The sequence below is a fragment of the Passer montanus genome, unplaced genomic scaffold (genome assembly GCF_014805655.1).
Source record: "Passer montanus isolate IOZ18808 unplaced genomic scaffold, ASM1480565v1 scaffold12, whole genome shotgun sequence".
Lineage (NCBI taxonomy): Eukaryota > Metazoa > Chordata > Aves > Passeriformes > Passeridae > Passer > Passer montanus.
In genome coordinates, this window is record NW_024358722.1 from 6,240,977 (window position 1) to 6,301,924 (window position 60,948).

The window sequence follows — 60,948 nt, forward strand, 5'->3', positions numbered from 1 at the left end:
ATCAGTGTATTCTCACATCCAGCCTCAAGCACTGAAGGAACCAATTGTAGGAATATCTGATCTGTTCAGAAATCATCCCTGAAATTCAGGCCTTGGAAGAAATCTCTGGAGACACAGGAAGGGCAAATACAATATTTATTTAAAATAAGGGGGAAAGGAAACTTGTTGACTAGTCAGTCTCCCTAGAAAAACCCTAGCAGAGATTGCCACCTGATCAATATATAAAAACCTAAAGGAAAACCAGCTGACAAAAAAAACCCAGTTCAACATAATGAATTTATCAAGTAAAAATAATTTCAGTTGTTCATTTCAAGATGACAAGTCCGTTGTTTATTCCAGAAAAATCTCATTTCGTCTTTGACAAGGTAAGGAGAGTAAGGAGGAAGTAGTTGAGATATATGTTGTAGCAGAGCACTCAATATTGTCCCACATGGCCATAGGCAAACCAAGGAAATACAATCCAGCTTAGCAGCATTTTTAGCTGTTTGGACCCTTGAGTATAACCAGATATAAACTCCCTTGCAAACACTGTCTGGCCTTACCATCAAACTTTTAACAGGCAAACATTCATAAGGAAGAATTCTTCTTTGCAGCACCTGCAGACCACGTGCTATGGTTTTGTGCTCATCAGCATTTCACAGGTGATGGGGTGGGAGTCACTGGCCTACATGGAACTGCCTGTCAGTGCAGGCAGGGAGGAAAAACAAAAATAAACAAATGGGAAAAAAATCCAAACAAAAACCCAAACAAAAACAAACAACCCACAAAAACACACACACACAAAAACCCACAAAACAAGACAAACAAACAGACAAAAATAAAAAGAAAACAAACAAGCTAACAAAAACACAACAGCAAACAGTAAAGTGTCAGTGATTAACTGCCAGTCTGAAATCTCATCTGGATCCCTAAAGAATCTGACCCAGTCCTGGATCTGTTCCAGCTCTTCACTGGTAACTGAAACAACAGCACAGAGTGTGCATTATAAAATCTGCTGATCACTCCAGCTTAAGAGCACATTTGTACAACAGGACCTGAATTCAAAGTAGCATCAATAATTTGGAGAAATGGTCTGAAATCAACAAGCCACAATTCAATAAAGTCTTCAACCAAATATTAGCTCATAATAAACAATGCAAATGCTGAGACATCAGACACGGAATAGTTGAGAAGTCAGAGGCATGTATTCAGGACACAGGGAATGCAAACCCAAGGGGAATTTGGTCTCATTTTGGTAACTCTTGCTCTTTGTTTTCTGCTAAAATCATGAGGAAATCTCTCTGTGCTGTCCCACTTCTCTGAGGGCTGGGCTGGTGTCTGGGATCCAAGGCTGTGCACCAGATGGGGAGATTGAAGCAGGTGAAAATGTAGAAGAAAGCTACAGAAAAGACAAAAACTAAGGAAGCATGCACCAGAGGAGATGGTGAACATCACAGAATTTTCTGATCTTGCAAACTAGAAAGTTGGGGGGTTTTTTTTAGAAAAAACTATTAGAAACAGGTTTCAAACAGAAATTGACCTTTGTTTCTCTTCTGGGTGTTTTGTTTTTTTAAATATAAATTTTTAAAAACTATATATTCTTTCATCATATCTGCTTTAGATCTTAATACAGGCTTAATTCACTCCTCTGTTATATTCCCTTTGCTCCATTGAGGGAAAAAAATAGGATAATGAAAAAAGCGGCGAAAAAGGACAAAAAAAGTAAAATATGTATAATTAAAAACGTGTTATATTTTCAGTTTTCAAAGATGGCAGTTACCTAATAAAAGATAAAACAAAAATAATTAATGTTATTTTTTATTTCTGAATTAAAAAACAAATATGTAAGAAATGGGAATACTCCTATTATTTTTGATGGAAGCCTAACTAGGTATATTTCACCAATATTTCAGCTGCCTCAGGAATTGAGACTATCTCTCTGCCACTGAAGAAAAGTGCAAATACCACAGATCCCTTTTTACAACACTCTTTTCTCACCTTCTTCCCAATGAAAAGTGAGACTTTATCTGCAGTTCCACAGGGATTTTTTTTCTGTCATTCTGTATTGGTTTGGCCACCCTATTAGCAACAATATAGATCCTCGTCAGAGCTAATGCATCATCTTTGATCATCATCCTCGTTTACATTTCTCATGTCTTTTATTCACATCTCAGAACCCTCATTATTATACACATTTCCAAGCTTTCATCTCCCAAAGGGCAGAGAGGGAATAACAGGGAAGCTGGAATGTAACAAGATTTGGCACTAAGCTTTGATTTATTGAATCAAAGGCCACGGGGAAGGAGCACAGAGAAAGGAAAGGGCAGGAGAGGAGTGGTGCACAACAATAATTTGCAAAGATCTTAGGTGCCAGTGAAACCTGGATTGTTAATGAGTGGCTGCTCTCTGCAATGCTGAGGGTGAGGAGAAATCTCTGCAGCCTCCTGGCCCCACAACTTCCCTTTGCACAGGGAGTAGGGCAAGCAGCTGAGATGGAGCTCAGGAGCTGCCACCCTCCCCATGTGCAGATACAGACACACCCCCTGGGATGGTGATCCCTGGCCAGGCTGGGCAAGGCTGGGAGATTGACTTCCTCTCTCCATGGGGTGGGACCGCAGGTGCAGCTCACCTCTATCAGCTGTGTAAAGAAACTTCTGATCTCTTGGCTGTGCTGCCATGTCCCTCCTCTGCCTAACAAAGCCGCTCTTCTGGTGAGAGGGAGCAAGGTCAGCCAGAGGAGGGGGAGTCCTGATGCACCCCATCACCTGCTGCACACCTGCAGCAGAGCAGTGGGGCTGCACAGGGGCTGCCAGAGGGCAACACAGCGGGGACCTTGTGTCCATCACCCTCCCACTGCCCAGAAAGGTTGTGCTGGCCCTGAGCATGTGGAGGAAGTGTTTTTGACACAAGTGCATCCTCCAGAAGAGTGCCAGAAGAGCAGCAATGTCTAAAGCCTGATTCCAACCTCCTGCTCCTCTCCTGGTATGAATTGCTGTTTCCCACAAAAGCTTAAGTCCAGCATCTGTGACTTCAGTCATCCCTTCCACAGATTTCAGGATGAGAAAGATGAGCTGCAGTTGGAAATGCTGCCCAGCAGTTGCAGCTGTCAGGACAGAGGGGCAGCTACTGAGAGGCTGCTGTGGGGTCATGGAGGGAGACAGCTCTGTTGCTCCTTGTTGCACAACTGTCTGCCATGTAAAAATAACAAGCAAGATCCCTCTGACATCTGAAGATACAGGAAGCCCTTTGCAAAAAATAGACACATTTCCTAATTTACAAATTTGTATCCAGGATGTTGGAGGTACAGGCAACCAGACTGCACAGCCAAAGGTGGCAGAAGTCAGCACAAATTGATCAGAGGTTTTGAGATCCATTGTACAAATATGCTAACCATGTGCAGAACAGAAAGTTTAGGCTGAGCAGAGGAGAGACAGCAGTATCACTGCTTGTGCGGTGTCTCTTTACTGGATAAACAAGAATCCTGTAGATAAACAAATATTGTAAGTCTAGCATTTCCTCACTTCCAGATTTAGAGATAAACACACAGATGAAAAAGGTTTCTTAGAATAAGCTGGACTGTTTTGGCTTTTGGCACTGGAAATGATAGAGATTTGTGTCAGTGGGGCTCCAGAGTACATTAATCCTTTATAAATGTTTTTTAAATAATACATGTGCCCTGAAAGAACATGTGAGGACTGCCTTATTAAACTGAGATCTAAATTTAAAGGTGTTTTTGAAGAAAGGCATAAGTTATTAAACTGTTGGCAGCACCTTCCAGTCTCACAGAAAGCCCCCAGCACAAACATCTCTTCCTGCCCAGCTGGGTCTCTCCCCAGCCCTGGCAAAGGGCACAGTGCCCTGCAGCAGGACCAGGCAGGGAGCTCTGGGGCACTGGGATGCTCCTGCTGACCCCCCTGCCAAGGGCTTGGTGCAGAGCCCAGCAGCAAGAAACAGCAAGCAGCAACTTGTGAAATCACCTTGCCTTCTGCCACTGAAAGACCACAGATGATACAAAGTATATTAATGTATAGTAAGAAATAAATCCCTGTAACTTTTACGATGGCTTTCTAGTGCATCAGCTGTGGCTTCTGCAATTCTGGCCCAGCAAACTCTGTAGATGCTTGTTTTAGGCACCTGGCAAATTTCCATGCTTACAACACAGCCCCCAGTAAGGAGAAACATTTATGTCCAGAAGCAGAATTCTCCAGACAGACCCTTCCACCTTTCCTGGCCCCAGGCAGAAGTGTTGGGCTGGTCTCTTGTGTCTGACTACAAAGCTAGAGTTTGGCCAGCAAAGGTGGCCATGGGAGATTAACTAGATGTATATGCAGGATATATGGATCTTCTAGTCACCATGAAGCCGTACTGGTGATTCCCCTTTAGCTCTGGCACAACCAGCAGGAGTTCCAGCCTCCTTTTCCTAGAGAAGATGCCTTTGGGCACAGGGTGCACTTGGGGATCTCCAAGCACCTGGGTTTTAGCACACTGAGCTGGAGGAAGCACTGCTCCCTTTTTATCCTCCAGAGGATACCTCAGGCTCCTGCCATGAAGCCATGGCAGGATGGGGAGCAGGGGATGTGGACAGCTGACTCAAAATCCTCCCTCGTCCCCTTGGTCCTATATGTCCCCTGCCTGCCCTGGGACTTGTTTGAGGCATCTTACTTTGCCTGCTCAGCAACAACTGGGGGTTTTTTTATTATCAGATGAACAATTTAATGACAAACAAAAGCATCAAAAACCAGAGACCAAATATTTTTTTTTTATTATCAGATGAACAATTTAATGACAAAGCATCAAAAACCAGAGACCAAATAAAAGAAATCCTGACATGGCCTAATTTGAGATCTAACACCAAAGAGGTCTGCAATAAATTGGGAATTTTCTTCACATACACGGAGATCAATAAATGTAATTATTTGGACTTAAACCTCATGAATTCTGAAAAGCTGCTCGGATTTACTTGAAGAATAAGTGCTGCTTTATAGGATGTCAAAGCTGATCAGAATAACAACACCCACAGCAAAGACCCTCTCAGTGGCCATGGAGCCTCGCAGTCACTCACTACGCCGTTGCTCTTCTTAAAGGAACATTACCAGGGCACAAATCAAGTTAAAAGAATTCATGTCCCTTCTCCAGAGCTATTAACAAAGCAAGCTGGGCATGTAAACCTGTCATCATTCCAGTCTCTAGCTCCTATCCTAAACCTAACACATTCTTCAGATTTCATTTGTTTCCCTCAGTAACATTAGCTGTTCAGGGTTATGCTTTCTTTAAGATGCTGAAATTAGACTCCTGTCAGAGATGGGGCTCAAATCCAGACCCATATATTTCCACAAATCTGTATTCTGGGATTTCAGAGACAATAGCATTGGCATTCCAGACACACTTGATATCAGAAAATTAAAACATGAACAGCAAGCTAAGTCAGATGCAAAATCCACACTGGTTTGGTCTTTTTTCCAGAACCCTTATGTTCACTGGTATGAATCAGGGCTAATTCCACTAAAGTCAAGGTGCTGCTCAGCTGGAAAACTGGCATTAGAGGAGAATTTCTCAGGCCCTAGGGTTGAATCACTTTCACTTTACATTAATCCTCCCTGGTTTTCCAGCACTGCACATCATGACTGTGTTGAGCTCACAGCAGTACAGGACAAAGTCTGAAACAAATTTGTTCCCAGCAGCAGCCTAGCAGCCCAGAAGTCTATGCATTTTAACCAAGGCTATATGCTGGAGCCAAAGTGCCATCTTTAGAGATCAGATCATTTAGGCTGTACTTGCCTTGGTAGCAGTAAACAGATTTTTTAACCAGTTCAGAGAGTGCCTGAACTCATCTAAGCAGAAAATGCAGCTCAGTCCCTCCTGTGAACCCTGTGGCTGAGCTGCCCCTTCCTGGCAGCCAAATGCACTCGTCCATCTCTGTGCACCACTGCTGCCCCTGGCAGCCACACCCTGTCTGAATACAATCCAACAGTCACTGTCAGGATGCTGGTGTAGATTGATGTATATTGCAGGTCAGCATCTGAAGCACTCCAGCAGAGACAGCCCCAGATCGTGGCTTTTATTGTTCCTGCAAGAAAAGCTTCAAGCCACATCATCTGCTGAGCTGCTCTTTTCCACTTAACTAAAACACAGGGAAAAGTGCATCCCAGCCCTTCAGCTGGAGCTGTCACTCCACATACCTGAAATCTGCATGTGCAGTGAGAGGGGCTGCTCACTATATGCAGAGAGCTGTAATTATTCCAGCAAGTCTTTCTGTCAGAAACACAGCTAATCTTTGCCTCTGCCAATCTGGTTCAGAGCATTTCCCACACTGCAATAAGCATCAAAGTCCACAAAACAACTTCTTAGACTGGTAGAACACTGGCTTGATTTGCAAAGATCACCCAGGCTGTCTGCAATGACAGAACCCATAGGCAAAGAGCAAGCCACTGTGAGATGATGAAAAAGGATAAAAATACCTGGAATTGTCCACACTTCAGGAAACAAGCTGGAAAACATCTTCAAATCATCAATAAACTTCAAGGAGAAGTAAGCTAAGCAGTATCCTTTCTTTTTATTTCCAGCCACTGCAGGACAGGCCACTTTGCAAGAATGCTGCTGAAGGTGGACACATATTAGGATGTGGATGATGCTACTTGACAGTGCTGTGAGAGTTTTTATGGAGGCAGGTAGAAAAACCAAGAAGGATTAAGTCAGGCAGAAGAAAGGAAATTGATTTACTTTGTGCCAGAGCCTTTATCTCCCCCAAGACCTCCTAAAGATATCAAGATAGTTGATGGCCACTCTAGTCTCCCTTCCTTGAGGCAGGACCTATCTGTGTACATGTGGTTCACTCCTTGGAGGCAGCTGAAATATGAAAGGCTCCTCTTGCCCTTGTCCCTGAGCACACCTACAGCTCTACTGCAGACACTCATCACAGGTAGGGACAGTCCTTCCACAGCAGAATCAGGGATTTTAGGGAAAAACCCACCCAGATTCAAAAGAAATGCTAAACTCAGCAAAGCCCAGTTTCTAAGGAGATAACCATTCTCCATAACTGACTCTGGTAAAACCATGCTGTGCCTGGCATCTCTGCTGGCTGTGCTAATTGCTCTTATAAGTCATCCATTTACCACCTACAACTGCATCTGACAAGTCAATCAGCCTGTAAGGCCTGGTTACAAAATCCCCCAGGAAGCAGGAAAACAAGAAGGATAAAGGCTAAATTAGTAGAGAGGAAAGTTTGATGATTTTGTTTGTTTTTGAAGTAAAGCCAAAAAATGCCACAGGTGACAAAACAAGGAACTCCATCCTTCTGCACAGCACCAATTTCACCACACTGATCCTATTCCCTACAGACATGGGCAAATTTCCCTCTATTTAGAGAAACTGGTAAAGATGATACATAACCTGACAGCCCAAAATGAATGAAGGTCTGTCCATGGCAGGACGAGAGAAGATGCAGAATAAGGGTCTAACTTCACTGGTTATAACAGAGCTGAGACAGGAGTCAGGTTCAAGAGCTGACAAAACCAGCAAAAATTTCAATTGCTACCTGACATTAGGAATTAGATGTTGTCAGATACCCACAAGGATGTCCAGCTGATGCTTCATGTCAAAGGAATCAGCTTTCCAAAAGTCTTCGAAATGATAGGACAAAGGAACATTCCCTTCTTCAGCCACACAGTTCTTTGCTTCTGGGTTTTGGAGGTTTCCTCTTTTTTCATCTCCAAACAAGTAAATTGAGTTTTTCAGCAAATAATGACAGAGGATCAGTGGGGGATAGATGTCAGAGGCATCTCTGTATGCGTCACGCTCCCATTTCTATTATTCTCCTGCATCTTCTGTTTCAACCTGCCTGCATTACAGACAGATATTGCTTTCTGTTGCACGGAGATCATTACACTTGTAATTGGAAACCTCACAAAATTTTTCTTCCCTCATCCCCTCAGAGGAACAGTTGACAATAGAAACTTGGGTGTCAAACTGTCATTCAGATTATGGGAAAGGATGTATAGCTATGGAAACAACCTAGAATTTTTTCACTTTCTCTTTCATCCTTCAAGTACAGTTAAGAGCTGATAAAGAGGTTGCATAAAAAGCCCTGAGTAATTGGGACCAAGGTGAGCACAGAGGTGCTAGGTAGACAGATGTTCTCATCAGCTGCAGTGGGATTTTGAGTCCTGACTACTTTTATATGCAGTTGATTTTCTCTTCCAGTCCATTATGGAAAGAAAGGTTCTGTTCCAAGTTTCAGCTCATGAGGAGAAATGCTGTTCCATAGGGGAGTCTCTCCTTCCTGCTGTGCTGAAACCACAGTGACTGTATCAGCTTCAAACACCACCCCTCTCTGTGTTGTACTACCTTATTACCTTGTGTAAACTGAGATTTTTTTTTTCCATCTAGAAGCAATACTTGCCATTTTGTCCTGTGTCTGTGCAAAGATTGGCCGAAGTGACCTTGGCCAGAGACAGGTCTCCTATGTGCTCTTGCTCTATCAATAGCTATATTTCATCATCTGGAGAAATTGCAGGAAACATTCATAATAGTGATGATATTTGATATTCCTTCTATTACTGTTTTCACCATCTTGTGATAAAAGGCCCTGAGGCAGTGAGCAGAAAAACACAGCAAGAGTAGAGCCTGGAGTAGATCCTAATGGAAAGGTCATCCCAAGGAGAGAAATGGGAAAGAAATTTTCCTGGGTTAAAAGAAGGAAAAGATGAAGTGGAAAGAATGGTATAGGAAAGGTTTCCACTTCTATTAAAAAAGAAAATATTAAATTGGGGCTTTAACACCTTGTTATGTGCAAACACCACCAAAGACTGAAGCAAAAGAGCTTACTGTCTATCTGTGGTGTGAGAGCAACAGAGATACTTAAAGACCTTTTTCTCTATGTAGTTGAAAGGCTGCATAAGGACTGCATTGGAGAAAAGTACAAAGTATTCTGTAATTATGGCGTATTTTCTAAAAGGAAAAAAATTTCTTCAACAGGAAATGAGAGGAGATGTAAGGAAGTCTCCCTGTTTCACTAGTCAGGTTAGAAATCTTCTGCAGTACCTTTTGTATGGATAATTTCTTTTTTTAAAGTTCTCTCTGTTTAAAATATAAGGAACCCTGAGCGGGCCATTGTGGCCACTGTCTCTTTAAAACAGTGTGAAGCTGAAGCTGTAAACTGTCATGCTGTACTTATTTATTACATGTTTATAGTAGCCTGCCATGCATGCTGAGCAGTTTCCAAACACTGAAGAAGAATGGAGCCACATCTCAAGATCTCATATTCTGAGAGGAGATGACAGAGGTTAAGAGAACAATATGCAATTTAGGTTTAAGGCTCATTTTACACCCAGGCAAATTTCTGTCACTTTGGCAAGGTTAAGAGGATTCCACACAGTAAAAAGGGTGATTTATTGTTATTTTATGGCTCCTTTGTATTTTTAAGATAAGAAAAAGAACCCTTCTATAACTAAAAATTGATCTCCAATGTACAGGTCTGTTCAGTTCAGAGTAAACAACCCAGTAGTAATGTGTCTTTAAAAGGATTCTAAAAGTAGAAAGAGAAATGCTACCATACACCTAATGTTTCCAAACATCTTTGGCTTTTTCTGCCTTCAAGCATGCCTTGGGCAGACTTTCTAGCTGTTTAGCTGAGATTTCCCTTTGGTGGCAAAGGCGAGGCATTCCCTCTCTGCTCGGCAGCAGCAACACGCTACTCTCCCTGGGATCAGTGCTCTGAGAATTGAAGCCCCCGGCAGGGGAGTGATCTCCATCATCCACACAACATTCTCTGCACTCCCATGTGGATGATAAACTCACTGTGAGGACAAATGCACCCTGGCCTGAGCAGGCAGGATGCTCCTGCTTGTACACCCTGGGAGACAAGCACTTGACTCAGCAGCCCCCGGAGCCGGCCAGAGGACACGGACATCACCTGTGTCTGCTGGCAAGTCCACAGGGAGCTGCTTAATTGTTACACAGAAAACACTGGGGAAACGCTTCTCAATCACCTGTATGGATCTGGTGACCAGGAGTTGGTATTCTCCATGACTGACACCTTCCCACCCTGTGTGACATCGGTCTCTCCAAAATTCTTCCCACGTGCATTGCTCCATCCACCCCAGGACCAGACACACCAGTGCCATACAGCCAAGCCATTCTCTGTAAAGATGGTGCTTGCTTCACATCTCAGCAAGCTGTGCAGAGCAAGGTTTTATCACTGATTTATGAGACTGTCATGCTGCAGGCCAGATTCCAATCAGCCAGTTTGTAAATTTGAGTAACCGAGCCCTATCTCAGAGCATTTTTCCAGCATATGCTGTTGTAGCAGATATAGTTGTCAGCACAGGATCCCTGACAAGAAACAAAGATTTTTATTGTGTTCTCTAATGCAGTGATTCATCTTTTTTTTTCAGGGTTCATGTATTATTAATTGTTATTATTATTTTTTATAATTTGTTAAGCACTTACAGCATATTTCTCTACACACCTGACTAAATTATGGTCCTGATCTTTGAGAGGCTGTATTTTCAGTAGACAGATTTTTCTCAGAGACTGCTATAAGCTCATCATAATTTCTGCAATATTTACAGTGTGTCTTAAAGGTCTACCACCTAGATCTTCAGCTTTCATTTTATTTTTGTGGGCATTTCTTCTCCTTCTGTTTGCAATGAGATGAAAGAGACTAAGAAATCTAATAGATCTTTTTTAAAAATGCCTGCAGTTTGTTCTTATTAATCATTTGATTTCCCAGCCAATCCCATGAATTTTCAAGAACTACAGAAGACTCATGAAAAGATGTGTGAAAGCAAATGGTGGTAAAATTGCACTCTTCAAGCAGCACAAAAATAAATACCCCATGTTTTATACTCATGCTCAGAGATGTACGTGGTTGGTTCATGTACTGTAGTCTCTGATCGGGGGTCTGGGCTTGACATGGCTCCTGCCTGCCCTCTCCACCTCACCCCAGCTTCTCAGGTCATGTGTTTGCCCTGCATACTACAAAGCAAAAAATGATCCAAGCTTTGAGACAAGGTTTTACTTATGTCCTTCACAATCCTTGCATGAAGCACTGCAGTTTCTGATTTAGACTCTCTTTTCAGATGCAATGAAAAAAATTGTTTGGATTCAAAGGGACCTTAAAGATTGTCTAACCTAACCCTGCTGCCATAGACAGGGACACATTCCACTAGACTGATGTCCTGGTTTTCAGCCAGGACAGAATTAATTTTCTTGCATTAACTATGAGGGGGTGGAACCTGGAGATGTGAGGGCATGTCCAGGTTGTCATTCTATACCAGCTCACCTCACGGTCAGAGGGCAGAAGGGAGGGAGTCCCGCTTCCAGAAGATGGGCATGGCTTGCAGTAGGGACAAAGAATGGGCACACGAAGGGTCTGTCCAATACTGGGTTTCACTGTCCATGGCTTGGTGAATATTTCTGCATGTCAACCACCCTCTCTTTCATACACTGTGGCTGTTAGTATTGTTGCTGTTACTGTTTGTTCCCTTATTTCATTGGTGTTCCCAGTAATTTGTTCTTACCTCAACCCAGAATCCTCCCTGACTTCCTCAGGGGAAGGAGAGCGAGTGAGCTCGGGGGGGAGTGTCATGGGGTGGGGGAGAGGTCATTAAATTAGGGAGTGTCATTCCTCAACCACAACAACCAGATTGCCCAAAGCCCCAGCCATCCTGATCCTGAGCACTGCCAGGAATGGGGCACTCACAATTTCTCTGGGCAGCCCATTCCAGTGTCTCACTATCCTCACAGTAATGAATTTTTACCTTCAACCCGATGGTCATGCTAGAATAGAAGAAATAATGTCCGTAGCTAGGGACTGGGATCTGCTGTGCTAAAATGGCTGGAGCAGGAAAAGCAGCTTGCAGCAAGGAGTAAATGACAGGTGGGAAAGCTCAGGTTAGACAATGGTGGTATGCTGCTCCATGCATCACCTTTGAGAAGTGAGACCTCTTTTCAGCTCCTGGAGGCAGGGAAATAGTTCAGAGAGATCCACACTGCCTGATTCTGCTGGCCAAACAGCCACCTTTCACACTCCCAGCTGAGAGCAATACTATGTACAAGACAGGGGAGAGACTTGTGGTTATTTATTGTTTTAAAATGAACTAGGCATATTGATTATTTTCCCCTTTTCTTTCTGAAGACACGATTAAGTTGGTATAACAAACAGCTCCACTAATGGACTGTGTCAGTAACTGATGGCCATCTTTGGCTGAAGCTAAACAAATCCTTCTCTACTTGTTTCACCCCAGTGCTCCTTTCCCCAGCAGTGGTCACACTGAAATCCTTCCAGACCCACCATACACAGTTGTTCTCTCAAAGTGTCATTATCTTGTCTCTAGGGGGCCATGGTGCATGAAATGAGCAGATGTAGCTCCTTCATCTGGCCCTGACTACTTATCCCATTTAAACAACACAGGGCAGCCACCTTCAGCCAGGGGCCCAAGAGAGGACTTCATGCCCATTCAGAATCTGTCTGCTGGGGAAGCACAGAAAGGTGACAGCCCCAGACTGCTACGTCCCCCACTCCCACACAGAAAACATGACAGGAGTGGGACATGCTGCTCACAAAGGTAAATTGGAAAGAGGATAACTGAGGACATCCAGTCATGCAGAGAGTGCCTCAGCCACTGGCTCTCTGGGACCCATCCTAGAAAAAAGTCCCTGAGTTCAGAGATGGGTCTATAAAGAGTGAGAATGTCCCAGCAAGGCTCCTGCAGGCAAGGAGTGCCACTCTTTTTTGTGCTGTCAGATCATTCAAGGACCACGTCCCTAGGTTTCTGTCACCAAAGCCTCACAGTGCCATGACTTTGAGCCCACCTTGGGGCAGGAACTGTCAGGCTCGTGCCAGGCCACAGGATGCCCTCTGCACTTACAGCAGTGCTAGAACAACAACAGCATTTGTTGTTGGACTGGCTTAGCACAGGGTCTTGCACCACAGCTGCCTGCAGGTCTTCTCTTGGTCCAAAATGCAGGTTTGGTGGAATTAGCCACATCTGTGAATTGAGCCACAAACTGGTGGGGCTGCTTGCACACCCCAGATCTGGCACATGATTTGGCACCATAAAATCAAGGGTCTGTTAGACATGGGGAGGGCCCCAGCTGAAAGCACCCCACACCCTGAGGTGTTTCAGGGGAGGAAAGAACCTTGTGCAGAGGGCTGAGGGCATCAGTCATCTCTCTGAAAGGATGGCAGAGAGCGACCTAGAATATAAATAACTGAAACACACAGCCCAGGACTTTCTGTCTCTGTCAGACAACCCTTGACAGACAGTTGTGAGAAATACAGCAGCCACATGGTGATAAAAAACAGGCTTACATTTGTCACCTCATTGACTCCAGGTATAAAATATGATACATCTTTCTCCAGCAGACAATGTCTTCTGTATCATCTGCAGGCCAGGTTCAGCCCCCCTAAGGCTTCTGAAGGAAGGTACAGATTACATGCACATGTGTGCACAAGGGAACTTCCATGAGCACCTAATATGGTGAAATGACCACCACTTCTGCCTTTTTTTTTTTCTGCTGCCTCCAGTGAGAACCATGCCGGTGTGCTCAAAGGCAGAGGATGCCTTCTATGTCTTCACCTGAAGTGTCTAACAAAGCCTAATCCCTGCATTTGCAGACAAGCTGACTGTCATGCTACATTGCCTTCTCATCATAGTGACACCTCAGATACTTGCAGAGTACTGGTGTGAAAAAAACTACACTTGTACACAGTGACTGTGCATGGACAGCATACTGCCAGGGAACTTGCAACTGGTGGTAATGCTGTGCTTTTCCAGGTACTTTTCTACCAAGTTATGTGAGAAGTGGGACAGTTCCTCCAGAATTGCAGCAGGATTGCAAAGCCACAAGAGCACAACTCAATACCCCTGCACCATCCACCACTATGGCTGCACAGGAAAAACCCTACAAATGCAAATATTTTCCAAGGAAGCACAGTTTCAGTCTTAAATTTATAAATTATGCTGAAAACCTAGAAAACATAGAAATTTTCCCCAGCTCACCAGAAGAGCCTTTTGCCTGCTGTCCTAGACTCTGTCAGCACTGGGAATGGCTGCAATCATGCTTCCTGGATTAAGTTGCATGAATAGTTGAACTTCTTTACATCAGTGTGGTATGTCTCCCTCAGACCATCTCTGGATTATGCTTGAGAATCTCCTCGGTGTGTCTAAAGTTGCTGTCATAAAAGTAACGCTTCATTCTGTAACCTCAGTCTGATGATACAGTTCCTCTCAAAAAATACAGTGGAGATGCGAAAATGATGTGGGCTGTACAGCTCAACTTGCAGATGGGCAACAGGGCTGCAAAACCTTCAGCTGAACTCTGCATTTGGCCAAAACAATTGTTATAGTATGGAACTGGGAGTTTTCTCTTTTTGTGTTTCCTTGTTTCAAAGGCAAAAAAGATGGAGAGAAAAGCAACCTAATAATCAACCCACTTCCACTCACAATCAGGGAGAAGTCCTCCACACACTCCCAACTTGAACAAAATTGAAGCTTATCACTTTCATCACATATTCACAGAAAAATATTTTTAATTTGTTGACCATCTATTTTAACCATGTAGCTGCAAATGTAACTACAGAGAATAGATGAAGTGGCAAGATGACTCTCTTTAAACAAAAATCCAAGGCTGTCCAAGAGTACCTTGAGTACCATTGCATTCAACACACATCCCTCACACCACCAGTGTCACCCTTGCACCAAGAATGACACAAGAACAGACAAGTTACCCAAATGAAAGAGGGCAAAAGAAGGCTTTGCTACAAAAGAATCTTTGGTTTTTATAGACTGGTACGATGCATTCGACTCGATTGGCTAGTTAATAAAAAACATCTTTCTCACACACTGTCCTTGAGAACAACAGGGAAACAAGGTGGAAAACCACCTGCAGACTGTTTATACTAACAAGTTATCACATTCTTACAATTCCCTAAAAATTCTCACAAGCCACTGTGAGAAATGATTGCAGTTTCTCTCTCCCTGGCTGGCTAGCATCCACACCAGCAGGATCCTGAATGTCCCCTGTGCTGCCACGTCCTGTGATGGGACCTGTGAGCTCTGTACCTGAGCCAGGCGTCCTCCAAAGTCTCTGCTGGGGAAGGAGAGAAAAGCAGTGCTCTGGGGAAGAGGAGCATCAGCACAGCTCAAGGCCAGGCAGGTGTTCCTAGAAATTGTTCTAAAAGTCCAGCTTCCCATTTGAGCAAATATTTGTGTTGGTACTAATCACAGCTGCCTTTCTCAAGTTCTCCCCGGTAATGCCTTCATTCATATTCCTGTGTAAAGTTCTGCTTGTAGTTAAGAGTTTCCACAGACTCCTCTGCACGTACCACTGAAATGGGGTTACTTCATGCTCTGGCAGATAGATGGGATTGTACTGTGTATACTTACATTTTTAAAAAAAGATATTGCTAATGCATTTCAGTAATGATAATTAAAAAAAAAAGTCTTTCTAGCCATTACAGTAATGGCTTTGAGCTAATTGCTTGCATTTGCACTCAAATATAGTTCTCCCCTCTCTGACTCATTTCCATTTTTATGGAAATCAGCTTGCTTGCTACACTTTTAACTCACAGCTCTTGAGGACCAGCTGTTGTCTGACTTCCTCACTCAGGTAGGAACCTACTGCACTGATTGCAGGAGGACCACTTGTGGAGGAAGATGATGCTTAGCACAGGTGAAATTTCCAGAACCTGACTTACAGTCCACAGGATGTTCTGGGAGATGCTGTGTGCTTTTTGTACCTGATGAGTTACACCCTGAGGGATGCAGGCAGAGCCACCTCCCCTCAGAATTAGCTTTCTTGCAGTTCTGCCTATTGTCTGAAATAGAAAATTAGAAAATAAATAAGAAAGCTCTTAGTGACTCCTTCATGTCATGGGCTGAACATGCAGCTGCTCCAGAAAGACTTTTCAGTGTGGCAGTCCCTGTCCCCTCAGCCTCCTTGCTGATCACAGTAATTTCCCTGTTAACAGGCAACTGTTCTCCACAAGGGTTTATGCTGTACCTGGCACCAACCAAAAAGGAGGATCAAGGTTGCTTTAAGGTCCTTTGAACTTCCTGTTTGACAAGTTATTGGAGCCACGGGGAAAGACAAAGGACTATGAGGCTGGAAATTTGCTTTGCCCAACCTAGAGATAAGAAAGCCCATCCCACAATGTGTAAGCTGAGGCCATGGTCTGATAGGATGCACAGCAGCTGACAGTCTTGCTCCAGCAACTACAGGATGGTTTCTTTTCTCTTGAGCACCAAGACAAGAGAAATGTCACTTAGACATGCATTTGGAGTCACCTTCAAGCGTTTACTGAAGAACACAGTGACTGACTCTGGTCAAGGACTGTTGCACATTTCACAGGAGAGCACAATACCTGTCAGAAAGTGTCTGCTGCCTAAATGCTGCAAAGCTCCCTCTGCTTGGAGCACACCCAGACTAGCTTGAAACAGAACCATGAGCAACAGACCCTGAACTCATGGGAGGAGAACTCCAGCTCTGAAACCCGTGTTGGACACTGACTTGCAAACAAAAGGAAAATATTCCACTGCCTTCCTGATGTTCACATGCTCTTTTACCACATGTCATCTGACCATGCAGAATCAGAGGGTAGGAAGGGAGAGGTGCCTGGGAGAGGGATATGTGCTCTGCTGGGGTCTTTTTTCTCCAGGGCATCTGAGAGAATCATTAACACCTGCTGAGCACCTTCATTTCATCTTTGCTCAGCACTGTGAATTCTCCCAGTAAGGGGAGGGCAGCTCTTCTTAAAATACTTGTTTGTGTTGCTGACAGAGTCAAGCCTGGTGCTGAGTTCCCAGATCTAGGGAACTCAGACTGTACTGTACTCAGGTGCAAGCCTCACAAGCCTTGGGTCATGTTAGGGGATTTGCCTAGGCATCTCTGTCAGAAGTGTAGCTTCTGGTCATCTTCCATTTCCACTCAGCAGCTCAGCTGTTTGGAGGACCCGCAATTTATTCCCTCATCCCACTTTGCACAGATCCATGTACTCAATGTTCTCCTCATCTCTTTGCATGTTATTTATCTGTTATTTTCTCCTTTTCACTCAAGACTTTTAAAAAAGCAATCCAGTCTTTTTTAAAGCAAAGGCATCCATAGGTGTCTCCAGGAACTTTGTCCAAAAATTGCTCTGTCCACTTCAGTGCTGGACCTAAATTATGTGACTCTACCCCTGAAAACTGAATGAAGTTACTTTATTATTTTGTCCTACTGCATACATGTGGCTCTTTTTCTTCAGTCATGACCCAGCTGAGAGAAAAATTAAGTGAATATCTTATAGATTTACATTCCCAACACCGAAATTTGTTGCTTTACATCCCTAAATCTATCTGTCAGCTTCTATCACATATTAGGGCCTTTGCTGGAACAACAGCTTCACCATTCTTAAATTAGTTTTCCTAGTTGATGTTTAAATGAAAAGAGACATCCAATTTGTGACTGAAAATGTTTGTCACTTCTTAGGGGGATCCAGACACACAAAATACAATTAACATCTCTGAAGAACATTGCATAGAGGTTCAGCAGCAGCTGACAGGGAAAATGAAAACAAATAAAATCAGTTGTTCTAATACCATAACTCGAGTGGCAAGTGTAATCTTCTCCCTTTATCTGAGGTCGGAATTGCTTTCCTGCAACAGCTTTCATTATGAAAACGCGGCACTTCTCAGCACCAGAATATTAAGACAACACATGCCCACGGGGGCCCAGATCATTTTAACGAGGAACAAACAATCCAGAATGCAGCTTTTATGGATTTTTTTCTGAGCTAACACCTGCTTTGCAGCAAATGAACAATGGTAACGATAAGCACGACAGCTCACACGTATCTGGGCTGAGATGTGCGTCATCAGCATCTTTTCCTTCTCACCACCTACAGCAGGGCCCAGTGGCCAATGTTACTTTTAGGACTGCCAGAACATTTGGCCACTGGCTTGGGACAAGCTCTGTGGTTCCTCAAGTTGTTGATCTGATGGTATGGCCCTGACCTGCTCAGGAGACTGAGATCAGTCAGTCTACTGAAGGTCTCCCAGTCTCTTGAGAAATTTATTGAGGAGTGGATGGAACTTTGCTCCTCTTTTACTACTGTGGCTCAGGACTCTCAAGACAATTGCTTACAGAGTGAATAAATTACCCAGGTGAAATATAAACAGAAGGTCAGACTCCTGCTTTGTGTCACCTCCCACAAGGGTCCTCAGCTGTGTATTTTTTCAATGTCAAGTTGGGAGTAGGAAGAGATGGACAAAGCAGGAAGCTGCTTATCTGCCTGTAGTTTTCTACAAGTAATTATATCAGATACCTTTCTTAAGGCCTGACATCACCATCCAGAAAAAAAAAAAAGGCGTACTAATTCTTAAATCCTGTTTTATTTATTCTCTAAATGAGCAGGTATCAGCTGGGTCTGTGAAACTTATGTGCCAGAACTCATCACAGTTGGAGCCTCCTCCCCAGATCAGACTCGATATCTTGGGGCTAAACGCTGCCAAAGTTTACACAGCAGCACATTTCCCACCTTACTGGGAAGATCCTATGTTTTCTACCACTGATTCTCACTGTGAGAGCAGTTGCCCATGTTCTAGCTGGTGAAGGCAGCGTGATGCCTGGCTGGCACAGCCAGCCCTGGAGCCAGTGCAGTGCAGCCCTCTCAGTGAGAGATAAGCCACCTGTCTGGAAGTGACCCATGGGCTAATCAAGGCTATGGTAGAGCCACTCTGTTCTGTGAAATAATTTCAGAATGGTGAAATGTAACCTTGAGATTGAGAGCCAACTGGTACAACAGCTAGTGAAAACATTATTAAAAAATATTTTAAAATACCTTTAATTAAAATAGGAATTTCCCAGATCTCAGAACTTAGTGCAAAACCAAAAAGTATTAGCTTTGAGAATCATATCATCTGCGCCACTGTTGTTTCTCCAGAACTGTTCTGTATGTCTTGTCCTTGGCTTGCTTCTATGCATTTTTTTCACTACAGATTGCTTGATGGAAGAGAGATTATGCTTACTAAATTTGCTAGCACTAAGCTGCACGGGGCTGCACGTACACACCTGACAAGGTCAGGACTCAGAATGACCTTAACAGGCTGTAGAAATGGTCTGAGGAAGGAAAGCATTAGACAAGGGGTATGCATGGGATTTTACACAATTGAATAACCTCCAGCACAAAAACAGGATTTAAAGGCATGAATAAGAGAGGAGGTTTGCAGGAAATCACCAATACACCCTATGGAACCTTAACCTGCAGCAAAGAACACACAGGCTGCTTGTTAGAAAATATACTTAAAAAGTAAGGGAGAGCTTGGTCATGTACCAAGACTCTGTGGAATCTCCCATAGCCCAAGATTGTCAAGGAGAGATGTGGACAAATGTCATCCATTAATCATTTCTGTACCAGTGATCCTGAAGAAGACAATGGACTACAGGCCTGCCTCTCCCATCTCTGTATTTTCAATGAACTCTGAGGAAGACCTGTTGCAGGACAGCTCTTTTTCTGCACAGGGGATTCCAGATGAGGCCCAGGAGAATGACTACCCAGTTCGTCCAAGAGCTTGACATCAGGAACAGCCAGGAATGCCATTAACCTTGTAACCATGACAGAATCCTTAATGTAGAACAAGCCCAGTAAACTTGCCAGTAACATCTGCAGAGAATCTAAGATTAACTTGAGTTCAGGATTAGTCTTCCTCAGGTTTAGGACTAAATCCAGTTTCTGGTATGGCCAGTAAGATACTGTTATCACTTAGGTAGTGACTTGCACAGGATTTGCAATACTGTAAAGCCGAGACACTTGGAAAGAGTTAATTTCCAGAGCGAGCTCATGTAACTGAGCAGCCAGCTGTAGCCTACCCCTCCCTCTGCCTTCCCAGTCCCTAGAGCTTACAGGAGTCTTGCAGACCTCTTGCCTCAGCTCAGGTTATAAAAGGGGCTGTGCTTTTAAGCTCTGGAGGTTCCCCAGTTTGGTCTCTGGTGTTAGCCAGCATAGCAGTCATCCCAGTCACATTGTTGTTGCATTATTTTTGCCCTGTGGATGAAAAGAGGATTAAAGTCTTCAGAGCTGCCAATCCAGATTCTTTTTGTTGCAATCCGCTCGTTTATGCAAACAAAACCTGCAAAGCTGGAAGGAGACTGACACATAAGACTTAAAGTGGAGTGTGGAATAGTGATGCCACATTTTGCCAAATAGAAAATCTATGTGCATCTCACTGGGAAATCAAGCAGAGACCTTAAAGAAGACGGAGGGGAGCAGAGAGGATGCCACAATTCACCCACACACATTGAAGGCAAAAAGACAAGAAACCCTCAAGGCCTACACCTGACAAGATAAAGAGAGAATGTAAATAGCTTTGACTGACAACATGCTTTGAAAACACATGAAAATACTTCTGTACCTTCAGGTTACTTCTGTTTCCCTTTGGGATTCCACTGTACTAGGTGGGATGGCAATGAAAGTGACAGAGGACAAACACTGGTTTTCTGTTGGCAGAATTTTGGTTTTCCTCCTTCACTTTCCTTGGAACAAAATCTTGATTCTTCCATTCTCCACAGCCTGCTCCATTTCTCCTTTCTCAAAAGAAGATTTTCTGGTTATATAAAATAAATGATGGAGCCCAATTCAGATGCAGGAGCTACAGATGTCAGCTCTGCCACTCCTTTTCTCCCTTTCTCTTGTTCCCTTAATAGGAGAAGCTCATCACTCCTTTTGGAAAAGGATAAAAAAGATTTCTTTGCAAGAAAAAGAATACATTTTTACTAGTCCTCAAAGAATTACTGTTCAACACTTACGATCTGTTCAGGATTACACACTGAACTTCTACATGTAGAGCAGAATTTCTAGGACAATTCAGAATTTCTCAGAAGAGTTCTGAAAGGGAAATTTTAGTAAAAAGATCTACTCTTGCATAAGCTTTGTTCAGCCTGCCAAAAAATTGCTAGCTTTGTCTAATCCATCATAAAATATGACACATCAGAAAGCATGACACAGCTTAAATGAAGGGTGGTATTTTGTAAAAGCATCTGACCTCATGCCAACACCCATCTGCATTCCTACTCTGCTCACGTCCCCATTTTGTCTCTCTTGTTTACCAGGAGCTGGAGCCTGCCCAGCGCACTCGACTGCACACACAGGCACCCACCAGCAGAAAAATATGATGGAAAGCAAACATTTACCAGTGGCTAGTATGCTTTAACTTCTGGGTGGGCAAACTCAGTCCTGACAGAAAATGGTGAGGGTGATAGCCCTGGCTTTTGAAAGCCTCTCTGTAGCGAGACGAGGGAGCATAATGTGAAAGCAGAGGTTGTTATATATTCACTGGTCGTTCCAGTGCCATTCTGTGGGGAGACAGGCCTTTAGCTTCCATTCAGGCTTATCAAGCTCCTCTGAGGTTACAGTCAGGGAGCCAATTAGCACTAACAATGGCAGAGGTGATTTAGTGATATGGACATTTGTGTATAAGAAAACGATGGGTGTTGTCAGATCAGTGGAATAAAATATCATTCCTGGAGCAGCCCAGTCATGCCAGTTAGCTAGAGGCATCAGGTGTCCAGAGAAATGAACTGCAGATCCTGACCTAAATATAGCCCAATAAGTAGTTTTAGTTTGGCTTTTTGCTTTTTGGGGTTTTTTTTGGGTTTTTTTTTTTTTGTTGTTGTTTTTGGGGTTTTTTGGTTGGTTTTTTTTTGTGTTTTTTTGGTTTGTTTGTTTGGGGTTTTTTTGGTGTTTTTTTTTGCTCATTACTCTGCTGTACTGCCCTTATTCAGCAAAGCATTGAGGTATAGGCATCATTCAAAGCACATCTTCACTCTGTTCTTCATACACTTAAAATCACAGACGTGCTTATCTGAATTGATAGATGAAAGACTAGGAGCACTTTGTGGTTATTTCAAGCACCCAAAACTCCTCAGGTCACACATCCCACAAGATGATGACAGAAGTAACACAGGAACTACTCATAATCCTTGGGAACTGTAAATTATATGATGGCAACAGCACAGCCACATATATAGCTGCTCTGTATATCTCTGCCTTGATAAATGCATATAGAAATACCAACTACCTAAATCCTAAATACATGCCCACATACATTGCCCTCTCTATCGCCAGTTTTCCCTATGTCAGTTTGAATCACTGACATCTCATGGATGCACAAATACCAACTACCTAAATCCTAAAATACATGTCCACATACATTGCCCTCTCTATCTCCAGTTTTCCCTATGTCAGTTTGAATCACTGACATCTCATGGATGCAGAGGGATTCGAGGCAGAGGGAGAGAGAGGAATCAAGACTAGCAATTTTTAACTTCTGCAGTTTCTAGAACAATTTGTTTCATCTTTCTCTCTTTTCTGCCTTTCCTTTCACTTTTAAATCCTTCGCCCTCTATGAATTTTCAGTAGATGCTCCAAGAGCTCATGTTTTCTCCCCATGAGGAGGCTGCACACAGATTTTCTCTGCAGACTGTCACTTTCTCTTCTATCTGCCACTCCAAAAAAAGCCAGTTCTTTCACAGTCCCACACTGGCGCTCACAGGTACATCTACTTGCAGCATGACTCTGCAAAATTACCTCTGTGCCTCATTAAAACCACCTAGAAACTCCCAGAAACAGCGCTGAAGTCTGCGTCTGTAGTCTCTGAAACTGCTTACTACTGTGGGAGACGTCACACTCGTGAAGAATTTATAAAACAGAAAAAGCAGCGTCTCTGCATAAGGGTCTGTGGCCAGCCCACAAGCTGGCCCACAATCTCCTTTCTAGCCCACAATTACAAGGTCAGATATCTTTCATTCACACTTGCTTCAGGACCCAGACATCAGTCAGTATTTTCTAGGATGATTCTGTATAATTAAACACCTCACAAGATAGGGATCTTAGAAGGTATCTTATTAGATGCTCTATAGCAAGTACATTCATTCATTACAGAAATACATTTTGCACCCAACCCAAGAAGAACATAATTTATCAAAACTGAGCATGCAAACAGAATGACAAAACAGAACAACAGAAATCACTGCTGAGAGCTGTAGAGCTCTGCTGTTTTTTTTGTGAAATGCTAATTTTTTCAAAGACTAGAAATGAGTGTAGCAAAGTCTCTGAGCTTTGGGCTAGAGGAGATGAATACATGAAGGACAGTGTCTCTAGTTATTTAATTTCTCTGCTTTCTTTTGAAGTCATTGTGAAAGATTTGGTTATACTGAGATGTAGCTGGTTTGCTCACTGTTTCCCACAGAAAAAATCCATTCAGTAGACAAAGAATTGTATTTTATTTTATCCTACCTGCCTTTTTAAAAAGACACTGTATTATAGAGCATCTGTAGTTAACAGGGCTGTGACATCTCAGCCATATCAGACAAATTTAATTCAGATATCACAATATAAATGCAACTAATTTGCTTTCAATGTGACCATCAAAGAAGCTGGGAAGTGGAGGTGTGGTTTTGTTTCTTTAGACTATAAAAGGAAGACTCAGACAGTTTTTATATACTACAGCTTTTTAGATTAGAATTGGTTCATGTAATTTTCTTTAGGCATTCAGAGTTACCAGCAATTGGATTCCTTGTTTCCTTTCTTCACTAGAGAAATCCAGGACTGCTGTACAATAGAAGAGTGTGTATCGACTCAATAGCAAAATTATGGTATTACAAGAGTCAAGAGACTGTCAAAAGGGAAAGATGGAGAGTGTCAAACTGGTCTGGCTATATTTATGTAAGCCTATTCACTACTGGGCATTGCAGATGAAAAAGAAGGGTTTGGCTGAACATTCAGCATCACTGTCTTCAAAGGAGCTGCTGCAGCAGCACCAGTGTCACATTCACCAAGCACACTGAAGTTCCTCCAGCAAAATCAGGAACACTGAAAACAACATGGTGGCTGCTCCATGACTGGAAAATGTAATGAAAGGGGGGAGAGAAAAGAGGAAGAGGAAGAGGAAGAGGAAGAGAAGAGAAAAGAGAAGAGAAGAGAAGAGAAGAGAAGAGAAGAGAAGAGAAGAGAAGTCCCCAAACCCACCAACAAGGAAAATAAGGGGGCTGTTTTTCTTGGTTTTAGTATCAGTATTGGCAAATACTATCATTTTTCCAGCCTTTCTCCAAATACCCTGAAATTGAGACCCAGAAAGGCTAAGAAATTGTAGTTCACAAAATCTTCCATGGGGCTACCTTTTAACAAATGCCAGCTTTGACACAGCAGGGTAACACAGACCCCACCCCTGAGCACATGCCACACACAGCCTTGGCTCAGCCCCTGTAGAACCCCCTGCCTCATCTTCTCCTGCTGTATGAGTTCTGCCTGTCCCCCACTTCAGCCTGAAGGGATGGAGGAGTTTATAACCAGAGCTGGAACTCAGCACACACTCCATGTCAGGCAGTTTGTCCAACAGCAACAAGATGGAATAACTGAGAAGAGCCATCAGATTTTACAACTGTTATATTTACAGCAAGTTCCAGCTTCCTTTCCTCCACCAAGAGAAAGAAAAATTTGCCTAAAACTCAGAAAAATAATAGTTTGGGGCTTTTTTTTTTTTTTTTTTTTTGTCACTCGGGGGAAAAAGTTGCTTCTTAAATGTGTTTGCAGCTCAAGATGGGCAGCAGTAATTGCCACAAGAAGTTGTGCAACAAGGGCACAGAAATGCTGTCAGGAAGGAGTTCAAGAGGAGAATGAGCAGTAAAGGCCAGGGAAGGGACAAGACAAATCTGAGTGGCAAGGATGAGCAGAGGCAGCAGGATGTTTGGATGGGTACAAACAACGCTGACAATGAGGCACACCTACAGGGACAGTTTGGGCTCAGAGGGGGCAGCCCAGACTTGAGGGGAAGGCACACACAGTGTATGCCAGGGCCCTCACGGGCACCAGAAGCAAAGACCCCTCACAACACTCAGGCCTTTCATCCAGCTCACTGCTGCGGCCCCGCTGCCTCTTGCAGTGACAGCCTCCACACACGCTGAAGCAAGGCACCTGCAGTCCAGGCGCACAAGTGATGCTGCCACGACTGTTGAGCCGATTCCCAAGGGAAATGGTCCAGGAGCAGGGGCTGTTTCTGGCCTGATGAGCCTGAAGGGAAAGGCTGACAAGCTCCACAAACCACTGAGGATCCCTGCAAAAGCAGTGACGCCCCTGCCACAGATCCCGCAGCCCCATTCTCCCCACTGCCAAGGGCGCTGGGTGCCGAACCCACCCGCAAGGACTTTTCATCCCAACTCATAATGAGGTCGACTTCTCTCACGCAGCGTTTCCATAGCAACAAAGAGGCGATTCTAATCTCCAATATAAAAGACGCGGCGAACACGACACGGTTTGGCGTTTGGGGTTTTTAGGGGAGCGCAGGGGCCGCGGCTGCAGCTCCCCGGCCGGCAGCCCCCTCAGGGCGAGGGGCCAGCACCGCCCCGCGGGCCTGGGCAGGAGCCGGCCCGGGGCACCCCCGGCCCGCTGCCAGCCGGGATCCCGGCTGCTCCCGAGGCTGCTGGAGCAGAGCCATCCGAGGGCTCAGGCTTTTACCTGGTGGGGGGCAATGGGAAGCGGGGATTGCTGTCCTCTGCCTCCAGGTCCTGGCAGGGAAGGGGGCAAGAACAGCCCCGGAGTGGGACCGCGAAATCAGTTCAGCTGGGCCGGCTTGGAAGAACCAGCTGTGCGGGCGGACTGCGCTGAAGGACAAGCATGGGGGGAAGCGAGCACCATTCCCTACTCCTGGCAAGCGGCACCGGCCAATATCCTAATTCAGGGTGTGCTATTTGCGATTGCTTTGCAGGACTACTTCAAACCTCCTTCCTCAGCCCTACCATGACAGAGCAGAGGGGAAAGCACACTGTGCTTCGTTCACTGCAGTCTAAAGCAGTTCACCAGTTAAAGGAAAAAAAAAAAAGGCAGAATGTAAAATAAGTAGACCAGCACATAAAAGAGCAAAGCACACGGCTTGGAGCAGGGCTCCTAGGTAGTCTGTTAATATAAGTAGTAGAAGTATATATAAGTAGTTGCCCCAGAAACAGTACTTGCTTATGCTGGATGAATACCAATAGTAGCACTGTGATTCTAATATCACTTCAGGGGCTCACTAGCACTGGCACCTGTGCAAAATAAGACTTCCATTTTCCCTGGCCACATCCTTGAATAACATTTCTTGTCTTCCTGGCTGTGATATATCATCCCAGTACCTTATTCAGGCCTGCAAAATGTCTCCTCCAGATCCCACATACGGGTAAACAGAACCCAAAACTGGCTTTTGTGTTCACAGCATCATTCTCTAAAGCAAACCAAAAAACACACACGACACCTTTGGAATTTTTATTTCTGAATAGTTTTCTTTATTTTCTTAGAAATTACAAAGCAACTCTCTCCAGGAGAGCAAGGGAAAAAAACACGACCCTGAAATATTTCCAAGTAATTTTGTTCCATATAAACACAAAGCAAAGTTACATATTTTTTTCACATGCATGTACAAAAACATTTTAAGTAAAACATCCTTCACACATAACATGTGCATTAGTCTCAGAACTGAGCACATAATCAGATTGGCCTCACCTACCCTACCTAATCTTGTTTTCCTGTTTTCTTTTTAAATTGTACATTTCTATGCAGGAAACATCTCTTTTTCTGCACAGCATTATGCATATTCCAATTATCATGGATGGCCTTGGAATTCAATCACTAGGTAGTGTAGTCTGACATACAGCTGTACACATAAGTTGTTACACTACCATTTATACAGCGAACTTTACTGGATACCAGGCAAAACTCTTCAAAAGGAATAAAAAGGTATTGCTGGAGGGGAAAAGGAATATGATACACAGCACTCTCTCAACTACAATCCTGTATGATTCCTATGCAAAACACTTCAAAAGCCAAGTAATTTACAGATCTTGCTCTCCAAATTGATATCAAAGTTCCTACCAATTTCAATCATGGCAAAATAAATCACTGTAAGACATCAGTGCTACTGGATGTGGATATGGTCAATACTCAATATTCCCATTTTTCATCCACCCACTTTTGGAAAGAGAAAGGAGAAAGATGAAAGAACTGTAAAATCTGCAGACTGTTGAAGCAGGTGGGTCAGCAGAATGCTTCACCAGCCATCAGCGAGAAACAGCAACTGCAAGAGTAGAGCTTCATTCCAGCCCACTGCAGAATCTCATTACAGTTTGAAATTTGGGGATAACGTGGTCAGTGAACACACCTCACTAGTTAACCAAGGCTGCATTAACACCAAGCAAAATCTTATTTGATTCATCAGAAGAGCACACAGTCTGTGTCTGACTTTGTGAGCTAGTTTTTTAAATTTCACTATCCCATGCATGATGAACACCACTGTAAATATAAGAACCATAAATGTTCAGAGGCGAAGAGGTCACCCAGAATGTAAAGCTTCCACATGCATAAAAGGAAACATCAAGCACACAAAAGTCAGCTGCAACCCTTAGCACAATGGGGGAACAGGAGGTGCAGCTATTACTCTGCCTTCATTTTTAAGTGTTTAAGTGATGCTGATGAGTTTCTCACCTCTGCATAAACACGCATCCCAAAGAGAATCAATAGCACTTCTCCCTTACACTGCAACAACACAGCTGACCCAAAAGACAGTGAGTATACACTGTATTTAAATATACACTTGAAGCACTCAGGCTTGCCTAGTTGTAGAGTGCATGTTACAGGGTGAAATGGGTGTGGAAAAGGAATGTGAAATTAAAAAAAAAAACCACAAAAAAACCCCAAGTTAAGACAGAACATCTGCACATTAACAATACAGAGAAAGCACTTAAGATCAACACTTCGGAGGTTTAACCAAAGCCCTGGAGAACACTAGATTTTCATTTTTAGCCTACTTGAAATCTTGCAAATGAGCAAGCGATGCTGGCAGCAGTCACTCTGCCACTTGGCTCCCGAAAATAGTGCAATGGACTTTGCATAAGTACCCTGGCTGCAAGAACACTACTACAACAACCAGTTTGCAAAGCACCCACAGAGAAAGGCCCAATGACAGGTGCCCTCACACAGTGTCAAAGACACAAGGGGCAAATCAAGCTGAGCTTCAAGGCCCCATCCTGGCACATTCTATGTATTGTGGGGAATGCTGGATCTGCTGGTTTAGCTGAGATGGGCAGCCTGCTCTTAGCCCTGTACTACCATTTGAACTGCAAGCTCTAGTAAATGTGCAGAAAAGAAAAAGCACTGGCCCAGCAGGAGGAAGTCTCTGATTCCCATCCAGGAAAGGCTTAAGTCACATCACTTAACTTATACACTGACAGTGTGGATGTCTTCAGCTGAGGTAGTCAAGTTGAACTCACTTCATGGGCACACAAAGTAAAAATAGACCTTTCTAAAAAAGCCATTCATTCAACCTGCTTTATACTTCTACCTCAAGGCCAAAAGGACTGTGACCTAAGAATGATTATTTCTATTCATCTGCAAGTGTGGTCCAAAAGAACAAGTTTAGATGCAGATATCTAAAGCTGAGTGAGAAGGTACCACCCCAAATGCGTTCCTTGTACCTGGACAGTTGAACAGCAGAGTTGTGTTGGTCTCTGTGATCAGCAGCTTTGCTTAAAATCTGTGTCATACAGGACATTTCAGTGACCATCTAAGCATTGTCCAGCCAGCAACAGGCCAACTGAAGTGGAATAAAAGCTTGCAGCTCTCACAAAACTCTCTGAATGATTACTGCGCTTTTTTCTTGCAGAGTAACTAAATCTCAAACACACTTCTAAAAGGCAAATAATACTATTATTTTTTACAGCTGAGAAAACAGGGACATTGCAGCTTGGCTAATGGTGACTCAGGGGGAATCAAAATAAAGATTTCCTGGTATGCTCTTCTACTACTGACTATGCTTAAAATAGTGAGAATTTACCCCCCCAGGAGAGACCTCTAAAACTCTTGATGGACAATTTTAACTCCATTGTCCATAAAAGCCTATGGTCATGCATTCTTATTCAGCATTGAGAAATTTTCTGTTTGGACTCCACTTCTATAAAGTGGAAGAGAAATATAGTTAGGAAAAAAGAATTAAGGCCAGGCACGTTATACAGAAACAAAAATACTATGCCTGAAGCTCATTCTTTCAAAAGATAAACCTGCAATTGTAAAGATAAATGGTAGGTTTGGTAAATTTCCCTCAACCATCCCAAGGGGTTACAGGTATAAAGCCAGTTTAAGTGGCTGTTCATTCTTGATTCATGTTCATTCTAGCTCTTTTGAGAGAGAGACACACTGAATCAAGTTAAAGACCGAGTTGATCAACTGAGGATTGTGAAGAACAAAAAAAATTCCATCAGTCAGCTGAGCCATAAAAGCAAGCAGCAAAATAGACTCTGTTTCAGACTAAGCTGTCAAGATAACAACCTTGAATATGAAAGCTCAGCCAGCCTGAAGTTGCTGCACTTAATCCAATGACAGCAAAGGAAAAGTTTGCATTGCCAGTACAGGCTCACACGACTAGTAAAAGCTGTTTCATCTCTCCAGAAAACTACATCAACTTCCCTGAATAGATGATCAAGTAATCAACTAGGGAGTAAGCTCTTCTGGTCTGGATTCTAACAAGGAAGAATTGGTGGAGAATGTGAATGTATTGGCTGCAGAAGACATGGAACTGTGGCATTTAAAATCCTGAGAAACATGTACAAGACAGAGTCCTGTACCTTTAGGTCAACATATTTTGTTTTATTCAAGGAATGTCTCAGCAGAACTTCACAAGAGAAATTCTGTCCTGGCTACCCAAAGGAACCCAAGTGTGCTTCTTTATCTTCAAAGACAGCCTTCTCAAAGTAAAAAAATCAGTCCTTTCTGATTGTTTCTTGACAAACAGAAGTTACACCAGGCATGACCGAAGGCCAGCACAGAGGACTGAGGAACTCCTGACCAATCACAAACACAAAGGTACACAGGAGTGGAAGTGATGATGGGCTGACCAGCAGAGATATAGAAACACAGCCCAAGTACACAGAGACAACTAGGAAAGCCAAAGCTCAGCTGGAGTTCAAACTGATAAGAAGTAAGAAGAAGGGCTTCTTTAAGTACACTGGAAGCAAAAGGAAGGTTAAATAAAATATGGTTTACTGTTCAACAATGCAAACAATATGGTAACAAAGGATGCTTTTTGTACTTTCATGCTCAGTACACAACATCTTTTTCACCTGTTTTCACTGTAAGTTCTGCTTTAAGGCCTGCCAGGTCCTTGAGCCTTCTAGCAGCATACAGGAATAAAGCATTGCCTACAGCAGAGGAAGACTGAGCTGGTGAGAACTTAGGCCCATTGAAACCAACAGGCTGAACGTGAAGGCACTGAGGGAGCTGGCTAATGGCACCAAGCTGGCTAATGGCCAATGTGAGACCAAGCTACAGCATCTTTGCTATATCACCATCAATGATGGCTCTCCAACTAAAATACCCTGACTTAGGACTCTTGCTGTCCACAACAGCCAGCACACCGAGGGAAATCACTGTTCCTCTTTACTCAGCGATTGCGAGATAGTGTTCAGAGGATGTCATTCATTTTTGTGCTCCCCCTTACAAGGGCACTGCAGCAATTTCACTGGAAGGTCACAGAGCTGGTTTGGGGGCTGGAGCACAGGACAAGTAAGGAGAGCTCAGGCAATGTGGTTTCTCCACATTTAAGAAGAGAAAAGGCTAAAAGGAGATCTCATTGTATATAATCCCTTAATAACGGGGTTAGAGAAGGCAGTCAGACTCTTCTCAGAGATGAACAGTAACAGAACAAGAGGCAGAGAACACAAGCTGAAATTCCAACTAGATGCAAATATATTGTTTTTCTTACTGTGATAGTTGCCAAATACAGGAAAATGCTGCCCAGAGAGATTTGGCATCACCATCCTTGTAGCTACTCAAAACTCAAATGGACAAAGTCCTTAGCAACCTGCTCTAACTGGCTGACATCTGAACTGGAAGCTGGAGTAGAAATGCCACAAGGTCCCTTTAAACCTAAAAATTCAATGGTTCTGTAACTTAGAAAATCTCCTCACAGCTACTTTTCACAGGCACGTTCCTCATTAATCTGCCAAAGCATGCCATGCCACCATCAAATGTAAAGGGTGATCTTCAGTCTCATGAATTAGGATGGTGTACAGAAGCCAGCAAAGAGGGGAGCTACACATCAAACTTCTTATAGTCATTTTATGCAGGTCCCTCACACACCAGGGCCAGCCCTGTGTTGAAATCATCACAGTACTTTCAAGTGTTTGTTGCACACCATCAGAACTAAATAAAGACTGTTCTTTTCACATCTTCTTCATCTTTTTCTTGCAGCGCTGGTTGAAGACAGGTGAGGATCCCATCAGGCTGTCAGCAGAATGAGAACCGTAGCTGCTCTCAGAGCCATTGGGGCTTTGTGGCATCCCAGCTTCACTCATGCCTGACATTGGTTCCTCAAAGACATCGCTGCCTAGAACCCCATGGCCATGTACATTAGCCTCCTCATTTTCCTGTGGCTCCATTTTCACCTGTGCCAGGTTCCACAGTGGGGAAGCATTCACCTCAGCCCCTAGAGAAGGAAAAAGCAAACAGTAGTAACTGAGTAAAAAGATAAATCACAAACAGCACACAGACACAAGGGACAGCAGCAAAGGCAAAGATGGAGCAAAAGCAAAGCCACAGGTTAACTATGGCTGGGGGAAAACAAACAAAAACATACCCAAGCACTGTGATCAATAAAAAAAAAATCTGCTGACTTATTTAATAGTCCAGCAATTACCACTGCAAAAATATGATGGTATCCTTTCACTGTTAGCCACCATGTGATTTTTCTCCATGAGAAACAACTCCACACCACTCTCCAGAAGGAGTGTCCCAGCACCAACAGCACATGGACTAGACCCTGCATAAGCAGGACTTTGAGGCAGTCCAGAAGTCATTATGAGGTCCTTGCAACTGTCAGACACCCTGGGCTTCTGCAGGGGAGGTGAAGTGAGTGGGCAGACGACTAGGTAGATGAACAGTCCCAAATACCACTTTCAGCACTGAAATTCAGGTACATCAAAGCTGCAGTCAGCTGTCTGCCTGCCTGCCTCCTTCTAATCAGCACCCACAGGTCCCATCCCATCCTTCACCAGAACAGAAAGAAATCCTTTTGGCTCAAGCTCACAGATGCCCTGCTGGGAAATAGCTCCCCCCTCACTTTTTTATAAAACATTTCTGGACTAGTGTGCAATCTGAGCACTGATTGAGGATTTTCTGTACAAATGACCAAACCATATTCCTTGATAACAGCAAATGTTTTCTCCCCAAGAGAAGTAATTACAGATTGCATTATATCTGTTTAAGTTTTAAGTGAGACAAAAATCCCATTACAAACACACTAATTGGTCTCCTTGCTGAGATGGGCATAAACAGACCAGAACTGAATAAACTGTGAAATCTTCTCTCTCTTGTGTGGGGTTAAGCTCACATGAAAATTTAAAAAACACCAAAACAAAAACCCAACCAACCAAAAACAAAAAAGACCCACTACAAAAACAGCAAACAAAATAGGAAACCACTTTTAATAAGTTTTTCAAACTCCATGTCTCAAAGAACATGGCTACAGTTTGAAAGCACAACCAAAGCTCTTGTACTGAGCCAAACCTATAACCATTCCCTATTATCAGTATACTAGTAACAATAGGCTGTTATTAGTAGAAATTACAAAGAGAACAAATGCTCCAACATGTGCCTGTGCCAAGAATTCTCCTTTATGAAGAAGTCAGGAATCTTTCCCAGATCAGCTTAGCCAAAACCAAGGTTTATGAGACCTTTTTGATAACACAGCCTACATTAGCTCAGTTGCCTTAATGGAAGTCCTTCCTATGTCAATCATAAGTAGATGCATCTCTCTCAACAACATTCAATGGACACGTCATTAAAATGCTGTTCCAGAGTTACAGCTCCAGTCTACATAATAATCAAAGGTGCTCACTAAACTAAACTGTGTCTTTCCTTCATCAGCTGCTCTTCATCGCTCAGCCTTATTCCTTTCAGCTCTGTCACCTGTCACTAAGAGTGTCACTAATGACTAAAAGTACTTAAGCATCAACAAAGGATGTTTCATCTTCAAAGCACTTTAACTTCAAAGTACTTCAGAAATAAGCTAATCTTCACGTTATCCTGAGAGGCGGGGGAACAAGGAACAATTTTGCCTCCATTTTTCCAACTGCAATGAAAGTAAGCAGCCAGCTCACAACTGCAGTGTCAGATATCCACAAAAACACAGGAAGAACATGGAAAGCTGTAATGAGACTTTTGCCCTCAGACACTGAAGCCTCACTGCCCTCCCTGCAGACTTCACACCTGCATTTCGAGATGGCAGTGGTCTAATTGCAGCAGCTTGTTCTTGCTCCTTAGGATATTACAACTCTCCAGCCTGCCCAGGTCTAGACTGGAACTTCTCACAGATGAGATCTCTAAAGGCTCTTGTGAAGTGAAGAGGGATTTTGAGGAAGGAACAGAGCACTTGTATTCTTAATTAGAAAACATCAATTCTGTATCAGAGAAGCAAGAGGCATTTAATATACAGCTAGTGTGCTAACCTCTTGGTCTCAAGTGGTAGATACTAATACAAAGCCTTCCAGATGAATCACTTGCAACCCTGGATGGGCCAGAGGAATCTGCTGCTCCTTCTCCCACAATATTGCAAACAGTTTACATTTCAGAGGTGACATGGAAAACAGTATGAGTTTTCAGAAAAACATTAGATGGATTTATGTTTTTTAAAACTCATAACAATGCTAAATAACTAGTGGACTTAGAGGTATACTCTAACTTCACTATATAGGCTACTTAGCTTAGGATTAATAGGAGAACAAACTTCATTGTTTTCTAACCAGATTTTTAAGTGAAAGAGTTATTATTGCAGGGACTTCCAGAGTTCATATGGTTCTATGCAAAACCAAACTACCTCTTTTTCATCCCAAGATGTTCAGCTGCATTGAACACTGAAGAGAATGAAACTTCTATGTAGATATAGAGCAGGAATGGCCACAGCAGCTTTGCCATGCTTACCACCAGTGTGCTTCAATCTCAGCAAGGGATGGCACTTTGAGGAAATGAGTAGTCTCCACAACCCCACTAATTCACTCACCATTTCACTTTCCATGGCCTCAGCCAAGTACAGCAGGCTTTGGGTACAGATACTAGGAGGGATTCCCAGGAGCCCATTTCACATAAGTCACTGACAGGCTTTCACAAAACAGTGACTGTCATTACCAGGGAATATGGAGGCCTTCTGAATATGGAGGACAGCACCAAGTGCCATTCATATTTCCAGAATTCATTCAGTGCTTAAACTATGTAAGGAACACAGCTTTCAAGTTTGCAGGAATATGAATCTCTGGACAAAAATCCAAACCTAACCAGGGGAAACAAGATCATGTGGAACTGTTGAAAGACTGTTTCTGTGAGAAGCAAGAAACCCCTACCTGAAGTCTGTGGGGAAGCTTCTACTTCCAAGTTGGCAGAGAAGCGCTCACTTTGAACTCCAAGAACTCCAACAGGCAATGACTGGTCACCAGAAGCCAGATCTCCTTCCAGCTCTTCACTTATGGGGAAAGTAATATCACTAACAGGTTCCTCCTTAATCTTCACAGGTTTTGTGTCTTCTGCTGCCTTTTCAGGGTTGACAATCTTCTCATATTCTTCAGAGAGCTGCTTGCTAACCTGTCACACATCAGCAGGTGAAAAAGAAGCCAGAAAGGTGAGAGTGACTTCAGAGGCTCTGATGGCAATTACATCGCGGCGCACTCTGTTCCCTGAACATTATTAACATCTGACCTGAATGAACAAGTAAACAACTTACCAGCTACACAAGAGCTTTTTTTTCCTCTTTAAGTGTACCTTCTGTGCTGTAACAAGGGACTTTAATAAGAGGTTTAATCCACTAACATCTGACTGATAATTATGAGCACCGTTGTTTTATAAACAGAGATTATCAGGCTCAGAAATTTAAACAGAGCATGAAACAAAAGCAAAATGTCTCAGTCTTACTCTTTAGTTTTACCTATAAAACTGTCCCCATCCCCCAGTAACAAATTCACCCCAGAATGAAAAACCAAGTGCTTCAGATCTTCAACAGCCCTGCAGTCCCTAATGGGCAAAGCTTGAGTATATTCTGCCAGATTCGCAGCAAAAAACGCAGAAGTTTTCTCCAGTTAGAGAAGTGAAACAAATACAGGAATGAGATTTAGAACTACCCTGCACTTCCAGAAACTTAACAAAAGTAAACATTTAAATTTAAACATTTTAGGTTTCATCTGCTTCTAACAAATACTTGTTTATACAACTAAAACCTAACAGTCAGTGACCTGTGCTCAGGAAAATTGCAAGACTTTCTAACAGCAGAAGCAAGGAGGAAAAACAATAGCGAAGCCTACTCCCCCTTCTAGATATACTTCCAAATAAAAAACAATGATCATTAAGACAATGATCAGCTGCAGGGCAAGAGTAAACTGCAGCAGCAGAATGATGCAGAAAACCCAGATTCCAAAAGGACACAACATTTGAACAAAAGCATTTGAACAACAATGAACAGAACTGGTATTTTGAGCAGGAATGTTTCTAACAAAGACAACTCTTTAGGGATGTTATTTTAATATAAGAAGGTAGCACCTGTGTGATAACTCAGATCAGCAAAACACTACCCCACACTCCTAAAGCTCAAGGAAGTCACTCCTTGTTTAAGTGAACACCAACCACTCTACAGCCTAGAAATTTATGTCAGCTTACATGTTTTCCAAAATGTTAACCAGACAAATATTGTACTAAAGAAGAAAGTTCAGTTCCTCATTCAGTTCTGATTTTAACTCTACTTGGTAATTTTGACTGGGTAATTCAAGAGCTGGGAGACTCTTCTTAAATTCAGGCAAGCCATCAGTACAGCATGCTTAGTAGTCTCACTAGGAAGACAAATAAGGGGCTCTGTCTTCCAGTCAAAAAGTTCCTGTTCTCTTTTCCTTGATGACTTCTCTCCACACCCAGCAGGTTTTCCAGTCAGATTTCCCCTCACTAAGACTCAGAAACAAACAACAAACAGGGGTACATTTCCTGTGCCGCCAGGTCCCTAATGCTCTTCTCACCTGCAGCATGTAGCTGTGATAATCCTTGATGCGGTGCTGCCAGAACTTCTGCAGCGAGAGCACGCTGCCAATGCCCACCTCGTGGAAGACCTGCTCCATGACGTCAGGGAAGGGGGTATGCCCGAGGCGCGCCTCCCGATCCACGGCAAAGCGCAGCAGCTTGGTGAACTTGAGGCAGTACTCGTGCGCGATGTCCGTCAGGGTCTCCAGGACGCTCTCGTTGGCGCACTCAAAGCCCGTGTGTGCCAGGATGGTGGCCATCGACTGGTACAGCAGCTGCCGGCACGAGGACCAGCTCAGCTCTGTCACTGGCTCCCCTTTTCCTCTGAAATACAGAAAAGACAAAGATAGCACACCTTTAAAAATCTGAAGGACTGTATCAGTTGAAGACACACTGTCAATAATAAGGTGATGTACAAAGGGAAAGCAGGGGGTTTGGGGCTCTCCACAGCTTCTGTTACATATGAACACCACCTAATAAGTGTTGAACTGCTTTTCCTTCTTCCCCTCCCTCCAAAGCAGCACTTTCAAGTTTCATTTTCCCTTCTAATGCCACCAGATTCTTTGGGTGATTCATGAATGTGGGATGCAAATCTTCTGAAGCCTTAAGCATCTCTCTTCCCACCCAAGAGATTTTCTCCTGAAGAAGTGAATTAAATGGGTCCTTGACACAAACAAAAAAAGGCATTTTAAAGAACATGAATGCAAATAATTTCCCCTCTCAGTTAATTACATTGCTCTTCCTTATTATCTCTGATGTCACAGGCCTAATAGTCAGATACAAAGGCTTCTGGGGTAGACAAGATTGGAATTCCTATAGCAAAAGACACACATAAAAAAGCAAGAAATGGGACACACATACATTTCACAGAGATACACTGTAGCCAAAATGACTTTCTCTGCTCTCATTTCCAGTAGTCACTAAGCATGACTCTGAAAGAAGTTTCCCCATATGCAACATAAGATGTGAACAAGATGTGAACACCAGGCCCTGGGAGGAGGCCTGGAGAAGTCTGGCCATAAAGCACCATTCCCTGGTCTTAGGTTTAAGACTTCCCTCCTCTGTTGCTAAGCAGGAAGGAGGGATGGAGGAGATGGAGAACAACTGACATGAGCACTTCAAACGTCATTTGCTTATAGTCACCTAACTAAATTTTTCATCAACATGAGTTAACAAATAGACATTCACTATTAATCATATTTCATTAACTATTCATTAACTCCCAGAGGAGTTAAGGCAAGGCGTCTGATAGAGAAACATGTATCTACCAGATTTGTCAACTTACAATTAAGTGCATGTCATCTATTTGCCCATATCAGTAACGTGGACTTCAAGTGCTGATGTCAAAAAATCAAATTCCATTACTGCTAAGTATGATACTCATACATGTTTTTACACTCCATTCAGCATCAGGGGCAAAACTGAGGTAACAATTTCACTCTTCATTTGTTTCTGATCAATTTCTCCCAACATCTTCCACATTGCACTGGAGATTCTCCTCGCTCCCCTGCGTCACCACACACTCTTTCCAGTAGGACTTGATTTAACAGCTCACAGAGAGTATTGATGGCTTGTTACAGTTCTCACTACTCTGTCTCTCCAACAATTCATGAGGTGTCCTTCAGTCTCACTGAGAAGCTGGGCCACAGAGCCTCAGCTTCCCCTGATCCTCAGAGATGACACATAGAAAACACAGCAGTAAAACCACTGAAACACAGCAGTAAAAAAGGGAAGAGTGAAAAGGAAGGTGAAACTTGGAACTATCAGGATGAAGATTATTCATTTTTACGAACGCCAGCACAACACTTTCTGATTATTCAAATAAAGGGGGAATCACACTATATTAAGAGTGGCATATGATCACATTTCTAAGTAGTTATTAAAAACAGTATGTGAATCTCAGGTCATGGATTCATCCCAGCTATTAACTGATGGCAAATTATTAGCATCCCAATTTCTGTTCAATTATGTAACTACTTTGCAAAGAAGACAGCAGGCATCCTGACATGATTAATTAAAAGATCATCAGTTTCTTTATAAAAAAAGTGTCACTCATCCTATTTTTGCATCTCCCTCACTCCCCCCTCCACCTCAGCAGCAGAATTCTGAAGTTCACAAACAGCCATATGTCTCACACAACACCAAGAGTTTACAACAGAAATAAATAACCATCAAAGAAAATCAACCAGAAAACAACATTAAAATTAATGTCTATAAAAAAGAATCTCTTTTTTATATATAAAGGACATACCTAGTTGTCTAGCAGCCAGCAGTGGAGACCATCTTACACTACCAAAACTGAATGCCAGCCTACTATTAATAGAGACATTCACTAAAAACACTGTAGATAAACTTAAATTACACAGATTTTGGCAATCCCAAGCAGGATACCTAGCCACTTGCAAAATAGAGTAAAACAACCATTCAGTAATGCATATCACTGCTCAGAAATAGCAAAGAATAGTGTTTCTTTTAAACTCCTAGAGGAAAAAAAACTAATTGTGAGCATTAAAATACAGCTAGGTCACTATGCTGGAAGGCATATAATCAACTTGAAATCTAATCAATTAAACACAGAGAGGAAAGACATTTCAGGTACTATATTCAAATCCAAATGTCCATCTCTTGCTCCTGGTAAGGCCAATCAATTTAGTTTTGTTTTTCTTATGTTTTCTTCTCTTGTTTTCCCGTTTCTCATAATAAACAACTGAGAAATATGACTAAAAGCCAGAACAGAGAGCAAAAATTGAAATGTTGTTGTAGATGTTAATAGAAACCAACAATGAAAATAATTTTTCTTCATCTCCTTCAACTTCCAGGGACCATCTTATAAGAATGCAGATGAACAAAAAGTCATATGGAATTTATGTTGAAAGCAGTTATCTAATGTCAAGCCTTCCCAGAAAGGACAAGCAAACTTCTTCTCTCTGATGATCATAGCTAAAGAGCCTTTGTCTGACACTCAGCACCAAAAAAGCACCCATCCAGATATTATCATTATGCAGAACCCCACCTGTGCAGCACTTAGTTCTTTTCCTGAAAGGCTCAATCATATATCTACAAGTAAACGTGAGTGCTTTAATCCCTGAAGTTTTGTCACCAGAGATTAGCAGGACAGGGAATTAGGCCTGTGACATGGAGGCAATCTCCTCTACAGAATATATAGTATGAAATTTATCACAAATACTGGCCAACTTGCCACTCTTCAATGTTGTATTTCTAACAGTGCTATATATTTTATACATGGGTCACCAACACTAGATGATGTTCCAGACAGAAATCTACCTGTCAAGCTACAAATTCATTAGACCCAAAGGCCAGCCTTCTCCCACCACTACCAAAAACGTGCAGAACTTTACAAGAGAAGACATGAAAATAATGTCCATTTATACCAACCAGACTTATTTTCTGATTTAGTCAGCTTTCAGAACTCACAAAAGGACCGCTTTCTGTGTCAGTCAGTTAAATGACAATGAGCCACCCCACAAAGGCAGCACCTCCAAGCTCCTCTCCTGTAGGGCAGTTTTTCTTAGAGGGAAGGGGAGCTTATGGATCCTTTCTCATGTCTACAGGGAACAGGCTAAGTCAGCACAAGGATCAGCAGCTGAGGTTCAATCAGCTGCAGGAATGTATTAAAGTGCCCTGCTCCCTCCTAGGTGAGCATAAGCCAGCAGCAGATGGAGGGAGGGACTGCTTTTCCTACAAACAGGACAATTTGATGAAACATTATGCTGTGAAGTTGAATTTCTACCAAATGAGCTGCAACAAGGCTGCTTTAGAGCCATCTTCCCAAAGCAGTAAAATAAAGAACATTGCAGAAACAAGATACACTAGTCAGAAAGAGCACCAAAGAACACAGCACACTCACTCAAACCAGAAAGTTGTTTTCTTTCAGGAAAGAACCTTTTTTACACCTCATATTGGGTAAGTCTCTTTTTAAATACCTCTGCTACGTCTACAGAAGGCTGCACAGGTAAGAAAAAAAAGTGCTCAATAGATAATGACAAAAATAAATTGGGTCTCAGTGGCATAACCCAGACCACTCAGCTTAGAAATGGTCAGCTTAGAAATGTGCCAAAGGGGAAGTGTCTCCTGCCCACCTTAATTACCACTGCTCCAAATCCTTCCCTACATTAAAATTGCTATGCCACTGACATGTACTCCTCTACTTCTGTAAAGACATTTCTTCACAAGTCCTTCTGCCAAGAGCTGTCTTCCCATTGCAAGCTCCCAATTTTGTTTACAGATTACCTTTCAAGGCAATCCAACGTGGCCAGGAATGCAAATGACCAAATGACTGAGAAATCTGTTAAGAAGCCAACCATGCACACACAAGAAGAGGCACATGAATAGGTCAGGCTTCTTTTGAAGATGGATGCGTGCTAACCAGAGGAAGCTGAGCAGAGAAGATGGAAAAGCTAGCAGCTGTTATATGGTAAGAGTCTCCTGTCAAAATGGTAGTTTGAAGTCTACAGTTCCTTATTCATTCTTCATCAATTACACTTCAAGCTTCTTTTCTATTTCTACACCAAGCAAACCCAAATGTTAATCCCTTACTGTGCATTCCAAGAACTGTAACATCACCAGGACCAGATGGTACTTCATCCAAGAATATTAAAGGAATGCAAGGATGAAATAGCTGAATAGCTGTGGTGGGTCTCCTCTTGCTTTAAACTGCCTTGGCCCATGAGGACCAGAAGACAAATTGTGAAAACATTTTCCTTTAATACCTTCAGAAGAGATGTGGAAAACTGCAGGCTGGGAAGCATGGATATATTTTGGTGCATCAGAGAAATTCAAAGAACTAGAGGACACAGAAGTAAATATGTTATGCTCAGAAAGAGCCCAGAGAGCTTATTTTTAACTATGAAACCTGCTTCACAAACCTACCAGAGTCCTCCAAATCTATCAACAAGCGAGTAGATCAGAGATCTCCACTCTGGAGACCAGGTCCTCCCTGGGGGATCTGTGCCAGAATCAACATTTTTTATCATGTTTTTTTAACATATTTATAAACAGTCTGGAAAACTGTAGGAAAGGAAGAGTGTAGTAATTATAAAACCATTGTTAGTACAGATTTTGGGGGATTGATAAGACCAAACCAACTCAAAAATAGCCATAAACTAAGCTCTGCCTTTTCCTCATCATACAGGAGGTAGGGGTTACACATGGGGCAGAGGAAAACCAAAACCAATTCAGGAGATAACGGAGTAAAAGACAAAGGGACAGTGTGTCAAAGAATGAAAATGAGTAACAGGGAAACAGAAGAGGACAGCCCTACATTAACTAAACCTGTGATCTGATTTAGGCTGGCTACTCTTACCTTCCTTTCTTCTCATATCTAAATGTACCTACACCACTTCTCAGACCCAGGCTACTGACCAAAAAAACAGATTTAAAATATGGATTTATCCATATACTAATTCTGACAACTACACTTCAGAAAGCAGCATAGAATTAAGCACTACCATGTTTTATTAGGGGGAAGAATGTTCTTGCTTTAATTTGATTTTACACACTCAGAAGCATCAGCAAATCATTGAACTTCATTTTTGCTACTAGAACAGCATCTATAAAACAGCTGTTATTCTTAATGCATGTGTCTCAAAACACTTAGGAACAAACATGCAACAACAACTCAAAGCCTTTCCCCTGGAAAAGCATATATGTGTTTGGGTTAGCAAGCACACAAATTCTAGAACACACTGCAGCTCATTATAAATCCACTCTGTCAGCCACAAAACATTTCAACATTTCATTTCAAAACTGTCTCTCCAGTTTCCACAACGTAGTCCTTACACTCCCCCACGTGGCTGACCACTAAATAACATTTCTTTACCCGGACCCCAAGAACTCGGAAGGAACAACAAAAAGACAAAGCAGCCCTCAAAACATAGCCAGAGCCATAGAAAACTGAACTTCAAGCTGAAGCCACTGAGGAGGAGAGAACAGAAAATGTCTCAGTTCTACAAACCACAGGGCCACTGTGCAGGAGTCACAGGCCCCGACTGCTCTCACAAAACGTACTTCCCTTCAACCTCTGCTCTCTGCTAATTACTTTGTATCTTCTGAGAAGGATGATGGTGTTCCTTTAGAAACAGCACTTCAGAATCACTCTACTGTTCAGAGAGACTCTCTTACCAAATGCAACACCTTTCAATAAAATGCATTTTATGCAACCTCAGGCCATTAAAGATTTCAGTGGCATTTAACTGATGAATTACATTCCGTTGATGCACATTTACCCATTTTAGAAACTAAAATGTTTTATCCTCTCCCTCAAAATGTTCATTAGCGGACATATTAGCAAGGATTAATCCCTTAATTTAAATGCAAATAACCTACAAAGTACTGTAAGATATTGCAAGAAAACAACATCTCCTTGTGAAATTAGTGCCTGTCGGAGGGACTGACAGGCAGTGCTGGCAATACTATTTCATCAAAGGCTGGCAGCAGAGCTAGAAGCAGCACAAATTTTCTTTACACTTTCTAGAGCTAGTAGAGCCAGTAGCAGAGACAAGAACTCCCTTCACTTGTGTTCATTTCCAGCTCTGACTGGAAGCCCACCAAACTGGGTGGAATGTGATAGTCACCGTGTCACAGGTCCTCAGCCACCGAAACCTTATAAATACATTATCAAATCATCTTTTCAGAACCTACAGCTGAACAGCCTAAACCTAGTCATGTGTTTTCTGGATTTGCAATTACAGTAACACAACTTTAGTTGTAAGTGATCTGAACAGAAGAGACTTCACATCCTGTAACTAAAACTGTCAAAATACCACGGACAAAACCATGCACACGCATTTAGTGTGGCACTAACAAGACAGAAATCAGCACCACACATCCACATTTTACACACAGGAAGCAAAAGCAAGCAATGTGCATGTTATTCACACAGGAAAAATCCAAGCATTTCCTTTCTAAAGCCTGTTTTATACTTCACATACAACTGCTTGACCCTTCAGGGAATCAACACAACTACATAGATATTTTAGAACACTCAGCTTTCCTTCAGCCAAGAACTAACCTAAAGAAATACCAACACACCTGTAGAAATCACTCTCTGGGTCGCTGTGCCTCAGCTGAAAAGGCATTTTGGGGGTTTTGCTATCCAGAGGAAGCAGGTCATCAGGGAGAGGTGGGGAGGCCGGACAAGATGGCAGAGGTTCGTTCTCTTCGGTCTTTATGCCCTCTGCTTGCTGCTGGTTTTGAGCCTGAGCGGCGGCGATGAGGCTGCGCAGCCGCCGGTTGTGCTGGATGAGCTGGATGGTGTGAATGGTGAGGCTGCAGGGCTCGGAGGGGATGTCCAGCATGGTGGTGGGACGGGGTTTGTTGGCAGACGGCTGGTGCAGTGGAGGATCCTGGACTTCCACAGTGCGAAACTCGCGCTGCAGCAGGTCAAAGGAGCTGCGGTTGGCCTGGCTGGAGGAAACCGGGATCTCGCCCCAGTATCGCAACATTTTTGCACAGGTCACCTGTGCTCGGAACCCAGAAGAAGGCTACCAAGTACTGCGGGTACAAAGGACCCTTGTTGCAGGGAAAAGCACTTTGGGCAGGAACAGACACTGGAGCAGGGAACACGCTCCAGCCAGCCCAAGTTACGGCTGCCAAGCAGGCTGTCACTCAGTGCCTCGCCGAGCAGCGCAGCGTCCTCGAGGGCATCAGGTCGCCACTCTGGCGGCTTACAGCTCGCATCGCGGCTTGTCCTGAGGGGAGAAGGGGCAGAAACAAACGCACTCGTGAGACGGAAATTGCTTCTGTGTGTAACAAGGGCTGCTGTGGGCCCACCTGGGCCTCGCTGAACGGGACCCGCGGCGTGGAGAAATTCCGGGGGCCTCACTGGACTCGCCCGCCACTCGCCCTCTTTCCCTCCCCGGGCCCCCGGCCCGCCCGCGCCTACCGCTCCGCTCCGCTCGGCGCCCGCCGCCCCGCCGGAACTGCGTCCCGGTCCGCCACCGAGAGCGGCTCCCCGGCCCGGAGGAGGAAAGCGCCCACCACTGCTACTGCTACTGCTGCTGCTGCCGCCGCCGCCGCCTCGCCCGCCGTCGCCGCCCTCCCTAACTCGCCCCTCACGCCGCCCCGGGCCGCGCTGAGCGGCGGCGGAGCGACCCCGGGATCTGCGCCCTGCCCCCGGCACTGCAGCGCCGCGGCGCTCGTCCCCGGCGGACACCGTTTGGGGACGGACCCAGGAAGATGGCGGAGGCGGCAGAGGCAATGGAGACCGAGCCCGCCGAGCCCGCCGCCTTCAAGCGCCCGAGCCGCCCGCTGCCCGCCGCCCCCGAGCCCGGCGACCCGGGGCCCAGCCCGCCGGGAGCTCCCCGCGGAGCCGCCGCCGCGCCGCCCGCGCCGCGCTACGAAGAACCGCCGTGGGGCGGCCGCCCGCCCGCCGGCTCCGGGTACGGGCTGGAGGTGCTGAAGGGCGGCGTGGTGCTGGGCTCGGTGCGGCTGGAGGACAGCAGCTGGTTCTTGGTGGGGCGGCTGCCCGGCTGCGCCGTGTCCCTGGAGCACCCGTCGGTGTCGCGGCACCACGCCGTGCTGCAGTACCGCGGCGCCGGCTGCTCCCCCGACGGGCCCAGCGGCGCCGATGCCGCCGGCTTCTACGTGTACGACCTGGGCAGCACCCACGGCACCTTCCTCAACAAGGCGCGGGTGCCGCCCCGCACCTACTGCCGGGTGCGGGTGGGCCACGGGCTGCGCTTCGGGGGCAGCTCCCGCCTCTTCCTGCTGCAGGTGGGTCGGGACTCGGGCTCGGGCGGCTCGGAGCGAGGGCCGGGTGGTAAAGGCTGGCCCGGATCAGGCTCGGGAGCTTTCCCGGCCCCATCGGGTGACCGCCTGAGGCGTGAGGCGGTTTGGAAGTAGCCCAGCGCTGCCGTGGGTGATCACTGGGAGAAAAGCTGTGGGTATCTGCTCCGGCTCTGCAGTGAGGTGCGTGGCTGCGGGTTTCTGCTGATGTGCTGTGAGTGCAAAAGGCGTTTCTCACCAACAGTGCGATGTATTAGGGATGTCTTTCTGACTCTGTTATGCCCCAGTAAATAAAGAACTAATATTTCTTTGTGAAAAAGGGGAGTGTTTGTTAGTAGGGACTTGGACAGCGTGTTACATGTTGTACACGCACTTCAGAAGCTGCTCGTTTCTCAGGCTCACCCGTGTAGTTCTGACGTGAATTTTTGCCTTTAGCCTTTTAATTACAGTTATATGTGAGATGCATCTGACTGCAAGTACACAATAATGCTTATTTCTCCGTGCCCTTCTTTTGAAAATGCCATTAAAGCTATTATATTTTGGGATGCAAACCATAACTAACAGTCAAATAATTCCACTTTTTGAAGAGCAAGGTAATGATGTGTTTATGTGATTATTATGTAACCTGCATGTGTGCTGGAAATACATGTTTGGGGTTTTTTAAAAACACTTGTGCTAATTTTCTGTTTTGCCTTAGGGACCCAAAGAGGACCAGGAGTCTGAGTCAGAACTGACGGTGACTGAACTGAAGGCACTGCGCAAGCAGCAGCAAGCAAAATTAGAAAGGACAATGTTGGGAGAGGACTCTGATGAGGAAAATGAGAAAGAGGAGAGAAATGAAAGGAGTCAGAACAGTGATATGAGCTGCTCGTGGGGCATGGGTGAGTGGTGATGTATTGATTGGCTGATATGCATTCAAAGGTCTGTAAGCCTGTTTTCACTGAATATTAGGGTTAATGTTCCAACTGGCTGCCAAGAGTCACAATCCAGTCAAATTCTTTGAGTACAAATTAATCCTTTTGCTGTTAAAAAGAAGGGTAAGTGACAAGCTGGCATCTGGTGAGCTCCTTTTAAACAGGAGGAGGTAATTTGCCTACACCTATAAAAGGCCATGAAACTTAGAGCTTAATTAATGCTCTTTGGGTTGCTCCTGTGATGATGTCCACACTTTTGCTCAAGAGGTGAAATTTAACTGCTTGAGACTTCCATGCAGTATAGCTATCTTTACATTTAAACAGGAAGTTCATATATTAGAGCTAGGTAAATTATAATTAATGAGCTTTTTGCAACAAAGCGAGTTGGGCTTTTTTGAGTGAAAATGTATAAGGTCATAAACCTTTGAAAGTACTGAAACTGGCTTTGATCTGCAAAACTGAATCCTGTATTGGAAAAACTAATAGCAAAAAACCTTTTTTTTTTAATTTGGTACAGGAATAATAAATTTAAGGGAAGTAATTTTATGATGTAGCTGCTACTTCTTTCAAACTAATGAAAGTTGAAATATGCTGGTGTTCTCTTTCTCGTGTTTCACAGGGTTTTTTTGGACTTTATATGTCTTCTAGGTGAGGATGCTGAGGAGGATGAGGTTGAAGAGAATCCTATTGCTGTTGATTTTCAGGATGTTCAAGATGCCTTTTATATGAAGGACCCTAGGAAGGCCTTGCAGGGCTTTTTTGATAGAGAAGGTAATTATTTATTTTTTATTAAATGGGATTTTTTACTTAGTGAAGTGTTACTTTGTTATTTATGTTTCAGGGGGATTTAAGGTGTCATATGGGAGCAAAACTTTTCTGTAACAGTGGGTAACATTTTTTGTTTCATCAGGTTTTGGTGGGGATTTGTGATGGGTTCTTTTTGTGTTTTTGTTTTTTTTTCATTAAAACTTGGCTCACCATTGTATATCTGAGTCTTAGTTACTAATTCCTAAACTGCAGTGAGCAGCTTGTATTCTGGAATATTCTTCAGCTTGTATCATCTGGAGTGACATTCAGACATCACCCATGCATTGAAGCTATGTGGAAAAATCAAAACCCTCAATTTCTAGACTTTGGAAAATGTTTTGGAGATGTTTTATTTGTTTTGGAGATGGCTGTAATTGTGTATAGCTGTAAAATGGGAAAATCTAAAAAAGATAAAGGGCAATAATTAAGTGGTCTAAAGTGTCAGTGGCTGCTAATGAAACTTAAAGAATATTCACTGACTTGTAGAAGTGAAAAAGCAACCTTCAAGACAAACAGTATCTGTGAATTCAGATTGCAAACAGTTGTTGCTTCAGCATCATTTACATTAATACATACAGAGACAAGACTGTTTTTTTCCTTTGGACTAGATGTTCTTAAACAGGCCAATTAGAGATTTTTTGGTCTGAAAAAGCCTTGATTTTGAAAAAAAATACCGAAATCAGCATAACTGAAGATCACACAGCTTTAAAAAAAAAAAAACCAAGTAAAACAAAATCATGGTATGCAACAAGAGCTTGTTATATCCTTTTTTGTTTAGAAGAATGTCCCATGACATTCTTCTCTGCTATAAAGATTAATCCTGCTTATTTCAATTTTGGTTACTGCATCAATTTTCTTTTCTTCTCTAGGAGAAGAGTTAGAATATGAGTATGATGATCGTGGGCACAACAGCTGGCTGTGCAGGATCAAGTATGTACATCTCCATTCCTTTGGTGCGTGGAAGTTGACTGTTGAATTTGCAAAGCTGAAGGAGTTACTTGTTGTGTCACACTTGGCAAGGAAGCCAGCTGAATTTAGACTTAAGCCCTGATACTGAGACAGAAGTTCAAGGATCAGTGCCTAGTTCAGTGTCTGTGCTCCTTTTTTGTTCTGACATGATTTGGTTTTTTCCTAGGGGATGAAAACTGAGAAAGCAAGAGTCTAGGTTCTTTCAGTTCCCCTTGTTTTGAGCAGTATGTGAAATAGAAATACAAGAGAAGAAACTAGGAAACAATCTCTTTCAATTCCTAATGATGAAAAAGATCAAAAAAACCCCTAAACTTAATTCTACTGTGTGCCAAATTTCAGTTCCTGTATGGTATATGACAGTTTTTGAGAGCTTCCTGCTAGAGACCACTAATGTAAGTCTTTGATAAGACAGGAGAAAGTGAGGTGGAAATTAAGTCAACAAGTCTCAACACGGTAGTAATTGTACTGCTTAAAAATCCTTTGCTTCATTATGGAGACTATTTGTTACTCGTGTTGTATGGATACAAGACACCTGTACTTAAAATTATTCAGGGATTGACATTTAACATTTTAACTTCCTGTATTTCTAATGGAATAAAGAGAGGAAGAATTATTGTTTAAACCAGCGAAATACAAATTGACTTGCATGATTAGGAAATCATGCTTGTGTTTTGATTGGTTCTGTATGAAATGAAAGTTGGAAAAATTTAACACAACAAAAAATTAAAATGAAATGGCAATGCCATTGTAAAATATCTGAGTAGCATCCCTGAAAAGCTGTTTGTATCTGAGCAGTTCTCTGATCCTTCAAACTGAACAGGTTGCCTGTGGATGATGCATCAGGGAAGCAGCTGGTGGCAGAGGTTCTCCATTCAGGAAAAAAGAAGGAAGCAATGATACAATGTGCACTGGAAGCTTGCAGGCTGCTTGATGCTCGAGGAGTACTGAGGCAAGAAGCAGGTGATAACTGATCATTCTAAATGCCCTAAATTAGGGATTTGAGATTGCTGTCTTGAATTTGCTTTATTGCTGAGTGATATGCAAATCATTTTTTTTCTTGCCTTCTCCTGTGCTTTTCTCAGTATCCAGAAAAAGGAAATCAAAGAACTGGGAAGATGAAGATTTTTATGACAGTGATGATGACACCTTCCTCGATCGAACTGGTGCTGTGGAGAAGAAACGACTGAACAGAATGAAGAAAGCTGGTAAAATAGAAGAAAAGCCAGAGACTTATGACTCTCTGGTAAGAACAATTGTTATGACATGTTAGGGTTACTCTCTCATGCCTGTATTATATTATGACTAAGAAGAAATCTTAGCGGATCATGGCAGTGGGTGAAGGAAATGCCAGAACAGGATACTGTTAAATTAGTTCTAAATAATTGGGAAATAATTCCAATCTTTTAAGTCCACAGGACACATCCCAAAGAAATATCTCATTCTCTTTCAAAGAATAAGAATCGTAGATTGACAGGCATATGACAAACAATAAATCCTACAAAGATAGTAGGTTCTGAGGGATACAAAGGGTTGGAGGGTTCAGTGGTGGTATAACACTGCTGCAGAAGAATTATGTGTACTGTCGTGTTTCAGAAATGGTTTAAATAATTTTCCATGTCAAAAAATGAGTAAGCTGGTTAGGAAGAATCTAGACTTCTAATTTTTTTCAGCCCAGGAGGTCCTGGTCAAAGCTCAGAAGTAGAAAAGTGGAAGTAATGTGATCGGATACTTGAGTAAATGGTAAAATGAGATTTTAACAAGGTAAAGTCTTCTAAGCATGTTGTTCTCTCATAGGTCACAAAGCTAAAAGAAGCAGAAAATGAGCTTTCTGAGATAACAGAGAAGCTGAAGGTTTCAGGGAAAGGTAAGGCATTAAGTTTATTTGATCACAGTGAGAGATTTCCCTTTTCAAAGGTTTGGGTTGTTGTTTTTTTTTCAGTGTCCACTTTTCACAAAGGGATAGGAAGGTTTGCAGGTCACTGAGTTAACTTGAGAGAATTCTTACAGTCTTCATCCAGTAGTTTATGTACTCTGTTTATAGTCACTTGCAAATGAATGCAGCTGTTTCCAAAGTGAGCAACATCTAAGTTCAAGTAAGGTGGCAAGTGTACAAGTTCCTGGAGTTCTGAGAGAGTGAGTATTATTACTGTTTATCTGCCCATATTGCTGAAAATGACCCAATTTGAGAAACTCGTTTTTATCCACTCCCTTAAAAAATATTTATAAGGGAGGAGGAAAAAACTCACAGAAAAGGTGATATATTTTATTTCACTTCTCTTGTTATAAGCATGCTGTGTAATGGAAAGGTGGGAAGTGAAAAATGTGGAGACAAAGCAGTTCTTAACCCATATGTTCAGTGAACATGTCAGTAGAGGAGAGTGCCATTCAGGCTCTAGGATTATGCCTTTGTTTCTAAAGGCAGTCCAGACCACTGATGGTATCTGTTAGTGAGTTATGTTTGAAAGCAGACTGTACCAGTGGCTGCATTTTTCTTTCTGTTACTGATGATGTCTCATGGAGTGAAAGGAAGGTGGGAAGGAAACGTGTTTAGGCTGGTTGTTCACACAAAAACTTTACTAACAAAGTTGGCATTAATGAGTTGGCATTAATGAGTTTGTCAGAAGTTTCTCTCCAAGAAGCCTAGCAGCAGTGTGACAGCTGGGCTATCTTCTGTGTGTTACATGGCTGTGTTTCTTTCTAGTTATTCAGCTCCGCACCAAAACTCATCTATACCAACATCTTTGTTGGTGATTAATTATGCCAGATCCCCGTTCAAAAAGCAGTCCATTCCACCAAGCATTCAAACTGATGTTCTGCGTGTTTGAAGGAATTGTTTTCAGCCTTATACTTTTGATAAATAATTAGCAATTGACTGGCAAAATAAGCTAATGCTTAGATTGTCTGAGAGGTGTAATTCCAAGCTTTCTTATCTTCTCATACCTTTCTTTCTACTGATGCTGTTTCTCAACAAGACTTGAACTACATTGTAGTAGAGACTGGGTGAAGGGAGAGTCAGGTCATTTTTATACTTCTGCTAACACCATATAATGCTGTAGGCCCCTTCCCTACCAAAACCTGGTCATGCAATCCCAATACACATGTTTTTGTAAATTGCAGTGGTTACACAGCTAGTTTAGAGCCTTGGGGAAAAGTGCAGTCTTGGCACTTACTGAAGCACAGAATCATTCAGTATTGGATGGGAATTCCCTATCCAGTACACGTTTTTGTAAATTGCAGTGGTTTAGTGGTTTAAACAGCTAGTTTAGAGCCTTGGAAAAAAGTGCAGTCTTGGTGCTTACTGAAGCACAGAATCATTCAGTATTGGATGGGAATTCCCTAGAACTGGGCCAGGGTAAAGCAAACATAGCAAATATTGCATCAGTCAGCTGGTTTGTTTGGGTGTTTTCTATTCTAGATCCTTTGGTTTTCTCTTATTTGAATGCTTTAGGTTAATCAGATGTGGAGAAAGCCAGGAGCAGGGTTATTGACCATGAAACATTTGTACCAATGTCATGATCTGTCCAGCAAAACTGCTGGATTACAGCCAGTTCTGAAACCTCAGTGCACTTTTGTTTGATCTAACTGATTATTTGGAGGCTAAAGACAGGAGTGTAGAGACACCAGTGAGTGAATGAGAGGCTAAATTGCTACACCTCTTACCAAGCACTTGGAGAAATTAAGTAGTTGTCTGAAAAAGTCTCAGTAGAAGTTCACAAATTGTTCCCTGGGGTTCTTCAGAACTAATTACTGGTGGGCTGACTTGGTATCACTCATTCACTGATGCTGCTGAATGCAGATCAAATATGTGGAGCTCTTCAGTCTCATCTTTGGTTGCCTGTTCAGGAAAAATATCAATAAGTTGATGGTGCAGTAAATAGCCCTGTAGCTTTTTGTCACTGGGACATAAAGTATAATAGACATGATTGATTCACCTCCTAGTAATGTCAGATTTTAATTCAATAGTGTAGAAAACTGCTGCAACAGATAAGGAATGCTAACTGTAATGCAAGCTGAACTGGCTGATATTAGGCATTGTTGGTGGAATGGAGCAGAGAATCCAATTTGCAAGAAGGGATGATCCAACTCCCTGAGCATCACTCACTGACTGAAGCACACCACTCTGCAGTGCAGCAGTGAGTTCTGAATTTAATTGTGGAGCTTTAATTGTTCTGAAGAATATGACTATTCACTAAACCACATCTTTGTAATTTGATGTTTAAATCTAATTATCATTCTGCTCAGCTCCTGCCTGCAAGGAGGTTTAGACATTGTTAACAATAGCTTCTCGCTGCTGGTTTTTATCTTGGTTTGTATAAATAGTTGTGATGAAAAGAAAGAGTATTTCTATCAGAATTTCTTTTATGACATGTTTTGTCATCATTTATGCATGCATGGAGGTAGATGCTACAACTGTTTCTTATCTTTTGAAGCCTATTAATTCTGTATATCTTTGAACAGTTACTGTTAATGGCTTTCTTGTATTTTCAAATGGTAAACTCTGTTTTGTTTTACATCAGAAATATCCTTTTCAATTGAACCCATTTCTAAGCATGAGTCTTATTAGACTTTCCTCTAATTATTTAAGTCTTGTAAAACTGCCCAAATATGTACTCTTTAGAATAACTTAGCCTGTTTTATTTTTACGCATTTAAAATATCAAGTGCTACTTAATTAGCTCAAGCTGAACTGAAAATAACTCATTGATCAAATAATTATGCTTGTGCATATATACAAAAACACTTATAAGGCAGAAAATACATATTGAATTTGCCACTTTTCATTGAATATTAAAAGGCATAAAACTATCTGTCAAAATACTTGTTAAAATTCTGGCAAGAACATTTTTCTTTGTTTGCCTCCAGGTTATTTTTGAATACCGTATAACAGCTTCTGAAATACTGTTCAAGCCACAGAAAGGGATTTTTCTGGATATTTTTGTTTGGTTATTTTAAATCCAGGTATTAGAAGAGTATTTATTTTTCTTAGTCATTAGAGATTTACCTCCTGAGTTTTATTTTAATTAGTCAGATATGCATAATATTGTTAGTATTTTGAAATTAGGTGAAGTAGAAAGACTATCATTAATTGCTTTGAACTTGAAAAAGAGTTTCTTGCAGAAAATCTAGTGAAAACAAAGTACGTTCTGTGTGATTGGCCTAATGCATGAAACTTGGTTTGTATGCACTCTTTCAGGAGTACAAGGCAGCATTGATTGATTTTGAACTTTGCAAATGTTATGACATAAACATCCCAGGAACGTCAAAATCTGATTCCCTGTGCAGTGGTGTAAGTTTTCATGTGGCTGGGATTAGTTTAGTTTGTGACTACAAAAAAAAAATCCCTAAGCCATATTTTTAGGGATAGCGGATATAGAAGTGAGATGAACAACCAGGAATAGCACTCACAAAGAAACATTCAGTTTTAAGAGAGGCTTTTTTAGGTAAGTGAATTAAAGTTTACTTTCAGGCTTTTGTTAGGAGAAATGCTTTCATCTTTCCAGGCCTGACAACCTCCATTATTCCACAATTCAACAGGAACTCAGGAGAGGATAATTGTTCCGATGTACCTTATTCTCTAAAGGCAGGACCTGATGATTACAGTTATCTCCCCACCATAACATTATATATCTTCCCTTTATCTTGCCTAGTCCAGTCCCATCCAGCAGCTCAAGATTCCCTGGATGAGTTCATGACTGAAATGAAATCAGGATGCACGTTAGACAGCGTGGCACGCAAGAAGCTTCACTTGCGGTCCTTTGAACTGAAGAAAGAGCAGCAGAGACTGAAAGGGTTGATAAAGCTTGTCAAGCCTACAGAACTGCCTGAGCTAAAACCCCAGTAAGTCTTGGTGAAAACATAAAGCAATTACTTGTCCCTTTATTCTTATCCATGGGCAGTTGTGCAAACCCAGTAAATAGCAGCTTTCCAATCACAAAAGCAGGACAGCCTTCCAAACTGCCTGGCTCTTCTGTTCAAGGAGCTGCAGTGCCTCTGGGTTACTGCAGCATGTATGGCTGAGGGAAATGCACACACTGAAGTGAGACCAGCCCAAGCTGGCAGGATGGCATGGGTAAGGGACTGCAAGCAGACTGTTAGCTTCTTTAATTTTTTCTCATGTGCATCCAAAGGGAGCTGAAGAATATTACAGATACTATGTACAACATGAAACCCACTGTCACTCTGTGAAATGTATTTGGAAGTCAAATGTAGTGGCTGTTCAGCTACTGCCTAGCAGCACCACTGCAGTTTGAGAGGGTGTGTGCTGGGTTCATTTACTAGTGGCGGCTTGATTAGAGCTTCATTTAAATTAGGGTTTGGCCTCCAAGGGTGTTTTTATATATTAATGTGTGTATGTATGCAGTTGAATTTAAGAGAATCTATGTGATACAGAGGGTTTTTTCCTTGTTCATTTATTTTTTGCTTCCTATTATGGCATGTGTCTGAATCCTACAACATGTATGTAGGATGGAGGAGTAATCTCCTGCAGTGTCCTTGGATGCTGCAAGTGAGAGAGAAATAAAAAGATTTTTATATATCCTCTTCTCATAGGCAGACTTTTTTTTTTTGCATTTGTATCTATAAGATATATATAAGATTTGTTTGATACTTTGTATGCTGTTTTCCTTTGTGTCTAATTTTTATTAGGGGTGGGACTTACAGTCTGAATGCAGAGAACAAGCCTAAAAAGATGAACCTGCCTCTCTTTGGTGCAATGAAAGGGGGGAGCAAATTCAAACTGAAAACTGGAAGCCTGGGGGTAAGTTGGACTTGGAAGTGCTGCAGGTCAGTGGCTGTTTGTGGGACCATCTTCTCAGGCTGTGGGGCTCTGGATAGCAACTGTATTTCTAACATGCATGGAAACAGCATGGAGGTGCAGCCTGTGGCAGTGGAAGGTGCATGGGCAATGAGCAGGGACTGTTGGAAGTTGTTTGCTGCCAGCAGTTGCCATTCCGTGTCCTTGTTTCCTGGGGCACAGCTGTGGTCAAAAGGCAGTAGATGAAGAGAGGCAGTCTGGGGCCATGAGGCTGAACCAGTGCTCTGCCTCAGCTGCCATTCCTTTTCTTGTTTTTCTGCATCTTCATAGCCAAGATCATATCCATGATTGATTGATTCAGTTTCCAGTGTACCTCTTATGAAAAGACTGCACTTCTTGTTTATAGACTGGATATGTTTTTTCATCTTCCATCTCTACTAATAACTTTTCCTTAAACCCTAACTATTTGTCATCCTGAGAGTGTTTCCTTACCAGCTGTCCCTGACAGTGGTGTGTGTGCTTTCTCCTGTAATGAGTATCTGTGACATCTGCCTCTGTCTTGGTGCTGATGCCCAAGTCTTTGTCTTGCAGAAGTTGCCTGTTAAGCGTCCAGACATCCCTGAAAGCTTGTTGAAAACAAAAGATGATGGACCGGAGGAGGAGGAGGAGGAGGAAGAGGAAGAAATGGAAGAGCAGCAAGAAGCAGATGCAGTAAACAGCAGAGTTTCAAACCTGGAAATGAAGATGACAATAGAGAAAGAAACAGGGAAAGAAACTCATGCTCCTGATGGCTCCCCGTGCAATAACAAAAATCCAGAATCCTTTCAGGATGGTAAACCATTGTTCCTGATTTTTCTAGTAATGAAGATGAGTCTGTTACTGCTGAACTTTAAGAGCTATGTGAATCAAATGTTTGAGTCACAGATTCTCCAGCCTATTTATTTTCCATAGTTTTTTTGCTATGAGTCCACAGTTGGCAGCAGCTGAGTTTGACATGGTTCTAGGTGAAACTCTGCTTGACAGTCAGTTTTTCATGCTTTTTGGTGAAATAGAACAAATCTCCTGGATGTAAGGAAGTCCCATTTTGATAAGCCCTTTTTCCATTAAATTGATTGTCCAAATGAAAACAACTGCAATGTTTTGTTGGCAGTAAAAGTGACATAATAAGAAAACAAACGTCTGTGCAAAACTTCAGATCCATTTTTACGGAGGGAAAACAATTTCAAAAGTGGTAATGGAAAGGTACCTTTGAGGTATCTCCAGTCTCTCCTTTTCTGCATCAGCCTGATTCATTTGAAAACCCAGTAATGATGTTTCTCAGTGAACAATATGTTTGATAACAGAAAGCTTGTTCTAGTTTTTTGGCTTAATGCTGGACATGTTGCTGCAGGAAAGTGTTTTAACAGACCACAGAATTTTCTTTATTGTATTGCAATGGACTTGGTGGATGAAATAATGTGGAAGGTTTTGGAGAGAAGAGCCCTTTCTGACACAAATGTAGCAGAGTTCCCTTTTATACTTGGTCTCAGGGATGCACCTTGCTCATCAGAGTTACTGCAGTGCCACTAAGCTTTTCCTTTCTTGTGTTACAGGGGTTGATTTTCTGCCTGAGCCAAAGGTACTGAGGAAAGAATCTCAGATGGGACCCTCACAAGAGAAATCCCAAGGTGAACAGTACAATACAGACTATTTGGTAATAGCATGTGGGTTAGAAACTGACTAAAGGACTTAGTGTCTTATGTGGGTCAAATTAAACTGAGTCTAATCTAGAGCCTCAAGAATCTAGAATTGAAATGAAAGATTGTGTTTTGCTTGGGAAGTGGTAAGGGTATGGTAAAGACTGGACACTTCCACTATATTACAGCTGTCCTTGCTTTTCATAGTCATTAACTGTTTAGAGGTTTTTTTCCAAAAAATCAGTGTGAGAAGAATAATTCATTTAGGAGACTGTGATGATGCTTTTTCCTCCGTTATTCTCTTGCACTAGCTCTTAACACTACAGAAGGACAGAACTTTCTTTTATAAAGTGACAAATGCTGTATAACGTTAGGTAATAATCTGCTGGTGACCTAGATGATGCCTCTGCATGTATGCACAAAAAATCAGATCTTCAAAATGAAGAGTGTTGGGTGTAAAGTTAATATTACAGAATCACTAATAGAGGATCTTACGAAGCTACATTCAGTTACATGACTGACAGTGTATTTAACCCAAGTTAAATCTAGGAAAAACAATAAGATGTTCATCAGTATTATTATCAAGTGAGAATTGTGGTGCAGTGAGATACCTTGGATTTCCTTATGGGTGTATTAATTTTTATGTGAACTTCCTTAAGTTTATATCTGTAGAATTGGTCATTTGTGCTGTGTCATAAAACAATTCTGCTTTCTTTCCAGCATCCAAGGTGGTAAATAAGGAACCTGAAGAGACATCTGAGAAAGTGAAGAAAATCAATAGCTCAAGCAAGGTCAGTTACAGCACCATGACTCCTGCAGCTTAAGTGGAAATCATTTCTAGGCTCTTTTTTAGTGAAAGAGTTACAAGTTGATGGAGTCTAACTTGGTGATAGCAGTGCTTCTCTGCTGACTAAGACCCAAATGTAGAGCTGTACACTGCCATTGAACACAGATTTTGGGGTCTCCAATGAAAAGGTAAAACACAGCATATCAGGCAAGCTAGAGGCTCTCTGTTCAATCACAGAAATTGTTTTCTTCACCTTTTCACTTCGTAGTTACTGATTGCTGCTTCTCCTGTATCACAAGTGTTGTAGAACATAGGTGCTCTCCAGGCTTTGGAATGTCAATGCAGAGCTTTCCTTGGAAAGTAGCCTGGGAAATACATATTGGCTGACCCAGAACACTCTGTACTAAAGCTGCAGTTAGTCTGTGTCAAACCTCATCCTTCTCTGTAAGATGTGAAAGCGATGAGTTTGAGAGATTAATATCTTCTGCAACCAAGTTATCACTAAATTTGAGTGGTTGTACCAGATAATGTTTCTCCTGTACATAAGATTTGTATTAAAGTGTAAATTTTGTGAGCTTTGCACATTTTGGGGCTGTCAGTTGTTGCCTTCCTGTTGCCTGCCAGCTGGAAAGGATCTTCTCTGACAGCCTAAACATTATTGTGAGGCTCTTCCTTCTAGAGGGCATCCCACCCTTCTGCTGACTTGGTAACTGTGCTTGGTAGACCATGAGTTCTGACCACTGGGACAGTTTCTTTGTGGGGACCATCTAATTTTAGCCCTGCAGCACTTACTGAACCTCAGATCCCTGCATCCTGTGTGTGCTGACTGCTGCTTTGTTAGTCCTGGCTGAGGACCCAGAGATTGGGTAGGCACAGTCCTTAGAACTGTCTTTTGTTGCTGGCCTTGCTGAAGATCCTGAAGAAATCAAGAGTTTATTTACACTGGTAAAGCCCAAGTTTTACCACTTTTATGAATGTGGGAGGACAAGGCAGTTTTTCATGCTGAGGCAGTCAAGTCAGCACCTCTCATCAGCAGAGAGTTTGCTCTAACACTGAGCATTCTCCAAATGCCAGATGGCTTAGATGTATTCTTTCTCCCATCACAAATCACTTTTTCCACATGCTGTCTCTGCCTTTGGGCTCAGATCTTGTATGGAAAATATCAACTAGAAGTCAGTTGGGGGTTTTTTTGGTATTGGTTTTGCTGGGTTTTTTTGGGTTTTTTTTGTTGTTGTTATATTTCGATAACTTTGAATCATGCGAAACTGGAAAAACAATTTCCAAGTGATTGTTCACAAGCTGTATTTAAAAGCTGTACAACTCTGCAGTCTAATGTTTTGGAAAACATTAGTCTTCTAAAAAAGCTGGTTTAGATGTTAATTTGGGGAAGGAAAGTTATTGAGGGAATGAAAATTTGTTTCAACTGCCTAACTTTAGACTGTAATGATGCTACAGAGTAATGCAAATCAGTGCTGAGTAACGTGGCATTATTTAGAGCTCTTAAGTCTTGCACTCTACAGCTGTATGGTTTTTTTACCTGCAGTTGTTGAAAACAGAAGTTGTTGAGAAAATGATGCTGATGTGGCAAAATCTAAAAATCTAGTGACAAAAAGATACTGCTGTGTCAGCAACTGCATTGCAAGTGACCTGTTGTGGTTTGCTTTAACATTTCAAGATGCCAGTGAGACCTGGAAACAATGAGTGTTCTTTTCTTTTTGAAAACTAAGTTACCCTTATATAATACCTGAACTTTTATAAGCTCCAGTCTGAAAGTCACCTTAAACCCAGTTTTCAGTGGTATTGTGCATTGAAATCAGTGAAGCACCTATTGAAAATCCTACTCTAAAGCTTTTCCCTGCATAAGAAAATCCTATGTAAAATGACTTCACCAAGCATTAGGCTTAAACTGTCCAGAAGTGGACAGACTCTGTTTTGAGGGAGAAATGGGACTGGATGATCTCCAGAGGTCTTCTCTAAACAGCATTTTTATTAGTCTGTGACTCTGATGTAAATGAACTGGATCTGTTTGAGGGTTTGATTTTTCTTCTGTATTAGTTTTCATCCCTGACTCTTGTGGAAATCACCCTCACCTCTGATTATTTATCTTTGAATTAGTGAGGGATTTAGTGGTTGTGACACATTGGTGGAGGGGTACAGTACCTTAAAAAATCTTTCTTCTCTTTGCAGGTCCAACAACCTTTTTTATCCTCACAGTACCCAGATGATGACCCAGACTACTGCATATGGATTCCTCCTGCAGGTATCAACCATTTCCTTCCTGATTTTAGTCTCATAACTCAGGAATCTTCCTAATAAGTGGTCGGGATGTCCTTCTAAGTCCTTGGAAAAAAGCTAATTCAGGAACACTTTACCCAGAACCTGATGTTTTGTGGCATGCTATGCCCCATGTTTGTTGTATGGCCATGCAAGTCTTGCAGTGAAATACAGACCATATCTGTAGTAGCTTCATGGCAATGGAGAGAGACACCTGAAGTTTGTTTTCAGTTTTGTAACACCTGAGAGAGCTAACTGCATTCACACATGGTGGTATGATAACCTAGCTGAAAGACTAGCTCAAACCTCCTCTAGGGATAAATGCTCCAGCAATGTCAGAATTCTCAGTTTTCACAGAAGTCTGTGAAATCCAAAAATGCTTCTTTGCAGATTTTTTCAAAAATCATTGAAATACAAACATTGGGTCAGCTGTTTTGGAGAAAAGTATTGATAATGCTTCAGTGAAGGCACTGAATAATTGATGCACTCATCAAACATATGTTAAACTTGAATAATTTTTTATCTTTAGTTCCAGGGTGTTTTTATCTAGGTGAAGTTATTTTTAAACAGGGTAATGAATGTTCAGTTCCTCTAAAATAGAAAACTCATTTTGGTGCATTGAGGTTTTCTGAGTAAGTTCAAAGCTTAGCCTTCACTTGATAGATTTATTACTATAATTTTTGTAAGGCTGTTGCAAGATTATAGAAATGTGAATAAATTTCACTGAAGAAAACTGTAATCTGGTGAATCATCCTTCAATGAAATGACTGCACATCTCTGACATATGAATCCACAGGAGCAGAATCCTGGATTCAGTAACTCCAAAGTCTGATCTGGGATAGTTAAGCAAGCTGTGTCCATAAGAGGGAGCTCTGTTTTTTGGCTCTGCCTAACAATAAATAGTCAAACGTTCCTTCTAAGCTTGCATTAGGAGGACTCCAGAAAAAACCTAAACAAAACAGCCACACAAACAGGAATACCTGATGTAATCTTAACACTGTTAGTAAAATTGAAATTAATTCTAAGTGTAAATCAAAAGACACATTGCAATATGCAGTCTGACTTTTTATCCTCTGTGTTTGTATGGCTGGTGCTACCTAGAGGCTCTTTCATACAGGGATACACATTTCTCTTAGGTGAGGGATAAAAGGAATAATGCAACTCTTCCTCTTTGTCCATTAGGTCAAAGTGGTGATGGCAAGACTCATCTCAATGAAAAATATGGCTACTGAGCTTCCAGTGCCCCAGAGTACATCTGAGGCTTGAAGGACTGCTCTCTTTTGGACTCTTTCACTACACATTAAGTGACAGACAAGAGACTTGGATTTTCAGATGCTGTTTAAATTCAAGGGCATCAGCAGCTGCTCTGGCTCTTAGCTCTCCCTGTGTGTCTTCTGTTTGTCTTCCAGATACTTTTTTAAAGTAAAAGCCCACACATTCTTCTGCCTCTTCTTTCACTTTTAGCCTTGTTTGGCTTTTTTTTTTTATTTGGCTTGAAACTGTAAGCTCATTTTTCCGTTTGTACATAAAGTAGACAAACATATTAAAGGAATACACCTCTGTGTACTTACAGGCGTGTTAAAATTTATTCATATTGGGTTTATGCAATTAAAATAAGAAACACTATTGGTTTTTTTCTGTGGCTGCTGTTTGAAAATACTGTCATGGTAAACACAACCTAAAACTCGAGGGTTCTTTTTTTTTTTCCTTTTCTATGGAAAAAAGAACAACTTACATATTGAAAATAAAATTGATTTCATTTCTCCCTCGTGCAGTTGTTGGAATACCTGATATGGAGTAGACAGGAAATAGTGAGTGTACTTATATAAAGTTTCAGAAATGCCAAAGAACTGAAGAGTCTGGCACTGCTTGGGACAGGGGATAACAGAAGAAACAGGTGGAAGGATATCCTGGAAAAGCTTGTAATGGACCCTGTCCTTGTGTCACAACATGAGCAAAGTGCCATCTTAATGCGGTTCAAGGCATGCCTGGTAAATAGTC

At 42.4% G+C, this 60,948-nt stretch overlaps 2 protein-coding genes across 2 annotated transcripts; one reads left to right on the forward strand and one right to left on the reverse strand.

The window, feature by feature from the left end:
• Nucleotides 1-26,245: 26,245 nt before the first annotated feature.
• On the reverse strand, nt 26,246-44,073 carry SUPT7L (SPT7 like, STAGA complex subunit gamma). Its single transcript, XM_039697856.1, has 5 exons — nt 43,926-44,073; nt 43,073-43,731; nt 36,022-36,346; nt 34,369-34,606; nt 26,246-31,460 (listed from the first exon to the last, which is right to left on the reverse strand). Exons 2-5 carry the CDS (start codon nt 43,483-43,485, stop codon nt 31,198-31,200), a joined length of 1,239 nt encoding a protein of 412 aa, XP_039553790.1. The 5' UTR covers nt 43,486-43,731; nt 43,926-44,073; the 3' UTR covers nt 26,246-31,197.
• A 17-nt stretch (nt 44,074-44,090) lies between these two features.
• LOC120496938 (solute carrier family 4 member 1 adaptor protein) lies at nt 44,091-60,573 on the forward strand. The gene is made up of 14 exons (XM_039697855.1): nt 44,091-44,755; nt 45,465-45,648; nt 46,330-46,452; nt 47,358-47,418; nt 48,278-48,417; nt 48,540-48,700; nt 49,252-49,321; nt 53,105-53,294; nt 54,102-54,213; nt 54,802-55,042; nt 55,803-55,877; nt 56,607-56,677; nt 58,861-58,933; nt 60,130-60,573. Exons 1-14 carry the CDS (start codon nt 44,219-44,221, stop codon nt 60,177-60,179), a joined length of 2,088 nt encoding a protein of 695 aa, XP_039553789.1. The 5' UTR covers nt 44,091-44,218; the 3' UTR covers nt 60,180-60,573.
• Nucleotides 60,574-60,948: the final 375 nt, after the last annotated feature.

Bases quoted from the DNA above. Each gene is read 5' to 3' on its own strand.
- SUPT7L (XM_039697856.1), bottom strand. From the start codon at position 43,485: ATGTTGCGATACTGGGGCGAGATCCCGGTTTCCTCCAGCCAGGCCAAC. The intron at 36,347-43,072 runs GTGTGTTGGTAT...TCTGTATTTCAG, and splicing joins CCAGAGAGTGATTTCTACAG to AGGAAAAGGGGAGCCAGTGA. The intron at 34,607-36,021 runs GTGAGAAGAGCA...GATGTGTGACAG, and splicing joins ATCACAGCTACATGCTGCAG to GTTAGCAAGCAGCTCTCTGA.
- LOC120496938 (XM_039697855.1), top strand. From the start codon at position 44,219: ATGGCGGAGGCGGCAGAGGCAATGGAGACCGAGCCCGCCGAGCCCGCC. The intron at 48,701-49,251 runs GTAAGAACAATT...GTTCTCTCATAG, and splicing joins CAGAGACTTATGACTCTCTG to GTCACAAAGCTAAAAGAAGC. The intron at 56,678-58,860 runs GTCAGTTACAGC...TTCTCTTTGCAG, and splicing joins AAATCAATAGCTCAAGCAAG to GTCCAACAACCTTTTTTATC.